Below are 72,089 nucleotides of genomic sequence, written 5' to 3' on the forward strand. Positions count from 1 at the left end.
CATTTTTAGCAATGTAATAGTCTAGGTTAACCTTTGTAACCCGTTTTGAAATAATAAGATTGTATTATTTGAGTATTATGTGTTTTGTGCTTAATTGCTTAATTATGTGGTTTGATTAATTTAGAATAAAAATAAGCGTCAAAATTTAAGTGTAAATTAAACTTGATATCTTTAGATAATCTTTTAGTAGTTGAAACAAGGTTTCCGGAGATATAAAGAATTCCGAAATCCAAGTTATAACGAGGAAGTTATGACCTGTCAAAGTTTCGTGACAGAACCGGCAACGCTGGATAACGTAAAAAGTGAGATTTACGTTAAAGCGATATTTAGCCTTAGTGATCTAAACGAGAATCGAAGATCTCGTTGTTAGTATCAAAGCGATAAAAAGTTAGGCGAGAACAGACGTCAAACGAAGAAGTTATAAAGTTATAACGAAATTTTCTATCCCGGCCTATTAAAAATAAATAATAAAAATAAATTCAAAATTAGCCGACAGAGTCTAAATGAAAGTTGTAGAGCGTAGTCTCACCTTTCTGTGGATATAAAGAACGTCGAAAACGGAGTTCGTATGAAGAAGATATGAATTTCCGAAGTTTGATAAATAATTTGTATTTATTTTTAAATCAAAAATCTGGCATTATCCGAAGGGGGAGTCACAGATCTGATCTGAGGTACGCACCGCGTACTCGAGTACGCCCCGTGTACAACCAAAGTGTCGAAACTTCGGATGACGCATGCGATGACGCATTTCGGAAGCAGTACGCGCTGCGTACTGCTGTACGCCCCGCGTACGAGGGGGTTCCAGCCTCCTATAAATAGGATGCGAGGGGTCCGGGTTTAATTGCTAATTTCCTCTCGTTTTTGTGCCGAAGCTCTGCGTTTTTACCCCCGAAGCCATCCCGAAGCCCCGGTAATATTCCCGAGTCCCGAAGCGAGTCCCGAGATCCCGAGAAGTGCGGTTTCTGAGCCGAAGCTCTGCCCGCGAGAAGTTCGATTTTCGTAGAGATCTTCCAGATCTGCTGAGGATTACGACTTCTGCAAGCCGTAGTGCTGTCCGATCATCTTCTGATCAAGTGAGTGTATACTACCTTTCATAAACGCAATAATAATACAAGTATGGTTCGAGGGTATTAAGTTTATTGTCGTTTATACGTGTGAATGCGTTGTTACTTTCTCCTAACGTATAACTATAAAGTATTTTATACGAGATACGTGTTATGTGTATATTTTGCTGTTATATGTGTGAATGTATATTCACCTTCTTCTATCTTACAGATATGATTATTTCTATGTGAAATACGTGTTATGTGTGTGTGCCTCATCTGTTATATGGAAAATGTATTGATCAAGCATGCTATACAAGTTTTGAAAATATGTATAAAAATGTATGTTTTTATCTACTAATATGTTGGGTAGATAGTTGGTGTGTAATAAACAGATGAGAGGCCTCGTTGTTGTTTTGATCCAGTCATCTAGCGGAATTTAGATGACGACCACGGACTTTTCTAGACAGTCCAGTAGAACGCTAGCAGGCTCATAACCTGTAGGTGTTAATGAACTTGGGTGTTCATTCGCTGTATTCCATCCCCCTCATGGTTGCCTTATTTGACTTATATTGCTGAGGAAACCCCGCAGCATGTGTTGTCACCCCGATGAAAATATTCTTAGATTAGGTCCCTTGTGTTAGTTATTTTAGGGACTTAAAGTGAGAATAACGGGAATGGGTAACTGGGTTATTGTTGGTTGATAATAATTAATTTAATTATTTATTGTGGGTTGAAAACCCTATATGCTCACCAGGCTCCCAAGCCTGACCCACTCAGTTTTAAATTGTATTACAGGAAGTGGCGGAAGGGCATGAGATGGATGAACCATCAAGTTGATTTGTTTACAAGTCTGCATATGTTTATATTTGTTATATGACTTGTAATGTATTCGTTTATGCTTATTGGTCTGTATCGGAACATGACACCCCGAGTTTTGATTATAATGAAAATACATTTCTTTTATGAAATGCTTCGGTAAACATTGTTTTATCATGTTTTGTTTTTGGGAACAAATTCCGCAACTCTTTCAAATCAAAAGGATTTACTCTGAAAATATTTAAAAGCATAAATGAAAATCGGTCTTTTCTGGCCGAGATTTTGGGGATGTCACAGTTGGTATCAGAGCATTAGTTTAAGCGAATTAGGAATTTTTAGGATTTCTAGACTTAAACTTAGAATGCTAAGTGGAATTTTGAGATGTGTGTCTGTTATGTTTTAGACACAAGCACTAGTTTATTTTAGGAAAGTTGCCTAAAATACTTTATGTGCTAAATGTTATATGTTGCCATATATGATATTATTTGTTCGGATCTATGGTCTGTTGCCGACCGGATCTAGAAACTTTATGTGTGTAGGATTCTAAGCGTATGTCTACGATATTAGAACTAGCATGTAAACGTTTCGGAGTGATAAGGATGATTTGAATATCTATCGTGAATAAGGATCTAATTTCACCTTATACGGTGTGTAGATCAAAAATGGTGAGAACAAGAAGTGGAGTTGGAAATGCTGATGAAAAGAGGAATCAACCACCAGTGATTGAACAAAGACCTATTGTAGCAGCAGCACCTGAGCCAATAACCATGGCTGGTGTGCAATTGATGATTCAGACGATGTTGGATCGTCAGATGGATGAAACTAGACGATTGCTTCAACAAAATCGTGAAGAACTGTCAATTCGTGTGGAAGAGCCTGAATTAAATGAAGGGCACTCGGAAGGTGGAAACTTTAGTGGGTCTGTTGGTCAAGCCAACCCACCGATAGTTAGGCAAGATAACCGCGATGGAAGGAATGATGGAATGGGTTGCAAGTACAAGGACTTTTTGACTTGCAAACCATCGACCTTCAATGGAAAGGAGGATCCGATTGGGGTTATGGATTCAATCTACGAAATGGAGTTAGCCTTCATGACGTGTGGCTGCAGAGGTAAGTTGCAAACTATCTATGCCGTGCGTCAATTTCGAGGTGGAGCCGTTCGTTGGTGGAACACTCTAGGGAAAACTTTGAGCCCAAATGAGCCACTGCAATTGTCATGGGCAGAATTCTTGGTGCAGTTCAAGCGCAAGTTCTGTTCGGCTCAAAATCTATTGGAGCTAGAGAACAAGTTTATGACTCTAACGAAAGGCAGCATGTCAGTTGATGAATACACCAACAACTTCACCAATAAGATGGAGTTTGCCTTGCGTATCGTTCCAGACGAGCTGACTAAGGTGGATCGGTATGCGAAGGGACTTCCATGGGAGTACGAGGTGCCAGTACGTCAGGCACTTACCCTAGAGGCAGCTATCTGGGCTGCCAAGTCTGTTGAAAACATGATAAAAGGGAGAACCACCAATAAGTTTGAGGTTGGTGAGAAGAGGAATTTTGAGGGAACATCTGGTTCCGGTAAGAAAAACAAATTTTCGAAATCTGATTCGAAAAGGTTTGGTGGGGGAAGAGGAGGAGAAGCGAAGTGGTGTGAAAAGTGTAAGAAAAAGCACTTTCGGAAATGTAGCGAGGATGTAACTTGCTACAAGTGTAGAAAGGTTGGACATTTTGCCAATGAATGTCCGAACAACAAAAGGATGTGTTTTGGTTGTAATGAAGAGGGGCATATTTTGAAAGACTGTCCGAAGAAGAAGGAGGCAGCTAAGCCCAACATTCCATCAAAGCCGAAGGCGAGAGCATTCCAGATGACACTGGAAGCTGCTAAGGATGAAGCTGATGTCGCTTCAGGTACCTTTCTCGTTAAAAATTTGCCTGCCCCAATTTTATTTGATTCTGGAGCCAACTACTCCTTTATATCGCATGAATTTGGTAGAAAACTAGCTTTGCCTGTTGATAGACTAGATAATGCTTTATTAGTTGAAGTTGCTAGTGGGAAGTTTGTACCTGTTAGCCATCGTATGAGAAACATCCTAATCGACTTGAATGGGAATAAGTTCCACGAGGAATTATTGCCTATCGAACTAAATGGTTTCGACATCATGTTTGGAATGGATTGGTTCAGCGCCAATGATGCCGAAATTTTATGCAAGAAGACGATAGTTAAAGTAAACCCGCCTGGAAAAGATTAGTTTATGGTGTATGGGGACAAACGCCGAGTGAATTCTAGAATCATTTCCCTAATGAAAGCCAGAAAGTGTTTGACCAAGGGATGTACATCATACTTAGCATTCGTGATTGATGCTAAGAAGGAGAAGAAGGTGATGCAGAGTATTCCTGTGGTGTGTGATTATCCGGAAGTATTTGCCGAAGATCTTCCTGGATTACCACCTGATAGACAAGTAGAGTTCAGAATAGACTTGTTACCAGGAACCACGCCAATAGCAAAAGCACCTTATCGATTAGCACCGACGGAGATGAAGGAGCTGATGATGCAACTTCAGGAGTTATTGGACAAAGGTTTCATTAGACCTAGTTCATCACCCTGGGGAGCTCCGGTGTTATTCGTGAAGAAGAAAGATGGAAGTATGAGAATGTGCATTGATTACAGAGAGCTGAACAAGGCAACAATAAAGAATAGATATCCGTTGCCGAGGATTGATGACCTATTTGATCAATTGCAAGGTTCGAGCTATTTCTCGAAGATCGATCTAAGGTCAGGATATCATCAGCTGAAAGTAAGAGAGCAGGATATAGAGAAGACTGCATTCAGAACTAGATATGGATACTACGAGTTCTTGGTTATGTCGTTTGGACTAACCAATGTTCCGGCAGCATTCATGGATTTAATGAATAGGGTTTGTAATCCGTTCCTTGATAAATCGGTGATAGTGTTCATCGACGACATTCTGATTTACTCAAAAAGCCAGGAGGAGCATGGCAGACACTTGCGAGAAGTGTTAGAAGTCTTGAAGAAGGAGAAGTTGTATGCTAAGTTCTCCAAATGTGATTTTTGGATTCGTGAAGTCCAATTCTTGGGTCACGTGGTCAACCAAGAAGGGATAATGGTTGATCCAGCAAAGATTGAAGCTGTAATGAAGTGGGAACAACCGAAAAGTCCCACGGAGATCCGAAGCTTTTTAGGATTAGCCGGATATTACCGAAGGTTTATCCAAGGCTTTTCTTCGATTGCTACTCCATTGACAGCTTTGACCCACAAAGGAGCTACTTATGCTTGGAGTGAGAAGCATAAAGAAGCATTCGAGAAGCTAAAGAAGAAGCTATGCAAGGCACCGATACTTTCTCTACCCGATGGAGTTGAAGACTTCGCCGTTTATAGCGATGCGTCTGGGGTTGGATTGGGTTGTGTTTTGACCCAAAGAGAAAAGGTGATAGCATATACGTCTCGACAGCTGAAGGAGCATGAAAAGAATTACCCGACTCATGATTTGGAGTTGGCAGCGGTAGTTTTTGCTCTGAAAATATGGAGGCATTACCTCTATGGCACAAAGTGCAAACTTTTCACTGATCATAAGAGTCTCCAATATCTCTTTAATCAAAAGGAATTGAATATGAGGCAACGACGCTGGCTGGAATTACTCAAGGACTACGGCTGTGAGATACTTTACCATCCCAGTAAGGCTAATGTTGTTGCTGATGCTCTCAGTCGGAAAGTCAATCTTGAAAGGAAAGGCCAAGAGCGTTGAGAATTGAAGTTGTCTCGACCATTGTGGAAAGTATAAAGAAAGCTCAAGAGGAAGCTTCTGAGAAAAATGACCGAAAGGAGGAACGTTTGGGTAAAACGTTGGTGTTTGGTACAAATGGTCATGGACTGAAGGTATTCCAAGATCGTATTTGGGTACCTAAGTCAGGAGGAATTAGAGATCTTCTGATGGAAGAAGCTCACAAGACCATGTATTCGATTCATCCCGGTAGCACTAAAATGTATAGGGACCTGAAACCCTACTACTGGTGGCCGACGATGAAGCTTGATGTTGCAAAGTATGTGGCCGAGTGTGTGACTTGTGCGAGAGTCAAGGCACAACATCAAAAACCGTATGGAAGTTTAGAGCCTTTACCTGTGCCTATGGGTAAGTGGGAAGACATTGCTATGGATTTTGTCACTATACTGCCCAGAACAAAGAATGGTCACGACATGATTTGGGTGGTCGTTGATTGATTCACTAAGAGTGCGCATTTCATAGCCGCCAGGGAGAAATGGTCTATGGAAAAGCTTGCGAATTATTATGTGAAGGAAATTGTGAGACTTCACGGTGTTCCACTAACAATTGTGTCGGATCGTGATAGTCGTTTCACCTCAAGGTTTTGGAAAAGTCTACAAGAGGAAATGGGTACCAAGTTATGTTTAAGTACAGCTTACCATCCGCAGACTGATGGTCAGAGTGAAAGAACGATACAAACACTTGAAGATATGCTGAGAGCATGTACCTTGGAATTCCTAGGTAATTGGGATGAACATTTACCGTTGGTAGAATTTTCCTATAACAATAGTTTTCACTCGAGCATTAAGATGGCACCTTACCAAGCTTTGTATGGACAAAAGTGTCGTACGCCGTCTTGTTGGCTTGAGGCTGGGGAAAAGCAGTTTATGGGACTGGAGATGGTTCATCAAACTGCTGAAAAGTTGAAAATAATTAGGGAAAGAATGTTAGCAGCTCAGGATTGTCAAAAGAGCTATGCTGACAAGAAGCGACGACCGATGACTTTTGAGGTTGGAGATTCGGTTTTGCTTGAAGTCTCACCGTGGAAGGGACTTATAAGATTTGGTAAAAGGGGAAAGTTGAGTCCAAGGTTTATTGGACCGTTTAAAGTTCTTCAGAGGATTGGGAACCAAGCTTACAAGCTCGAATTACCCGAAGAACTGAATGGAATTCACAACACTTTTCATGTGTGTTATTTGAGGAAGTTCACGGGAGAAGTTCCTGATATAATTCCAATTTCTGAGTTGAGAATCGATGAGAACAAAAGGTTGATTGAAGAACCAGAGGCAATTGTTGACCGAAAGACTAAGAAGTTGCGACACAAGATGGTCGAGTTAGTGCTTGTCCGATGGAAACACACGAATGGGCCGAATCTCACCTGGGAGACGGAGAGTGACATGTTGAGTCGCTATCCGCATTTGTTTGTTGATGTGTGATTCCGGGGACGGAATCATTCTAAGGTGGAGAGAATTGTAACGCCTGTGTTTCCAGGCTTGCCATTTTTAGCAATGTAATGGTCTAGGTTAACCTTTGTAACCCGTTTTGAAATAATAAGATTGTACTACTTGAGTATTATGTGTTTTGTGCTTAATTGCTTAATTATGTGGTTTGATTAATTAAGAATAAAAATAAGCATCAAAATTTAAGTGTAAATTAAACTTGATATCTTTAGATAATGTTGTAGTAGTTGAAACAAGGTTTCCGGAGATATAAAGAATGCCGAAATCCTAGTTATAACGAGGAAGTAATGACCTGTCAAAGTTTCGCGACAGAACCGGCAACGCTGGATAACGTAAAAAGTGAGATTTACGTTAAAGCGATATTTAGCCTTAGTGATCTAAACGAGAATCGAAGATCTCGTTGTTAGTATCAAAGCGATAAAAAGTTAGGCGAGAACAGACGTCAAACGAAGAAGTTATGAATTTATAACGAAATTTTCTGTCCCGGCCTATTAAAAATAAATAATAAAAATAAATTCAAAATTAGCCGACAGAGTCTAAACGAAAGTTGTAGAACGTAGTCTCACCTTTCCGTGGATATAAAGAACGTCGAAAACGGAGTTCGTATGAAGAAGATATGAATTTCCGAAGTTTGATAAATAATTTGTATTTATTTTTAAATCAAAAATCTGGCATTATCCGAAGGGGGAGTCACAGATCTGATCCGAGGTACGCGCCGCGTACTCGAGTACGCCCCGCATACAACCAAAGTGTCGACACTTTGGATGACGCATGCGATGACGCATTTCGGAAGCAGTACGCGCTGCGTACTGTTGTACGCCCCGCGTACGAGGGGGTTCTAGCCTCCTATAAATAGGATGCGAGGGGTCCGGGTTTAATTGCTAATTTCCTCTCGTTTTTGTGCTGAAGCTCTGCGTTTTTACCCCCGAAGCCATCCCGAAGCCCCGGTAATATTCCTGAGTCCCGAAGCGAGTCCCGAGATCCCGAAGATCCCAAGAAGTGCGGTTTCTGAGCCGAAGCTCTGCCCGCGAGAAGTTCGATTTTCGTAGAGATCTTCCAGATCTGCTGAGGATTACGACTTCTGCAAGCCGTAGTGCTGTCCGATCATCTTCTGATCAAGTGAGCGTATACTACCTTTCATAAACGCAATAATAATACAAGTATGGTTCGAGGGTATTAAGTTTATTGTCGTTTATACGTGTGAATGCGTTGTTACTTTCTCCTAACGTATAACTATAAAGTATTTTATACGAGATACGTGTTATGTGTATATTTTGTTGTTATATGTGTGAATGTATATTCACCTTCTTCTATCTTACAGATATGATTATTTCTATGTGAAATACGTGTTATGTGTGTGTGCCTCATCTGTTATATGGAAAATGTATTGATCAAGCATGCTATACAGGTTTTGAAAATATGTATAAAAATGTATGTTTTTATCTACTAATATGTTGGGTAGAACATGGGTAGATAGTTGGTGTGTAATAAACAGATGAGAGGCCTCGTTGTTGTTTTGATCCAGTCATCTAGCGGAATTTAGATGATGACCACGGACTTTTCTAGACAGTCCAGTAGAACGCTAGCAGGCTCATAACCTGTAGGTGTTAATGAACTTGGGTGTTCATTCGCTGTATTCCATCCCCCTCATGGTTGCCTTATTTGACTTATATTGCTGAGGAAACCCCGCAGCATGTGTTGTCACCTCGATGAAAATATTCTTAGATTAGGTCCCTTGTGTTAGTTATTTTAGGGACGTAAAGTGAGAATAACGGGAATGGGTAACTGGGTTATTGTTGGTTGATAATAATTAATTTAATTATTTATTGTGGGTTGAAAACCCTATATGCTCACCAGGCTCCCAAGCCTGACCCACTCAGTTTTAAATTGTATTACAGGAAGTGGCGGAAGGGCATGAGATGGATGAACCATCAAGTTGATTTGTTTACAAGTCTGCATATGTTTATATTTGTTATATGACTTGTAATGTATTCGTTTATGCTTATTGGTCTGTATCGGAACATGACACCCCGAGTTTTGATTATAATGAAAATACATATCTTTTATGAAATGCTTCGGTAAACATTGTTTTATCATGTTTTGTTTTTGGGAACAAATTCCGCAACTCTTTCAAATCAAAAGGATTTACTCTGAAAATATTTAAAAGCATAAATGAAAATTGGTCTTTTCTGGCCGAGATTTTGGGGATGTCACAGAGGCTCCGAAGGCTCGTGGAAGAGCTTTCCACTTGACTGCAAAGGAGGTCCGCGCGACGCCTGATGTCGTAGCCGGTATGTATTTTTTCATGTATTTACTTTTATGCTAAGATATTGTGCTTATATTATGATATGCATAGGTACTTTTCTTGTGAATTCTGTACCTGCTTTGGTATTATTTGACTCGGGTGCGAGTCGGTATTTTGTATCGTTGGCTTTTAGCCAGCACATCGGTATCGATCGGGAGGTGATGAGTCGACCCCTGCGAGTTTCGATAGCAGATGAGAAAGCGGTATACGCCACTGATGTGATACGAGGATGTGTGCTCGAGATTTTTGGGGTCGAGTTCCCTATAGACTTGGTTCTTATAGCTATGGGGGATGTCTGCGTCATCGTGGGCATGGACTGGTTGAGTAAGTTTGGGGCAATCATTGACTGCGAGAGACAGCTGGTGACGATTCGAGACCCTAGTGGGGGAATGCTTACGGTTTACGGCGAGGGGACCCGGTGTGGGTTGGCGTTTTGTTTGGCTGCCAGGGCAAGGCAGAGTTTGCAGCAGGGCTGCAATGGATTCATAGCCTACGTGACGGATACTCGAGTGGCCACGGGGAGGCCCAATTCGGTTGATAACGTTCCTGTTGTATGCGAGTTTTCGGATGTGTTCCCCGCAGAGTTACCAGGTGTGCCTCCGGAAAGGCAAGTGGAGTTCCGTATCGATTTGGTTCCGGGAGCGGCGCCCATCGCCAAGGAGCCTTATCGTCTCGCTCCACCGGAAATGCAGGAGTTATCCTCACAGCTTCAGGAGCTGTTGGGAAAGGGGTTTATTCGACTGAGTAGCTCACCTTGGGGAGCGCCAATTTTGTTCGTCAAGAAAAAGGATGCTTCACACCGGATGTGTATCGATTACCGGGAGTTGAACAAGTTGACGGTTAAGAACTGGTATCCATTACCTAGGATCGATGATCTGTTCGATCAGTTGCAAGGGGCATCTTGGTTCTCCAAGATAGACTTGAGGTCGGGTTATCATCAGATGAGGGTTCGGGATGAAGATATCCAGAAGACTGCTTTCAGAACTTGTTATGGACATTATGAGTTTGTGGTGATGCCTTTTGGGCTCACCACTGCCCCGGCTGCGTTCATGGATCTTATGAACCGGATGTGCCGGCCGATGCTGGATCGGTTGGTGATCATATTCATTGATGATATTTTGGTGTATTCGAGGTCTAGGGAGCAGCATGAGGAACATTTGAGGGAAATTCTTGGGGTATTGAGATCGGAGAGGTTGTATGCCAAATTCTCCAAGTGTGATTTCTGGTTACGAGAGGTCCAGTTCCTCGGGCATCTTGTTAACCAGAAAGGGATATTGGTCGACCCGGCCAAGATTGAGGCGGTGTTAAGGTGGGAGGTGCCGAGATCGCCTACTGAGATTAGGAGTTTTCTGGGTTTGGCTGGATATTATCGCAGGTTTATCAAGGATTTTTCCAAGATTGTCGTGCCACTTACTACGATGACCCGGAAGGGTGCTGCGTTTTCATGGGGACCGGAGCAGCAGTCATCATTCGAGACGCTTCGTCAGAAATTGTGTGAGGCTCCGGTGCTCGCACTCCTGGAAGGGATGGAGGATTTTGTGGTGTACTGTGATGCATCTATATCGGGTTTGGGGGCGGTGCTTATGCAGAGGGGTCATGTGATAGCGTATGCTTCGAGGCAGTTGAAGCCTCATGAGTCGAGATATCCCACCCACGACTTGGAATTGGGGGCTGTGGTGTTTGCCCTCAAGATCTGGCGACATTATCTTTATGGGGTTCGGTGTACCATCTACACGGATCACAAGAGCCTGAAGTACTTGATGGATCAGCCAAATCTGAATATGCGACAGAGGAGATGGGTTTTGAGCATTACAACAATCCTGTGGTGTACATGCAACCCTAATTGCTTTGGATTTATGTTTTCTCTATTGAACATGCAAATACAAACTCCAAAGCAATAACCCTAGATATAGTATATACAATTTCGAAATTCATATATATATATATATATATATATATATATATATATATATATATATATATATATATATATTAGGGTTTGATGATTAGCTCACTTGTTATATTGTAATAACAAGACAATCCTTGAAGTCTTTGACTCTTGAAAACTTAGTGTCTCAAGTGTTGCACCTCTAATGGAGTCACAAACACTCAAGGCAAAGAATGACTTAGAGAAATGATAGAACCCGTTTCAATAAAACTACATCATATTACTCAAAAACAAGCTACATGCATATTTATAAAATGTATTTTACATTTATAGTTTAGTTACAAAAAACTGGATACAAACCGACTATTAAAATTTTTACACAATTATATATATATATATATATATATATATATATATATATATATATATATATATATATATATATATATATATATATATATGATAACTCAAACTAAAATAAATATATAAATGTATGATATAAATATATTATTATAATTATGATTAAGGAATTTATTAGGAGTAAATACAGAAATTATGGAGTTTTATTTCCAAAACTTATTACTTTGATTAGAATCATAAATTTGGACTTTTGGATTAACTAGAAAGGTTGAAAACTTGGACATTATAAAAGGCATGAGAAATAGAGTAGAATGCCAACAATAATTGCAAGAAAGATTGGAGAAACAAAATAGAAATCGGAATTTGAAGTTCGTGAAGGTTTTCGAATATAGTTTAGAAATTAAGGTGTGTTTTTTTGATCTATGCTAGAATTCGAGAAGGGTTTCGGATCTATTTTATAAATTAAGGTATGTCTCTTCGATTTAAGCTAGAGTATCTTTGATTTAAGCTAGAATTGGTTGTTTGAGTATGATTACATTCATGTTGTGGTTCAACCTATTTATTCTATTCTGGCTTAGTCGTGAAATTGATTGATAAATTCGAAGAGTTATGTCAAAAAAACTAAAATTCTTTGAAATCGTTTTGGTTGGGTTTATTTTTAATAATGGGTTACAAGTATATGTTGGTAAACAGTGAAGATGGTTAATTGTGATTTTATAGATTTATTTACATTATATTTTGCTTAAAATTAAAGTTCGGTATTAATAAAAATGGTATAATTTTTCGGGTAAAAATGGTGGCTTTTCGGGGCTCCTTTTTGTTTATGGGTTAAAGAGAAAAAAAAATAAGTTTTTTTTTTTTTTTTTCTAAAAAAAAGAAGGGCCACACGGTGGCTATTTGGAAGGAGTTACACAATGTTACTTTTTGAATTGATAATTGAAATTTCATAAATGGCCCCTGAAGAGTTAATAATTTGACGATTCCTTATATATATAAAAAGACAAGTTATTTTCTAGTAGAATTTGAAGTTTCCGAAACTGATCCTTAATTTTTCTGTTTAGCAATTTTCATTTTTTTTTAAAACGGATTTAATGTGGAAACAACATGTTCATCTCATTTTAACAATTTGTCGAGTAATATTATTTAATTATTACTTAATCCATATGTTATTTAGAGATTTAGTTGTTTTGACATTTGAAAATATTAATTTTTAAGAATAAACCTTATTAATATGGAATAACAACTTAATTCAATAATTATTTGCTGGCCGAACAAGACATGTAGAATGTGGTGGAACCAAAATGAACACTTATGATAATTTTAGAATTGTAGGCTTAGAAAAATGTATTAGTGGAATATAGGGTGCGTGTAACGTAACAAGATTCAGTTAAGACATAACGACAACGAGGTGAGTTTTTCGTGTTCTGTGGTTGCTCTCACATAAATGTTTTTCATACCTTTATTATGTGGTTTTTATTTTTTTTATTGGCAATATGTTTTATGATAAATATCGTTGTGTAGCAATGTTATTTTCGATTTGTTATCTACTGTGTGTTTTTGGATGTCATGTTTAGTGGGAACGGGTGAGTGTTTAATCGCCGTGAACATGACAGATGTGTGTAATCGTGGGGATGGGAATTGAGAATCATACTCATTTTCTTGGATATTTAAAATACTTGAGTACAATGGATGATAAGTTATCTCAAGGAGAAGGGAAATGAACCTTTGGTTCTTTCTTTGGATAATTAATCGTTCCCTTAAATTATTTTATCGTGTGATATGTCTGTTGTATGATTTATTGTAGATAAATGATAAAACTATTTGTTTTTTTAAGTGATGGACATGAATTTGCAACACGAACTCACTAGGTCCTAGGCTTACCCTTTTAGAAACTTTAAATGTGCGCAACCCAATAAACTATTCAACAAATGGCAGTAAGAAGGCTAGGGAGAGGGACTGATCAACAAGACGACAAAGGAGTTTCGTAAAGATGTAACACCCGAAGCTCTTCGGTTGAAGACTATATTTTATTTTATTTTAGTTTGCTTCCGTTGTAGTTTAGTCTACAATTAAGCTTCATAATTGATATTGGGAGATGTTGGAACGATTATTTTTCATTTAAACGGTATTTGAATATTGGGGTGTTACATGTTGGTATCAGAGAATTGTTTAAGTAGATTAGGTGTTTCGGTAAACACTTAAGCTTAGACGAAAGGATCGAGAGGTAACCTAAGGACTAATTTAGATCATATCTTACTAGTAGGCGTCATGCCCTCAAGGATATCATGGAGGCTTACTAAGGTAACACTAGAGCGGGAAGACATTCTAGGGGGAGCTGAAGTTGCTGCACTCGGAGAAGTACTAGAGACTCTTGTAAACTCTACTTCTAGTTGTTGGTGTGGCTAGGGTCGCGGTAGAGGTAGGTGTAAGGTAAGAGGTCTAGGAGTCATCATAGCACCTGTACGAGCAAAATTGGTGTAACTAAGCTCTAACTCCAAACAAGGTCGTGGTCGGGATTGAGACTGAGTACAAGGTCCTACAACAAATATATCTACTCGAGAATAATTAATCGATGAGATTGCTCAGGATATGCAATCTATGTTGTCAAATGTAAATGTTCAGGACCGAGATGCACAATAGAATGTGAAAGGTGGTAACATGGTTAATGAAGAAGAAGGCTTTGGATATAGTATCTCAGTTCCAATTTATGACCCTAGTGTTGCACTAGGCAGTATGTAAACGACAAATGATGAGGTAATTGTTACAAGACGTTCATGACTTGTAAATCACAAACGTGTCACAGGGACATTGATTTTATCGTATCATCAATGTGGATCACAGAGATAGAGGAAACATTAGATACGGGTAAGTGTGGAAATAAGGACAATGTGGTTTATGTCGTGACGATGTTTAAAAATGAGGCTTTATACTGATGGGGAGGGTAAAAGCAATCAGGATGTTGGATACAACCAATAGGATGTCATGGGATCAGTTTGTAAGAACCGTTAGAGAGATGTTTTGTCCTCAAATGGCGATCAAGCAGCTAGAGGAAGAATTCTTGAGACTGGAACAAGGAAATGTGACAGTTAGATACTATACTAGCACCGATAAGGATGAAAGAATTTATTTAGCAGTTGGAGGATCTGCTTGATAAAGTTTCTATTTGACATAATACATCACTATGGGGCGAACTAGTAGTGTTCACCACGAAAAGAAAGAGGGGACGATATATATATATATATATATATATATATATATATATATATATATGCGCATGGATTACCATGAGTCAAAGAAGGTGTAAGATCGTTACTAATTATGGAAGGTTAACGTTGTCACTTATTCACAAAGTCGTATGTAAGGAAGGAACCAAGTAAGATTTACTTGATGAGGATTGATGTAACCTTCGGTTTATTGGGTGGACAGAAGAAGAGTCGGAAAGAATCCTCGGTAGAGGAGAAGTGGAAAGTTTTTAGAATTTTTTGCCTAATATATGATGACACATTTAATGGGGACATGAGTGTATGATAGTCGGGAACATAACGAGTGTGTTGTGATCCATAGAGATAGGATTTGAGATGTTACTCATTTCCTTGGACATTTAAATGGTTGAGCATAATGGATGTGTTGTGCCAAGTGGGAAGGGATGTGGACCATTGGTTCTTTCTCTTGATATCTAAAATATTCATTTAAATTGTGTCATTGGGTGAAATATACTTGTGGGAAAAGTTATTAATGAGATTGTTCGCTTCTATATTTATGATTAGAACCTTAGTTTCATGTCATAAATTTGGAAGAGATTACAACGAGAAATGGATTAGTTGGTCAAGAAGTTAAGGAATGTGGAGATTCAAGTTATGAAAACTCACTGAAAGTAACATAAAGGGCCAGATGCGACATGGAAAACGTATGAGATAAGAAGACCAAATTCCCTTATTTGGTTGTTCGTTCAAATTTCGAGGACGAAATTTTTCGAAGGGTGGAAGTTTGTGATAACTCAAATTAAAACAAATATATAAATATATGATATAAATACATTATTAGAATTATGATTAAGGAATTTATTAGGAGTAAATAGAGAAATTATGGAGTTTTATTACCAAAACCCATTACATTGATTAGAGTTATAAATTTGGACTTTTGGGTTAACAAGAAAGGTTACAAACTTGGGCATTATAAAAGGCATGAGAAATAGAATGGAATGTCCACAAAAATTGCAAGAAAGATTGGAGAAACAAAATAGAAATCGGGGTTTGAAGTTTGTGAAGGTTTTCGGATCTATTTTAGAAATTAAGGTTTTTCTCTTGGATTTAAGCTAGAATTGGTTGTTTTAGTTGGATTACATTCATGCTTTTGTTCGACCTATTGACTCTGTTCTGGCAAAGTCGCGAAATTGATTGATAATTTCAAAGAGTTATGTTAAAAAAACTAAAACTTTTTGAAATCGTTTTGGTTGGGTTTATTTTTAATAATGGGTTACAAGTATATGTTGGTAAAGAGTGAAGATGGTTAATGGTGATTTTATAGATTTAATTACATTATATTTTGCGTAAAATTAAAGTTTGGTATTAATAAAAATGGTAGAATTTTTCGGGTAAAAATGGTGGCTTTTCGGGGCTCCTTTTTGTTTATGGGTTAAAGAGAAAAAAAATATTTTTTTTTTTTTTTTTTTTTTTTTTTTCTAAAGAAAAAAGGGCCACATGGTGGCTATTTGCATGGAGTTGCACAATGTCACTTTTCGAATTGATAATTGAAATTTGAGAAATGGCCCCTGAAGAGTTAATAATTTGACGACTTCTTATATATCTAAAAAGACAAGTTATTTTCTAATAGAATTTGAAGTTTCCGAATCTGATCCCTAATTTTTATATTTAGCAATTTTCATTTTTTCTAAACCAATGGTTATGTGGAAACAACATGTTCATCTCATTTTAACAACTTATTGAGTAGTATTATTTAATTATAACTTAATCCATATATTATTTAGAGATTTAGTTGTTTTGACATTTGAAATTATTAATTTTTTTAGAATAAACCTTGTTAATATGGAATAACATTGGCTGGCCGAACGAGACATGTAGAATGTGGTGGAACCAAAATGAACACATATGATAATTTTAGAAATGTGGCCTTAGAAAAACGTATTGGTGGAATGTAGGGTGCGTGTAACGTAACCAGATTTGGTTAAGACATAATGACAACGAGGTGAGTTTTTCGTATTCTATGGTTGGTCGCACATAAATGTTTATCATGCGTTTATTATGTGATTTGTATTTATTTATTGGCAATATGTTTTATGATATGCATGGTTGCGTACCAATGTTATTTTGGATTTGTTATCTACTGTGTGTTTTTGGATTACATGTTTAGTGTGAACGGGTGGGTGTTTAATCGTCGTGAACATGACGGATGTGTGTGATCGCGAGGATGAGAATTGAGAATCATACTCATTTCCTTGGATATTTAAAATACTTGAGTACAATGGACTATGAGTTATCTCAAGGAGAAGGGGAATGAATCTTTAGTTATTTCTCTGGATAATTAATCGGTCCCCAAAATTATGTCATCGTCTGATACGTTTGTTGTATGATCTATTGAAGATAAATAATAAAACTATTTTTTTAAGTGATGGACATGCATGTGCAATGCGAACTTACTAGGTAGTAAAAACTTTAAATGTGTGAAACCCAAGAAACTATTTAACAAATGGCAGTATGAAGGTTAGGGAGAGGGACTGATCAATAAGACGACAAAGGAGTTCGGCAAAGACGTAACACTCGAAGCTCTTCGGTTGAAAACTATATTTTATTTTATCTTATTTTGCTTCTGCTGTAGTTTAGTCCATAATTAAGCTTCAGAATTGACCTTAGGAGATGTTGGAACAATTATTTTTCATTTAAACGATATTTGAAAATTGGGGTGTTACAATATATATATATATATATATATATATATATATATATATATATATATATATATATATATATATATATATATATATATATTCTACATCTTCTACCAGTACATAACTATATTGGATGCTTATCACCTGCAATAGTTTAAATATTGAGAGGGATAAGCGGGTGACGCTTAGTGAGTTCAATCACAGTTACAATATAATGTTATGCCATATACATATCAATATGATAGAAGCAAAGAGGGACAAAGAAGAACACATGTATATGTGTATCATATGACAGACTTTCCATATCAACATACAATCTCATTCAATGTTTTACAAACCATGAAATATAATTCTTTCCATACTTGATATACATCAATAAAGCTTCAGCCCAAATGGTACAGAAAATACAATTTCGGATTATCATTTTGTTACAATATACAGGCTTTCAACCCCACATAGTCCTATGCCAATACCAACAATTATATGAGTCATGCTCTACATGGCAAAAGGCACAAAACCAATACCACAAGTATTACGAGTCATGTTCTACATGGCCAAATGCATAAATCTGATATAACATAGGAAGGTACATTAAATATATAATACATAACATACAATTGTCCCTATATTGAACTCACCGTGAAATAACGGAAGGAATAAATGATAATTTGGGCAGCACTTTGACTCTAAATATAACTTTCTGTGACGAAACCAGGGATTTTAGTTGACAACCGGCCTTACTCGGGAAGAGTTTCGACTAGAAAATATGATTTTCTCGGGAACTATGAAGCTTTGGGACTTGCTTCAGCTGTTGGGGATGATACTAGAAATTAGGGGGTTAAAAGTAGGCTAGATAGAGGTTTTAGAGTGAATGAGATTGAAAAATGGCAACCAAAATACGGGCAGCATCGCATCTTTTATATAGGGTCTGAAGCACCTTACTACGCGAGGCGTACTAGCGACGTGTCCATGGTTCGGAACCCAGGCGTAGGACGTGGCTTGTTGTGTGTCACCTGATTGAAGAGAGGGTAACGTGGCAGATTTTTGACCTAGCTTCCGTGTACGCTGGGCGTACGACTTCGGACTATTCTCGTAATTTGTGCCATAAACTTCAAAAATTTGTATCTTTTGCATACGAACTCCGTTTTTGATGCTCTTTATATCCATGCGTAGGTGAAATTATGCTCTAGAACTTTCGTTTAGACTCCATCGGCTAATTTTGAATTTATTTTTATTATTATATTTTTAACAGACCGGGATAGGAAAAATTCCTTAAAAATTCATAACTTCTTCATCCGACGTCTGTTTTAGTCTGTCGTTTTACCATTGTACTACAATTGATGAGACCTTCAATTCTCCTTTAAGTTGCGTCGGCTAAAAATCACTCGATATTTATTTCAAGTTTTTAGTTGCCTACTGCTATATTGAAAATTAGAAAAATCATAACTTCCTCATACGAAGTCAGATTTTGACGCTCTTTTTATAATAGTTCTTGGTTTAACGAATAATACAACTTTCATTTAGATCAAAAAGGATAAAAATTAGTTTATTGAAAACTCACTTTTTACATCATAAGGCGTCATGTTGGTTTTGTCGCGAAACTTTAAGGAGTCATAACTTCTTTGTTTTAACTAAGATTTCGATGAGGTTTTAGCCTAAATGTTTCTAACGAGATTTTTTACAATTTTCAATAATATAATTTTTACTTATTTTAAAATTTATATTTTCATTAATTTCAATAACTGACATTTGATTGAAATCTCATAAGAATCCCATACTTTCTGAATGATTTTCAACATAGTTTTACTTTAAATCTAGTAAAAACTATCTGTTAAAACTCAACGCTAAAATCACATAATATTATTCACTTTTAAATTACAACACACGATAATTGAACGTGTATGTTACACATACCTCCTCCTTTTGAGGATTTCGTCCCCGAAATTACAACGATTTAAACAAATAGGGATATATTGGTCTTATCTCATTCTTATTTTCCCAAGTATACTTTGGGTCTCGATGGTGTTTCCACTTGACAAGCACCAACTCCACTTCTTTATTATGCAATTTAGTCGTTCTTTCGTTCATGATCTCTTCAGGCTCTTCTACTTATCTTAATTTATTATCCTGTTTCACCTCGGATAACATGACCGTTTCATTATATATACTTAAACATTTACATAGATAACTCACATGAAACACATCATGAATACCTGTCAAGTCTTCAGGTAATTCCAAGCGGTATGCATGTTTACCAATTCTATGGATGATTTTGAATGGTCCAACAAATTTGGTACTCAACTTTCCTTTCTTTCCAAATCGCATAAGGCCTTTCCATGGGGATACCTTCAACATTACAAAATCATCCACCTGGAATTCTATGGGTCATATCCTCTTTTCTGCATAGGAATTGTGTTAATCTTGGGCCGCTTTCATTCTTTCTCGTACGATTTGAATCTTGTCGGTGGTGTCTTGAATCATTTTAGCGCCTCCAAGGATCTTTTGTCCTACATCACGCCAACATAATGGCGTACAGAATTTACGCCCATATAATGCTTCATATGGTGGCATTTTGATTGAAGTGTGGTAACTATTATTATATGAAAATTCGACAAGAGGTAAGTACTTATCTTGGTTACCACCGAAGTCCAAGATATATGCACGAAACATATCTTCTATTGTTTGGATCGTTCTCTCCGTTTGACTACCCGTTTAGAGATGATAAGCTGTGCTTAGAGCAACTCGAGATCCTTATTCACGTCGCCCAAAAGTCAGAATTGAAGCGAGTATCACGACCAGAAATGATCTTTAGTGGCACACCATTTCTCGCAAGAATTTCATCCAAGTAAACTTGTGCGAATTTCTCCATTGGAGTCATTTCACGCATGGCGAGAAAATGTGTACTCTTAGTCACGCAGTCGAAAATTACCCAAATGCTATCGTGCTGTTTAGCAATCATTGGCAATTTGGTAATCAAATCCATGAACAGTTCTTCCCATTTCCACACGGGAATACTAAGAATTTTTGGAATTCTGTAAGGCTTTTGGTGCTCCGTTTTGACTTGTAAGCATATCAAACATTCTTGCACGTATATTCCAATATCTCTCTTTAATCCAGGCCACCAATAATCAGCCGGTACATCATAGTACATTTTACTTTTACCAGGATGTATTGACAGTTTAGATTTATCGACTTCATCAAAAAAATTCTTTTTTAATCCACCAATCTTTGGAATCCATAGCCGATTCTTAAATACCTTCAATCCTCGTCGATCATTATGTAAAACATCAGTATAATGTATCATCCCTTCTTTCTTCACATTTTCTGGCTTTAAGGCCTCTACTTGTCATTTCTCTAGTTCATCAAGAATAGTGAACTTTACTATAGTGCGAGTAATAGTATAACATATACTATTACGATAAACTTTTCTGCTAAGAGCATCAGCAACTATATTGGCCTTTCCAGGATGATACAGGATTTCACATTCATAGTCTTTGATCAACTCCATAGCTCGTTGTTGTCTCATATTCAGACTTTGCTGACTGAATATATACTTGACACTTTTGTGGTCGGTAAACAATTGGCATTTTGTACCAAAAAGATAATGTCTCCAAAGTTTTAGGGAAAATACCACTGCAGCGAGTTTGAGGTCATGGGTGGGATAATTCTTTTCATACTCTTTCAGTTGTCTTGAGGCATAGGCTATTACTCTACCACGTTGCATCAACACACAACCAAGTCCCAACCTTGAAGCATCGCTATACACAGAAAAATCATTATCACCTTCTGGGAGTGATAAGACCGGTGCATGAGTCAAAAGATATTTTAAAGTCGAGAAAACTTTTTAAAGGGCTTCAGCCCATTCGAATCTGGTTTCCTTTCGTGCAAAACTGGTGAGAGGTATAGCTATACGAGAAAAGTATGTAATGAATCTTCAGTAATACCCCGCGAGATCCAAGAAACTGCGAATTTCAGAAGTATTATGGGGCGCTTCCTAATTTTGAATGGCTTCGATTTTGGTAGGATCTACGGATATACCATCACCAGAAATCACATGGCTGAGAAACTAAACATGGTGAAGCCAAAATTCACATTTGGAGAATTTAGCATATAGTTTCTCCTTTCGAAGAGGTTCTAATACCTCACGAATATTAATGGCATGATCAGCTTCAGACTTGGAATAAATTAGAATATCATCAATGTATCCGATGACAGATTTGTCGAGCATTAGGCAGCATACTCGATTCATCATATCCATGAATACAACAGGAGCATTTGTCAAACCAAATGGCATGAAAAGGAATTCGAAATGCCCATAACGAGTATGGAAAGAAGTCTTCGGGATATCCTGTTCATGTATTATCAACTGATGATAGCCAAATCTCAAATTAATCTTTGAAAAAATAGCTAACACCCTGAATTTGATCGAACAAATTGTCAATGCGAGGTAGTGGGTACTTGTTCTTGATAGTCAGGTCACGGTAATCAATAAACATTTTCATTGATCCATCTTTCTTCTTGACAAACAATACTGGAGCGCGCCAAGGAGAGGTAGTTGATCGAAAAAAGCCTTTGTTAAGTAATTCCTACAGTTGGATCATCATTTCTTTCTTTTCAGCTGGCGCAAGACGAGAAAGAGTTTTTGCAATCGGAGCAACACCAGGCACAAGGTCAATTCAGAATTCTACTTGTCTTTCCAGAGGTAGTCCGGGAAAATTATCAGGGAAAACATCAGGATATTCATTAACAATGAGACCATGATTTACAGTTTTCTTCCCTTCTTTTGATATATCAACTGTGTAGGCCAGATAGGTAGAACACCCTTTTGATATAAATTTACACGCTTTGAGGAAAGAGATTATTTGTAAGATTCTTTGTTCACCGTAGATATAAATAGGATCTTCCCCTTCAATAAGAATGCATACTACGTTTTCATAACACAAAAGTTTTGTGTGGTTCTTTGACAACCAATCCATGTCGAGAATAATATCAAAGTTGGGCAAGGAGATAGGAAGCGGATTAGCAAGAAAATTGTAGCCTTCAATTTCTATGACACAATCCCTATAGATTTTATTAGCAAGTAATGATATACTTCCCGCAGTATCTACGTGAAATGTTGCGTAAGTGCATAGGAAGCAATCTGAAAGGAATCTGCAAATTCATGAGACACAAAAGAATCTGAGGCACCTGAATCAAATATGATGTGAGCAGGTCTACAGTTGACAAGAAATGTACCCGTGACAACATTCGGGTCCTCGTGTGCCTCCTCTGTGGTAATCTGGAATGCACGACCCTTAGCTTTTGGCACCTCCTCCTTTTTGAGTTGGAGAATTGTTTGGTTGTTGAACAAAAGCTTGACTTTTATCCGGTTGTTGAACAGAAGCTTGACTTCCTGCCATTTAACTAGTAAGAGTAGGACATAAATGCTTCCTGTGGCCAGTAACACCACAAGCAAAACATGTAACACTCTTCATTGGAAAAACAGGATTTATGTGACCCACCTCTCCACATCCATAACAGATCACCACTTTTTATATTCTGCATTGACCCTGGTAAGATTGTGACCTACCGCAGCCACGAGGGGTTATGAAATTCCACTTGTTGACCAGGATCAGTTCGAATAGATTGAGCTGGGGGAATAGAGGGGACAGGAATAACTCGATCAATACGTGGATGCTTAGGAATAGAAAGCGTGGCACCACGTATTTCTAAGTTATGCTTGCACTTTCGAGCATGCTCAACAACCTTTTCAAAAGACTAAATATCCCGATTAGCCACAAAATTGTGGATTTCATACCGTAGTCCATCCAGGAATAACTGAATTTTATCGTCTTCAGTTGGAATGTACTTTTCAACAATTTGTGCATTTTGATTGGATTGAGATTCATAATTAATCACAGTTATTCCTCCCTGTCTAATCTAGAGGAATTCTTTTTCAAATCCTATCCTCATGTCTCGAGGACAATAATTTCCTAACAATCGAGTTTTGAACATCTCCCAATATATATTCTCGTGGTCATACTTGTGGAACTTCCCACCAGACTAAGGCTTCTCCGATGAGCATTACAGAAGCATAATTAGCCTTGACTTCATTTTCCACATGAGAGATACAAAATACTTTCTCTGTGTTCTGAATCCAAGTTAGAACAACTATGGGATTAAGGACACCAAAAAAATCTGTAGCACCACTACTCTTGAAAGTTTTGAATGAGGGACGTTTCGCCTCCCCTTTAGAAGATTCTCTAGTGACTTTCTCTTTTGCTTTATCATTATACTTTTTGTGTTCTTCAAGAGTTTGTCGAATAATACCAGTGAGTTTATACACAAGTCGCTCCTCACGAGGGGATACTGGAGTATTTACTTCATCAGGTTGAGGATCTCCACCGACATTTGGTGTATGGCTACTCACCTGTTCAGCCATTGCTTTGAAATTTGGAGTAACATAGTATTTTAGAATATTGTGATTTATTATTAGAGAAAATGACAAAATTAGCCAAAATCATAAATTATTTTACAAATTTAGCCCAAAAAAAATAGAAATTACAATTTTGGCCTCGTAAATCACAGATGAGAATGGTCCATCTGTGATATTGACATCCCATCTGCGAATGTACAAGTGGCTAAAGCAAAGTTATGCTTTAGCCACTTGTAGATTCGCAGATGGTTTTTTTTTTGTATATATATATATATATATATATATATATATATATATATATATATATATATATAGTGTTTTAGCAGGCTTAAATCGCAGATGAACACTGTCCATCTGCGATTTCCTCTGCATTTCATCTGCGAATTTGTGCTTTTTTTAAAAAAAAATTGTTTGACTATGAAATCAATTGGTTTGACTACGAAATAACCTTACTATATATAAACTTTAGTAGAAACTTATTAGTTTAGTTGTTTTTTCTTTAGGAAATTTCTTTTAAACCTCTCTAAAAAATGATTGAATATATGGTTTGTCTTGTAGCCTGTGGGAGATGGCAAGTTATTGAAACAAATATAGAATACGTATGTCCATACGGAGGTATTTATGAATTTGCGTTGATATTTTCTAAGTATATTAGTTATAGTGAATTTGTATCTTTGGTAAGAAGGAAAATTGGTTTGTTAGACAAATATAGAATTAGTCATCGTTTCCATCATCCTGAATTGAAATATTATATAACTATAGTTGAAGATATGGATGTTAGAATGTTGATAAATGTAATCAAATGTAGTGGAGGAAGGGCTGTGAAAGTGTTTGTTATGGTTAATGAGGCTGGTGATAGTGGAAATCAGCCGGTTGGTAATATATGAAGTTATAAAGGGAGCAATGATCCGATAGGTACTTTAAATACTCCCAGTGTACCTCAATTTCATAGTGTTGTTGAAAATGTTAATGTTAGTTAATTACCTATTAACTATGTTGATCCTGATAATTACAAATATGTTAGTGATGATGATGTTAGTACATATCTTAATGACGTGGGTGGTCGTTGTGTTGATGTTCCCGAACAGGAAGTTAAAGTTTTGAATAAGCGTGTAGTAGATAAAGGTAAAAAGAAAAAATGTATGCGTCAAAAAGATGAAAAAAGCATGTTTACGGGGATTATGTTGATGTTGCTGATGTATGTTTAGATTGTAACACCGTAAATTTCAAAACAAAATTTTCCATTTTCTTATAAAACATAATTCGATTAATAATCATCAAACAACCATATTAATTATCCAATATAGGTCAATACAAAATCCCAAGATCACAATGTAAAAACTTCGACTGTGTGTGTGTACGGATCAAGCCGGCGCCTTCCCGCGGTCGTCACTAGTACCTGAAATAATAACATCAAACACTGTAAGCACAAGGCTTAGTGAGTTCCCCAAAATACCACATAATACACATATTAGCCACTCGAGGCTATAACTCTGTGGGTCCGTGCACCCAAACTCTGTGAACCCTCAGGTTCTAGCTCTGATAAACATGCACTACATAAATCACATAGAAATAATGCAGTACAACACATAACATACATAGCATACAAATACTCTATCACATAACTCTGGTTACCTACTCAAGGTAATATAGTATAGTGAGAAGACTCACCTCGCGTATCTTGGTATCTCACGAATCCTGGCAATCCCTCGTTCTCGATCCTCCGAGCTCTAATCCTCCTATAACATTATGTTTCTAATTAACACTTTACATCTCTAAGGTTGACTATCCATAAGAAGTCAATCACAGGTCAACTCTAGTCAACGGTTAACGGTCAACGGTCAACTCTGACCGGACTCAGCGAGTCTAGACGTTTTCACCAACCCTCTGAAATCCCCTTACTACACGTCGAGTATTCCCCCCTTTACTCGACGAGTTTCACCTGAATGAATCGCGGGGCCACCCCGACTCAACTCGCCGAGTCTCAAGGACAACTCGGCGAGTCCAAGTTTGACTCAGTCCACTCGTCATCCCTCTCCAACTCACCTTGACTCACTGAGTCTACCCATGACTCGATTGGACCACTCGCTGAGCAGTCCCAAGGCAATCTTCAAGCTACTTGCCGAGTCAGATGAACAGACTCGGCGAGTCCATGCCATGCAACCACTCCAACTCGCTTCTAAGGTCAGATCTGCTTCCAAAAACTATAGATCTGGCCTCCCTCGACTGATTCATCACGTAAAGCTCCTATCTTGGTGCTCATAACACACCCTATAGTTCATAAATGGAGTTTTTGACCTAAGGCATGAGGATTCCAATCCAAAGCCTCCATTGATTCTCAAAAAGCTTGGGTAAAAGGACACTCTGGACCTCTAAGGGTACAGATCTATGGTTCCAACCTCATAAGGGACCAAGAGGACACTAAATCTTGCCATAAAAGGGTTCAACAAACCCTAAATCTAGATAAACAACAACAAACAAGAAGGTAACTCGGATTGATTACCACAAAAGTGATGCTCTGAACTCCAAACCCACAAAAGTGGCTCCTCTTGCTTTCCCTTGGCTAGCTCTTCTCCTTCCTTGCAACAATGGCACCTCCAAGGTCAATAATGGCCTCCTACTTAGCTCCAAATGCTCACACTCGATTAGGGTTTCACTCAAGTGGCTGGTGAGCACAAATGATGGCCATTAGGCCCTTTAAATAAGTCTCAAACCCGAGAAATTAGGGTTTCATTACACAGCGCTAACTTGCCGAGTCCATATCCTGGACTCACCGAGTCCAGGCGCGATCCCGCGTCGAGATCCGCGTCCCTACTCGGCGAGTCTGAGCTCCAACTCGCCGAGTCCCCCCCACAAATCAACAAAATATAATAAACAAGATACCTGATAAAATCCGGCTGTTACAACTCTCCCCCACTAGGACTAGACTTCGCCCTCGAAGTCTCGCTCTAAAAACAGCTCCGGATGCTGCTCCTGCATCATATGCTCTGGCTCCCATGTCATCTCTGATCCCCTTCGGTGTTGCCACTGAACCAACACCAGAGGTACCTCCTTGTTTCTCAAAACCTTGATCTTCCGATCCCTGATGGCCACTGGTCTCTCGGCATAATTCAGTCTTGCATCCACCTGAATATCCTCTAACGGAACCACTGCCGATTCATCGGCTATACACTTCCTCAACTGCGACACATGAAAAGTGCTGGCAACTCCAACCGATAGGCTACCCGGCCTACCCTCGTAATCACACAAAATGGACGTATAAACCGGGGCCCCAACTTGCCCCTCTTCCTGAACTGAATCACTCCTTTCCAAGGAGAAACCTTTAGGAGAACGAAGTCACCGACCTGAAATTCAAGCTCGGACCGGCACCTGTCCGCATAACTCTTTTGTCGGCTCTGGGCGGTCAATAACCTCTGTCTGACCTGCTGTATCTGCTCTGTCATCTGAGTCACGATCGCTGTACTGCCCATCACTCTCTGCCCAACCTCACCCCAACAAATGGGAGTCCGACACCTCCTACCATACAACAGCTCAAAGGGCGGCATACCGATGCTCGAATGATGGCTGTTATTGTAGGAAAACTCTGCCAAGGGTAAATACGTATCCCAGCTACCCCCAAAATCCAATACACATGCTCGAAGCATGTCCTCAAGCGTCTGAATCGTCCGCTCACTCTGGCCGTCTGTCTGGGGGTGATATGCGGTACTAAAATGCAGCTTAGTACCCAACTCCTCATGAAATTTCTTCCAGAATCGGGAAGTGAAGCGCACATCATGGTCCGAAACAATTGAGATCGGCACCCCATGCCGAGATACCACTTCTCTCACATAAACCTCCACCAACTTCTCCGCCGAAGAACTCTCACTGATGGCAAGAAAGTGAGCGCTCTTCATCAACCTATCCACAATCACCCAAATTGCATTAACTCTTCTGGCAGTCCTCGGCAATTTGGTGATGAAATCCATAGTGATCTGTTCCCACTTCCACTCAGGAACCTCCAATGGCTGCAACTTGCCATGCGGTCTCTGGTGCTCGGCCCTCACCCTTCGACAGCTCAAACACCTCTCGACAAACCATGCGACGTCCCTCTTCATACAAGGCCACCAATACTCTTTCCTCAAATCCAAATACATTTTTGTAGCCCTGGGATGGATCGAAAATTTCGATCTATGAGCTTCCTCCATCAATGTAGTATGCGTACCGCCCACAAACGGTACCCAAATCCGGCCCTGAAAAGTCATAAGCCCTCGACTATCCGACACAAACTCAGAAACCAAACCAACAACCCGTTCTCTCTTCTGCATCTCCGGATGCACAGCCTCGGCCTGTGCCCCATGAATGGCGTCCAAAACTGGAGCTATCACGGTCAATCTCAAACATACATTTCGCAGTGGAGTACTCTCCGCCCTTCGACTCAATGCGTCGGCTACCACATTAACCTTGCCCGGGTGGTACAAGATCTCACAATCATAATCCTTGACCACATTTAACCACCTCCTCTGCCGCATATTTAGGTTAGGCTGATCCATCAAGTACTTCAAGCTCTTATGGTCTGTGTATATCGTACAACGAACCCCATACAAGTAGTGTCGCCAAATCTTGAGAGCGAACACCACTGCCCCAAAGTCTAAATCATGTGTGGGATATCTCGTCTCATGAGGCTTCAACTGCCTCGATGCATATGCTATCACATGTCCCTTCTGCATCAGCACCGCTCCCAGCCCTAAAATTGATGCATCACAGAATACCACAAAATCTTCCATCCCTTCCGGAAGAGCTAATACCGGAGCTTCGCACAACCTTTGGCGAAGCGTCTCAAAGGAGGTCTGCTGCTCGGGACCCCATAAAAATGTAACACCCTTCCGGGTCAATCTGGTGAGTGGCACTGCGATCTTGGAGAAATCCTTGATAAACCTCCGATATTACCCTGCCAACCCAAGGAAGCTCCTGATCTCAGAGGGTGACTTTGGCACTTCCCATCTCATCACCGCGTCAACCTTGGCCGGATCGACCAATATCCCTTTCTGATTAACGAGGTGCCCCAGAAACTGGACCTACCGCAACCAGAAATCGCACTTGGAAAACTTTGCATAAAGTCTTTCCGATCTCAAAACTCCAAGAACTTCCCTCAAATGCTCCTCATGCTGCTCTCTAGATCTCGAATATACCAGAATATCATCGATAAATACAATCACCGACCGATCCAACATCGGCCTGCATACCCTATTCATGAGGTCCATGAACACAGCCGGGGCGTTGGTGAGCCCAAAAGGCATCACCACAAACTCATAATGCCCATAACGCGTCCTGAATGCTGTCTTCTGGACGTCCTCGTCCCGCACTCTCACCTGATGGTAGCCCGACCTCAAATCAATCTTGGAGAACCAAGATGCTCCCTGTAACTGATCGAATAAATCGTCGATCCTCGGCAACGGGTAACGGTTCTTGACCGTTAGCTTCTTCAATTCTCGGTAATCAATACACATTCGATGCGAGCCGTCCTTCTTCTTCACAAACAGAATGGGTGCTCCCCACGGCGAGCTACTCGGCCGAATAAACCCCTTCCCCAGCAGCTCCTGAAGCTGCGAGGATAACTCTTGCATCTCTGGAGGTGCAAGACGATAAGGCACCTTAGTGATAGGTGCGGCTCCCGGAACCAAATCGATACTGAACTCCACTTGCCTCACGGGAGGCACACCCGATAATTCTTTGGGAAAAACATCTGGAAACTCACGCACCACCGGAACTTCATCCACTGAACTCGGTCTCTCGGAGATCACTCGCGTATCCATCACATACGCCACAAAACCCTTACAGCCCTGCTGTAAACACTGCCTCGCCCTAGCGGCAGAACAAAAGGCTCATCCAGAACGTGTACCCTCGCCGTATACCGAAAGGACTCCCCCACTAGGATCTCGTATGGTCACCAGCTGACGCTCGCAGTCGATAACCGCGCCGAATCGGCTCAACCAATCCATGCCCACTATGACACAGACGTCACCTATCGCAATAGGAACCAGATCGATCGGAAACTCAACCCCAAAAATCTCTAGCACACACCCCCGGAGGACCTCCGTGGCACAAATCACTCTGCCGGCAACTATGGAAACCCGTAGAGGCCGACTCAATGCCTCACGACTAACACTGATATGCTGACTAAAAGCCAAAGATACAAAAGACCGACTTGCACCCGAGTCAAATAACACTAAAGCAGGCACAAAATTCACAAGGAAGGTACCTATGCATAGCATAATATAAGCATAATATCTCAACACCAAAAATAAATATATATAAGGAAACGTACCAGCCACAACGTCGGGTGCAGCGCGGACCTCTTCCGCAGTCAGCTGAAAGGCTCTCCCTCGAGCTCTCGGTGCTTCAGCCTTCACGGGCCGACTCTCTGTAGCTCTGATGGCGCGGGAGTAGATCCCTGAGATGCTCCACGCAACAGCGGACACTCCGCCTTCCGGTGTCCGGTCTGGTTGTAGTGAAAACACACTGCAAACCCCTTGGGGCAGTCCTTGGCCATATGCCCCTCCTTGCCACATTTGTAGCAAGATCCTACTCGATAGACTCCATCGTGACCCTTTCCGCACTTCCCGCAAGTGCGACCCTTCTGGCTCCCAAGTTTGGGATTAGCGGGCTTGGCCCGCTTGGCTGCCGGCTGGAGCTGTGCCGGCCGCCGATCCCTCCCCAAAGACTCCGCCTCCTCCCTGACCTGAGTCTCAAGCTCAATCTCCCTCTTCCGGGCATTTTCCTGAAGCTCAGCAAATGTCCGATACGAGGAGTTCGCGGCGAACTCCCGAATATCCCATCTCAAAATGCTCAGGTAGCGGCTCACACGTGCCTGCTCAGTGGACACGTGCTCAGGGCAGAACATCGCCCTCTCATGAAACATCCTCGTGATCGTTGTAATTGACTCAGTACCCTGCTTGAGGGTCAGAAACTCCTGTGCCAAACGCTCCCTCTCCACCTGGGGAACGTACTCATCTCGGAACATGGTAGTGAACCTCTCCCAGGTCACTGCCGAAAGCTCAGCAGACGTGAAATGCGCCGTCACAAACTTCCACCAGTCCTTCGCTCCCAAGCGAAGCTGGTTCAGCGCGAACCGAACCTTCAGATGCTCAGGAGATGAGCAAGTGAAGAAGTACCCCTCCATATCAGATATCCACCTCATAGCTGCCACCGGATCTTGCGTACCATCAAACTCTGGTGGTTTTGGTGTTGCTGAACTCCCGAAACAGTGACGCATCACCTCCCTGGGGTCTCACCGCAGCGATCGCTGCGGTAGTCGCTGCAACAGCAGCCTCAGAAAGAGCGGCATAACGCTCGTCAAACGTCTCAATCAGCACGGTCTTAATAGACCCGAACATCTCTGGTATCTCAGCTCTAATGACCGCAGCCACCTCCTCATGAATGCTCTGTCGAATCTCCTCATCACTAGCTCCGGCACCCTCCGGCATATGACGTGTCCTCACAGTGATCAACCTCTGAAATACAACATGCGATAAATTAGAATTCACTCGAACATTCTTACACTCGACAATCCACCCCTCTTTGATTGTTGGTATCCCAAGATTCTTATTTGGACTGTGTACTGCCCCAGTGCTTTTAGTAGTACGGGCCCAATACTACCGTCCACACCGTCTCAGTACACACCCCAAACCTTCCTCTTCGGATCCCAATTCCCAAGTACTCTATCATGCGTAGACCACTCTCTAATAGATCTTTCATAAACCCCTTGCTGCTACCTACTCACTCTCAGCATCTCATAGCAGCTCACCCCTCCCTAGGCTAAAGCATCACAAATCAGGCCACTCTAGTCCTATTAGCAATACCTAGCCTACTCTAGCATGCAGATACATCATATCAATATTAATATCACGTAATATAAAGGTATTTTGGGAATTCACCGTTCGGGCGCAGACTGACCGTACACACGTTTCTTCCTGGAATTTGTTTCTTTTTCAAGAAAATATTTTACTCTTAGAAAAGTTAGGTTTTCTTTTGAAAATATCTTTCCAATTCCTTAGTTTGGGTTCAAATACTCCCGAAGATGTACCCGAATCCCTCAAACCAAGGCTCTGATACCATATTGTAACACCATAAATTTCAAAACAAATTTTTCGATTTTCTTATAAAACATAATTCGATTAATAATCATCAAACAACCATATTAATTATCCAATATAGGTCAATACAAAATCCCAAGATCACAATGTAAAAACTCCGACTGTGTGTGTGTACGGATCAAGCCGGCGCCTTCCCGCGGTCGTCACTAGTACCTGAAATAATAACATCAAACACTGTAAGCACAAGGCTTAGTGAGTTCCCCAAAATACCACATAATACACATATTAGCCACTCGAGGCTATAACTCTGTGGGTCCGTGCACCCAAACTCTGTGAACCCTCAGGTTCTAGCTCTGATAAACATGCACTACATAAATCACATAGAAATAATGCAGTACAACACATAACATACATAGCATACAAATACTCTATCACATAACTCTGGTTACCTACTCAAGGTAATATAGTATAGTGAGAAGACTCACCTCGTGTATCTCGGTATCTCACGAATCCTGGCAATTCCTCGTGCTCGATCCTCCGAGCTCTAATCCTCCTATAACATTATGTTTCTAATTAACACTTTACATCTCTAAGGTTGACTATCCATAAGAAGTCAATCACAGGTCAACTCTGGTCAACGGTCAACGGTCAATGGTCAACAGTCAATGGTCAACTCTGACCGGACTCGGCGAGTACCATTCCGACTCGGCGAGTCTAGACATTTTCACCAACCCTCTGAAATCCCCTTACTACACGTCGAGTATTCCCCCCTTTACTCGATGAGTTTCACCTGAATGAATCGCGGGGCCACCCCGACTCAACTCGCCGAGTCTCAAGGATAACTCGGCGAGTCCAAGTTTGACTCAGTCCACTCGTCATCCCTCTCCAACTCACCCTGACTCACTGAGTCTACCCATGACTCGATTGGACCACTCGCTTAGCAGTCCCAAGGCAATCTTCAAGCTACTCGCCAAGTCAGATGAACAGACTCGGCGAGTCCATGCCATGCAACCACTCCAACTCGCTTCTAAGGTCAGATCTGCTTCCAAAAACTATAGATCTGGCCTCCCTCGACTGATTCATCACGTAAAGCTCCTATCTTGGTGCTCATAACACACCCTATAGTTCATAAATGGAGTTTTTGACCGAAGGCATGAGGATTCCAATCCAAAGCCTCCATTGATTCTCAAAAAGCTTGGGTAAAGGGACACTCTGGACCTCTAAGGGTCTAGATCTATGGTTCCAACCTCGTAAGGGACCAAGAGGACACTAAATCTTTCCATAAAAGGGTTCAACAAACCCTAAATCTAGATAAACGACAACAAACAAGAAGGTTACTTGGATTTATTACCACAAAAGTGATGCTTTGAACTCCAAACCCACAGAAGTGGCTCCTCTTGCTTTCCCTTGGCTAGCTCTTTTCTTTCCTTGCAACAATGGCACCTCCAAGGTCAATAATGGCCTCCTACTTAGCTCCAAATGCTCACACTCGATTAAGGTTTCACTCAAGGGGCTGGTGAGCACAAATGACGGCCATTAGGCCCTTTAAATAAGTCTCAAACCCGAGAAATTAGGGTTTCATTACACAGCGCTGACTCGCCGAGTCCATATCCTGGACTCGCCGAGTCCAGGCGCGATCCCGCGTCCAGATCCACGTCCCTACTCGGTGAGTCTGAGCTCCAACTCGCCGAGTCCCCCCTACAAGTCAACAAATTATAATAATCAAGATACCTGATAAAATCCGACTGTTACATAGATAAAACCGACTTAAAAAGAAATGCAGATGGAGATGATTTGGGTGATGATGTCAAAGCTAAGTCTCCTGATAACCATTTTTACGGTATGCCCCCTCTACTAGAATGTCCAGTTGATATTAATGAAGAAATCCCAACACAGATGGTAGACATCAATCTTCAAAAGATTCAATGTGAGAGTATATTTAAGAACAAAGAACTTTTAAAGTAGTGTATTGGTAAAAAATGTTTTCGAGAAGGTTTTCAGATGAGTACAAGTAGATCCACCAAATTAAGGTATGAGGTTGTGTGTGTTTCAAAAAATTGTTCTTGGTTACTAAGAGCAAAAGCAATTAAATTTTTTTCTGACTTGAGCAATGGGGCTCAGCAGACAGAATCTTGCCAATTCTGGTCCGCAGAGTGGCCCGAAATGAGATTCAAGGAAGGACAGCCCTACATCAAATCATAGAAGTTGTTGCCAATGCGAGAATGCATACCCTTCGCACCATTCATCTAGAAGATGCTCGTGAGAGATCTGAATGAGACCATGAAACCCTGCTTCAAGCACTGGCTGAATCACGAGCCGAAGTCATAAAGCTCCGAGTACGTCAGAGGGTATATGAAAGACACCTGCTTGATATGGAACGTCAATTGGCTGAGCTAAGAGTTCACCAGAGAGATGATCATCACCAGTAGGAGATACTTTACTTTCCTTCTTGTTCTAAAGAACCATGTTCCTATCTAAGTCCTATGTCGCATTTTCTATGAAACTGCCTTGTACTGTAGGTACTTTTATTTAGGCCTTTATGCAGCCAAAACTTTGCTACTAAGGATATGATGTAAGACCTTCTATAAGGTCAAATTTACCTAAACTTATTACATCTTAAACATTGATGATATTGATAGACGACTAACTTTCGTGCCACTCTCTGTTCAAAAACCTTCATCATACCTTCATTGGAGTCTATCTGAAACTTGCTTTAGTCAAAGTCTTAGGACTATAGAAATTTAACTCCAGAATCATTTTCAAGCCTCTTTCAAGGGTTGGATCATGTTATTTACCAACCAATGATGCCTCGGCTTGAATGAACAAACATCTTGAGACCATTATACGAACATACTTCCACTCTTTGCTAGGACTGCATCATAGGGGTGTTGGTCGAACCCACGAGAACATACTTCTATCCTTTACATGAACGATCGAACTACATCTAGGTCCACACATACTCACTCACAAATTCATTTTCTTTCCATGTAACAGAATCATGTCGCCGGAGAAAAACGATCAACCTATCAACCAAACACCAACTCTTCAGATTGATGCAACTACCTTTCAAACTGCAGTCTCGGCTGCCGTGTCAGCTATTCTGACCCACCTTAACGCTAACAACGCGAATGTTAGCGGGATTGTTAACAAAAATTCCAATCCAAGTAACAATTATGTACCTCAACTAGCAACAAACTACCACGATACCCCGAGTTCCAAGACCAAGAGTAACAAACAAAAGTTTTGGGCTAAAACTAAGGATAAATTGCTTCGAGGGGCGAACAAAAAACAACCACCGGTAACGACTTTCACAGCTACAACATCTGTACCTCATACTAACATTCCTCCTGGTATCCCAATTTCCCCTAAACCAGCCAGACAGTATGCTGGAAACTTACCGAAGTGCGATAAGTGCAGCTTCCATCATCTAGGAGGATGTCGTCTACTACAATGCTTTAACTGCAACAAGGATGGGCATACTACTCGCTGTTGCAGGATTCGGACCCAACACATTACTTCAACCACCGATGTCGAAAACTCTCGGATATGCCATCTATGTGGCGTAATGGGACACTTCAAGAGGGACTGCCCATCAGAGCAGAACGACGATGGGACAGGAGGAGTCTGACCTCAAAATGGAAAGAGGCAACGAAGAACCCTACTATAGTACAGGCTCACTCCCAATCATCTGTATTTTGTATGTTTTTAAAACATGTTTAAAACAAGTGAAACTTGAGTCTTATCTTTTGCGAGATTCCGTTGGTTAAGGGACCCTTGTGCTGCGTATACTTGTCTTTGTAGTATACTTTGTTCGCAGCAGTATTCCTATAGTTACTCTAAAGTACTATAACCCTGTTAAAAGTTGCACCGTTGTGTTTTATCTATAACGCTTTTATGTTCAAATCTAATGTCTTTTACTTCTAAGTAAGTCCGACATTTTCATACATCCTGAGTCAAATAGATCCACACAGTAACAGTTTCGTGCGTACATCTCTTTCTCCGAAAACATCTTGCTAGCAAAGCCATCATTTCAGAACTCCGAAGTACTCATGCCAGAAGTACATCATCTTCAGAGGCCTTGACAAGATTCCCATTAGAAATCGATCTCTACCTCGCATAGATGAATCAGTTGACCAACCGCAAGGAACGATGTACCTTGCAGAAATGGACCTAAGATCTGAATATCACCAGTTGCAAGTGTTGGTAAAGGATGACCCAAGGACAATCTTCCAAACTCGACACGTACACTACGAGTCCGTAGTGATACCCCTTGGATAGGACCAATACACCCGTAATATTCATGAACTTAATGAATAGGGTACGCCATTCTTACTTGGATCAGTTCGTCATTGTCTTTTTGAAATGAATTACTTATCTCCTCTCGTAGTAAGAAGGAAATCATAAAGAGCATCTACAACAAACCCTAGAAACATTACGATCAGAGAAGCTTTACGCGAAGTTCTTTAAATGTGAGTTTTAGATTTGAACAGTTGAATTTCTAAGACACATTACCAGTAATGTGGGAATTCTTGAGGACCCTGCGAAAAATCAAAACCGCTGGGAATTTGTTATCACCAAAGATGCCGATAGGAATTCGCCAAATTTTAGGTCTCGCTGACCTACTGTTGAGAGTTTATTCAAAACTCCTCATGGATTACGAAACGTCTTATCACTTTGACTCAGAAGGGAGTGGCTCTTGACTGAGAAGAGAAGTAAGAGGGAGAAATGTTGGAATCCCAAGTGAGACAAAATCCTTTTGGAAGCCTCACTCTGGGAAGGCTTGATACGCTTTGGAAAGCATGGTAAGCCAAATCCATAATAGTTAGGACCTCCGAGATTCTTTCCAGAATCGGTCTCATGACTCACAAACCCAACCTACACCACGAATTCAGTAACATACATTTTACCCTTCACGTCTCGAACTTGAAAACGTACCTTTCCGTCAGGACTCTCGTAAGCCCACTTGACGAGATCGAGATCAACGAGATCCTCGCCTTCGTGGAAGAACCGTAGTGACCCTCGATCGAGTGGTCAAGCGGACGAAGCAACGCCGCCTCCCATTAGTGAAGGTTCGTTGGGATACCAACCGAGGACCTGAATTCACTTATGAGCACAAGAACCAATCGATTTGGATGATTCCCCATCTCCTTGCTCGATTATTCATGCCTACTCCTTTACATAAATTCTAATTTTGGGAAGAAATTTCCTCTAATGGGGGGGGGGGGGATGATGTGACAACACGAAATTTTCTATTTGTACAACTCTTCGCTTCAATAAAAGTCAGATCAACACCTGCTAATTTTCAAGCTTTTTAGATAAGTTTGAGCATTCTGTGATTAACATTTAAGGAGATGCTAGGAGAGGGGATGTCCTAGAGCTTTTTGTGCAGCAATGACATTTCATACTCTAAGAAATTGGAATTTTATGACCCAAACATGGAGTTTGCGGTCCAAAACCCCAAGGGTATATATATGGTCCTTAGCCATATTTATTCATTTGTTCCATTTCCAACTAGAGAAAACCCAATTCTCTCTCCAGGATCTTCAGCTTTTCTTCACCAAATCGTAAGTCCTTCTATCTAAGAGTGTTATATGGCTTGTAATGTGTCCTAAAATCAAGAAATCACAAGGAAACATCAAGATCAAAGAGTTTACGGCCCAAGAACACCTTGGACCGTAAACCCTTCTTTAAGGGCCAACAGAGTGCCTTAGTCCCTTCCCTTCCTTGTGTAACTAGCCTAGACTCATACCATCAGGTGTATATGACTTGAAAGCATAAAATACCATGGTCCATATAAGATTACAACTGCAAATACCAAGGGATTTGGTCTTATGGCCGTAAACCCCTTTTAAGGGTGCAAATGACAGCCTAACACTTTAGTAAGCCTTGGTTAGTGACATAGAATCTTACACCATTGACCTAAGGACCACAATTCACGAAATGGTACTCCTTACCATGAGTTTACGGCTGTAAACTCATGGGGGAGTAGTCCCAGGGCCGTAAACACCAAACAAGGTCATTTTAGGACCTTAAACCCACCCAAACTCTTGTTGAAAGCTTTGGAGCACTTAACCACTTAAGCCCTTAGAGTTTTAAGCCCCTTTTGGTGACCAATTGATAGTTTACGGCCAGGAGTAAACTCCCCTGGGCCGTAAACTCCAACAAACATGATCATTGGACCATAAACTCTCGTATGAGGCTTCGCACTCCTTTGTTGCAACCCGATAGCCTCCTAGCACTTGACCAAAGTGTTTTCCTTTCAATAGGATGTTCATACATGTTTAATTAGTGTTATAATCACTAATTTTTTATATACATATGTCTTCATATGTAATTTGGATCATTGTGTGTGTCTAAGTCTTCACTTGACACCAAGCACTTGTCCGACACTTCCTTCCGATCCACTCACTACAGATGAGTTCATACCCCTAAATCAATCTTTTAAAAGTTTTTAAATGCTTTAATGAGGGGATATAGGTTGAATCAAACTAGTTATTACATCAATTATGTGATTAATAACCAGCATACTAAAGGATTTACTACACTTTAAGCTGTTTTACCAAACAGATTTCTGTAAATGGCTATCCAAAACGTTTTACAAACTGACATCGAGTCATCTTTCTTAGTTGTTAAACTTTACAAAGGTTTTTACAAAACTCTGTTATACTTTGTTTCAAAACCATTAAATGTTTTTAAAACTTCTTTATACATTAAATTGTTAAATGCATGCCTGTATATGTATAGTTATATAAATAATGTTTAAAGGACTTAGGAAGGCTAACCCGCTTTATTTCCTTTTCCCCATTGGGATGTGGTCTGGTAGGATATCGGGTATCCGTCCGAAGGTCGTTTAACTATCAGTTATATATCATGTATACATATAGAGACATAAAATTTCCATCAGTCAATTCAATGCTTTGGGTAGCAAAGGTATACTTAGATTATACATGATTATTACTAGTAACTATAATACGTATAGTTAGCAAATACCGCTCGCCATTCCTAATACAAGGAATCTCACAAGAGTCAGTTCATTCATGAGTCTATACTATACATTAAATGTTACATGAATACGTCTACATAGATACGCTTACATAAATACATTTACTTGTACACACTTACATGGATACTTGTACCTAGATTCTATATGATGAGTTACTAGAACATATTATACATGTAAATTTGTTCTGCCTATCCTTGTACCAAAGGATAACTAGACGGGACTAATCATTCCGGCACCCACCTGTTAGCAACAAAGGTAATGAACATCTACGGATGCCTATGGTTAATACATATATTAGGAGTACCTTTACGGGACTAACCATTCATTTAACCTGCTGTTAGCTACAGAGGAAAATCAACAATCTACGAATGTTAAAGGTTAATACTTTTTCGGCAGTCGCAATGTCGAGTTGATCCTAACACAAAAGGATAACACTTACATGCCTATATTTTTCCTATTACTTTTATTTTTTGATACATTCACATAAACGGCGAGGTAGACTATATATTGTTAATAGTATTCATAAAGGGGAAAACCATCTTTATTATAGCAAAACATTTGAGCCTTGGTAGAAGACTACTTTCAAAACATTCAGGTCTTGTTAGAAGACTACTTTCAAAACATTCGGGTCTTGGTAGAAGGCTACTCTTTATACTAATAGAAATCATAGGGATTTGCTAGGTGTCACACCCCGCTAAAGCGGAAACGCAAGGTATGACAGCGATAACGGTTTCATTGCAAAAGATAAAGATACATCACCATAGCAGTATTTAAAAGTTTACAACCCATAGCTTCAAAAGAACAAAATACAAGTTTTTCAAAATAACATTGTTCAAAATATAGCTTCATAATAGCTTCAACACGATGCAGCATGCTCTATGATGATGAATCTTTACATCCACTTACTAATTATTTCCTGAAAAAGCATGTAAAACGAGCGTCAACTATGAAAATAGTTGGTGAGTATCACAAGTTTATAAAATCGAGCGTACAATAAGGCTTTTCGTAAATACAAGTACATTGCTTCAATGATAAACAAGTTGATTGCTATTAATGAATACAAGTTTATTGCTATAACGAGAAACGCGTTTGTATGTGTATGAGCAAACAATGAGTCTCAACCAAACCTATGACTGAAGCCCTATCGAGATCTATGCTTATCGTTCCATAGATGAATATGGTATCATGCACTCCAGCGATTCGGGCGAGTGAGGAGTTGTCAATTCCTAATAGCGCTATCCATAACGACCATTGGCTCAAAGAGTTAATGGTTAGAGATAAGGGAAGGGCCTTTGTACGATAAGTTCTCATGTTCCGTGTTGCATAGACATACATAAAGAAACATAGCAATACAATAGCAATCATGTTTGATACAATTCAATTTAAGTACAACATGCAAACAATAGTTTTTCTGGACATGCTTTTCCACCCCAAAACATAAAAAACGAAAATAGGGGAGTGCGTGAATACTCACGATGTTTTGTGTAGACACAAGCGGTACTTCGGGATGCACCAACGTCTTACTACCGGGATCCTACGACACCAAACACACGCACTAGTGAGTTTCCATGTCGATATCTAATGCTAATATACTAAACTCTACATATAGGGAAATGCCAATTTATGTTTTAGTATTGGATTTATATCATTTTGTTACACTTTTTCTGATGTATTGAAATTTTACAAGTCGTGCGATTAATTACAACCTTGGAAGGTTAATTTTCCAAATTTTAAGTCTCAATAACAACATAAATTCACGAAAAATAGTATTCGAGGGATAAAAATTCTCAAACTTTTTATTTAATTGTTATTATACATAAATAGGCTGGGAAAAATATAAAATATATTTTTCAGTGGTTATTTGTATTTTTCCTTGTTTTATTTCTTTAAATAGTCATTAATTAAAGAAATATTATTAAACAGTTAAAATAAATTACCATAAATTTTTGTAACATCATTTACAGTATAAATATCTTGGGAAAAATATCAAAAGTGGTTTTCATAATGTATAAACTGGTTTTGGGTATTTATGTATATTTAAGTGAATTTTAGTGCAATTAACTTTAGAAAATAAGGGAAAAATAGTTTACAGTGGAGAAAAATATTCAAAATTTTTATGTAACCTCCTACTATATAATATGATATCCTGGCAAATTTTCATGAATTTTGGATAATCAGAACTATTTTTCCCATTTTTAAGCCATTATAATTACCAAAAATTGGGAAAAATAGCTAGAGATGATGAAAAATCTTGAAATTATTTTCTTGAGTCACCCATCACAAGTAAGGTATGCGAAAATTGTTAGATAAAATTTTCACATCCTAAAAAGTGGTTTTGTAATTTATCATGTCCTAAATAAAAGAAAATTAGAAATCATATGAAACAGTAACAAAAATTGCTGAAATTTGGTGAGGGGTCATTATTCCCCATAAGTATCATCCATGAATTTATTTAGGATTTATTGACCTCTGGAAGTATTTTATATGATTTATGCCCTTGGTTTTAGCAATAATTCTAATAAATCAAATAAATAACAAAAGCTCTTGAAATTTTCCAGATTATCTCATGCATGCAAGGGCTTTCAAAAGTAAAAATGTTAAGAATGTATTCAGAAGAGAAATGAGGGTAATGATTCCAAACAATTTAAGAAAAGTTGCATGCAATAATGCATGAAGTGTAGATGTGGCTGAGGTTCATGAATTTTTGTAGCCCATTCAGTGAGGTTTTAAGCCACGAAATTTCAACCATAACTCACTAGATATGTTAAGTTTCTAAGGTATTTTTCCTAAGATTTATGGTTGGGTTTAAGACCATTGTTTAAGCAAGATAAAAATAGTGATCACAGAAAAAGAGCTGTATGCGCAACCTTTTTGTAAAATCTGCCAAAAATCGGATATTTAATATTTTACAGTAAGACCAGTTGGGTTTGAAAGTTAACTCGTGGAACTAACCAATACAAAAAGAATATCATGATTTGGTTAAAAAATGACTGAGTTATGACTGTTCAAAGTCGAACAAAATAATCTGGCAGATTGCATGTTTGCTTGTGTGCATTTTTAGGGTATTTCAATAAGAACATCATGCATGTCCTTGGTAAGGCCCGATTTCTAACACATGCATGGAATGAATGAGCATCCAAGATGTACTAGAAATGGTTTAATGCTTTCGTTCATGCATGAACACACAAGAAATGGAGAAGAACATGAAATATTATGTTTTGATGTCACATGATCATATGTGCTTCTTTTCCACTCCTTGCATGGGTTTGATCCCGGATTTTCACCATCTTTAACACATGCATTGTGTTATGGTGAGAATCTACAAACCACAAGGGGAGAATAAAGATTTCTAGCCATGGAAAGGCATAGAATCCGAAAAGTAGAGAAGACTAAGAAGAAAAAGAGGTTTAACCATGAAACTATGGAAGAAGATGTTGTTGTTTACCTTGGTTTTGATCTTGAGAGAAGTAAGAACACTTCAAGGGATTCAAAATCTGGAAATTTTGCAGAGGATTGAGAGGATTTTCGTGAGTTTAGAGAGAAGGAAGAAGAGAGTGAAGTGAGAGAGTGAAGTGGAAGAGGTGGAGTAAGGGTTTAGGCTTGATGATTGTGTTTTGGGGAAGAGAGAGGGCATGGGGAGAGGTGATGGCCGGTTTTTGCATGCCTTTTGGCCTCCTCTCTCCTAAATTTTAAACTTTATAAACTTCCCTCCCATATTTTATATAAAAACATTCATTTTTATAAAATGTTTATTAAGCAATTTGATTTATTTAAAAATCTTGTTTTCAACAAATAATTTATGATTAATACTTGTAATTTATATTTCTAGTTCATTGGTATAATCCATAATTTGATTAATATAATTTGATACTAGGAAGTTTATAGCCAAATTTTATAAAGTTTTTAAGCTTTATATTTTATAACTTTGGATTTTTGGCTCTTTAGGGTTTTTGGAACATTGTTTGGTATTCAACAACATGTTGAAGTATAATTAGAGTGTTTTAATTTATTTTTAGAGTTTTATACCCTATTTCAATTATAACAAAGTTTGAAGCTTATTCTAATTATAGTATTGGCATTTCCTATTGTAGCTAAGCAACTTACTAGAATTGTAAGTATCAAGTATATTAGTCCTAGACCTTAGTTGGATCCTAGTTTATGCAAGATTTTTGACCTAATTTATACTACTAGGTCATGGCATGTTGTGCATGAATGGTTATTATAAAGATGCATGAGTCCAAGAATGACCTGAATTGACAGTTGTCACAGTATCCCCCACTTAAAAAGAATTTCGTCCCGAAATTCATTCTATATCATCGCTTGTCATCGCATGGGAATAGTTGCGGATACTTTTCCTTTATGTAATCCTCGCGCTCCCAGGTGTACTCCGGCCCGCGTTTTGAGTTCCATCGAACTTTCACAATCGGGATCTTACTCCGCTTAAGTTGTTTTACCTCCCTGTCAAGGATTTCTATCGGTTCCTCAACGAAGCTCAGCTTATCATTGATCTTAATTTCCTCCAGGGGTACTATTAATGTTTCGTCGGCTAGACATTTCTTAAGGTTGGAGACGTGGAATGTGTCGTGAATGGCGCTTAACTCTTGGGGCAATTGGAGTTTATACGCTACCGGACCAATCCTTTCAAGGATTTCAAAGGGTCCAACATATCTCGGGCTTAGTTTTCCTTTCTTACCAAAACGCACAAGCCCTTTCCAAGGCGACACTTTTAAAAGTACCTTGTCTCCTACTTGGAATTCTAATGGTTTTCGACGATTATCCGCATAACTTTTCTGACGATCTCTAGCAGCTTTAAGCTTATCTTTGATGATAGTAATCTTGTCAGATGTTTCCTGGATAAGTTCGACTCTAGTCAACTGTCTGTCACCGATTTCTGTCCAGCATAAGGGCGAACGACACTTGCGTCCATACAATGCTTCATATGGAGCACATTGGATACTCGTGTGGTAACTGTTATTGTAGGAAAACTCAATTAGGGGCAAATGAGTATCCCAATTTCCTTTGAACTCAATGACACACGCTCGTAGCATGTCTTCCAATGTTTGTATTGTTCTCTCTGTTTGCCCATCTGTCTGAGGGTGGTAAGCTGTGCTCAAATCTATCTTGGTTCCTAGTGCCCTCTGTAACATCCACCAAAATCGAGATGTAAAACGACTATCTCTATCAGAAATGATAGATAGGGGTACACCATGCAGAGAAACAATTTTGTCGATGTAGATTTGGGCCAATTTTTCCATCTTGAAATCTTCTCGAATAGGGAGAAAGTGAGCGGATTTCGTCAGTCGATCCACTATGACCCAAATTGAGTCGTGACCTCTAGCAGTTCTGGGGAGTTTGGTAACGAAATCCATAGATATTTGCTCCCATTTCCATTGGGGAATTTCAGGTTGTTGCAACAACCCGGAAGGTTTCTGATGTTCAGCTTTGACTATTGAGCATGTCAAACACTTCCCGACGTACAAGGCAATATCCTTTTTCATTCCAGGCCACCAATAGTACTCTTTAAGATCCTTGTACATCTTATCTGCTCCAGGGTGGATGGAGTATTTAGATCGATGAGACTCTTCTAATACCATGTCTCTCAGGTTGTTAACCCTTGGAATCCAGACCCTGTCTTTAAAATAACGAACTCCATCAGGTTTGGTTTCAAATCTTTCTTCCAAACCATGTAAAGTTTCGCCTGGAAGATTTTCCTTGCATAACGCTTTCTCCTGGGCATTAATGATTTGAGATTTCAAGCTTGTCTGAATTACCATTCCCAAAGCTCTCACACGGGAAGGTTTCACTCTTACTTTCCTACTAAGAGCGTCGGCTACTACGTTAGCCTTTCCTGGGTGGTATCGTATCTCACAATCATAATCACTAAACAACTCTACCCATCTTCTCTGCCGCATGTTTAACATTTTCTGATCCAGGATATGCTGAAGGCTTTTGTGATCGGTATAAATGGTGCATTTGGTTCCGTACAAATAATGCCTCCATATCTTAAGGGCGAAAACTATTGCTCCTAGTTCTAGATCATGGGTGGTATAATTCTTCTCGTGCGGTTTGAGTTGTCTGGAAGCATATGCAATGACCCTATCTTTTTGCATTAGCACACATCCTAATCCTTGATGAGACGCATCACAATACACCACAAAGTTCTCTGATCCTTCTGGTAAAGCCAGAATTGGTGCATTGCACAGCTTGTTTTTCAGGATTTGAAACGCCTCTCCGTGTTTCTCTTCCCAGAGAAATTTTCTATCCTTTTGGGTCAAAGATGTTAATGGTTGAGCAATCCTAGAGAAATTCTCAATGAAGCGTCTGTAGTACCCAGCTAATCCTAGGAATTGTCGTATTTCTGTCGGGGTTTTGGGGGCCTCCCATTTCTTGATTGCCTCTATCTTAGCTGGATCTACATGGATTCCTCTTTCACCGATCACATGACCAAGAAAATGTACTTCCCGAATCCAAAATTCACACTTAGTGAACTTGGCATACAATTTTTGTTCCTTCAACAGCTCCAACACTAGCTTTAGATGTCTATTGTGATCTTCTTTGGTCCGCGAGTAAACAAGTATGTCATCGATAAAGACAATTATAAACCTGTCTAGGTATGGTCTACAGACCCTATTCATCAAATCCATGAATACAGCGGGTGCGTTCGTTAGTCCAAAAGGCATGACTAAGAATTCATAATGTCCATAACGGGTTCTAAACGCTGTCTTGTGAATGTCCTCTTCGTGAATTCTTAGCTGATGATACCCTGACCGAAGGTCGATTTTTGAGAAGTAGGAAGCGCCCTGCAACTGATCGAACAAGTCATCTATTCTAGGGAGGGGATATCGATTCTTGATTGTCAACTTGTTCAATTCTCTGTAATCAATGCACATTCGGAACGAACCATCTTTCTTTTTGACGAATAACACTGGGGCTCCCCAAGGTGAAGAACTTGGTCGAATAAACCCTTTGTCTAGAAGTTCTTGAAGTTGTCCGGATAGTTCTTGCATCTCGGATGGTGCAAGGCGATATGGTGCTTTTGCTACCGGTGCCGCTCCGGGAACTAAGTCTATCCGAAATTCGACCTGTCTATAAGGGGGTAGACCGGGCAATTCCTCCGGAAATACTTCGGGATAGTTTTGAACCACTGGAATCTCCTTGAGTTGCTTAGCTTCAGGTTCTCTTTCTAGCACATGGGCCATGCATGCAATACAATTCTTCTTCAGGTACTTGTGAACCTTCACGCTTGATACTATGTTTAAACTTCTTCCTAGCTTCTCACCGTGTATGATAAGGGTTTCTCCATTAGGGAGAGGCACTCTGATGACTTTCTCATAACAACCAATGTCTGCTCTATTTTTGGATAACCAATCCATCCCTACTATCACATCAAAACTACCTAGCTCTATAGGAATTAGGTCAATGCTAAAGAGTTTATCAGCTAAATTCAGAGTACAACCAGGAATTATATCACTAGCCCTAATTTCATACCCATCAGCAAGTTCAATAGCATATGCAATCCTCATCTTTACCGATTTCAAGCCAATTAACGGTCTAAATGCTAAAGAAACAAAACTCCTATCTGCTCCCGCATCGAATATTACTGATGCAAAGTGGTTGTTCAGGAGGAACGTACCTGTTATCACTTCAGGGTTCTGACGAGCTTCTTCTGCACCAATCACAAAGGCTACACCTCTTGGTTGTCTAACTTGATTTCCTTGAAAGTTTTGCCTGGCTTGGCCTTGTCCATGGTTACCAGGTCCATTGTTCAGTTTAGGACATGCTCTACGGAGATGATCAATACTCCCGCACTCGTAACATGTCCTTTTTCCCTCCTTATTCACCTTACAATACTTCGAGTAATGGCCTGTTTGCTTACAGTTTTGGCACACCGGGCAAGCTCCCTTGTGATGGAAGTTACACTTATTGCACTTCGGAAGCGGCCCTGAGTACTGCTTTTGCTCCTGCACTTCTTGTCCTTGAGTTTTCACTGGTTCTTGCTCCTGGGCTCTTAACATAAATTTTCTTGAGACTTTCTACTTCCTCCCTGACTTGCCTCCATACTTCTTCTCTCCCTGATCTGCTGGCTTCCTCTTGCTACTAGAGCTTTCCTTTGTCAATGCTCCCATCCTTATCACGTCACAATCAGGAACAGCCCACCAAACACATAATATGCTGTCATCGCATGACCTGCCTCTCGTCTAGCAGCACTAGCAGTGTCAGCAGTCTCCATCGAATGCTGATACAGGATTTCCATTCCTGCCAAGACTTCATCCAAAACTTCTCGATGCCCAGCTATCGCAGCGAGACTGTGACGTAGGCCTGCTGCTATCGACTGCAATCTCCGGGACTCCTCCGGGGTCATACCTGGCTGTCGGACAGGTATCCCTATGACTTGCTGAGGTGAGGATGCTCTTGGTCCTGCATCGCTGGGTCCTACCCCGCTAGGTCCTGCCGTGCCATGTCCTGTTGTGCTGGCGGGTATCCTTCCTGGAATGGGGACACTCTTCCTCGCTGTCCTCCGAATGCGAAGTCCATAGAGCGGTGGCTGTGGCAACACCGATGTCGGTGATGCCTCGCATCGTTGACTCGGGGCGTTGTCATTGCTGATCTCCACCGAGTTCCCAGTATCTTCCGTATCCTCTGATGGGTCTTCTTCTATCGAGGCGGGGGGATTACGTCGAGGGATAACAGTGACGTAGCCGGATTCATCGGCTGAGGCGGTAGCGCGGGAAGATGACGATCTTGACATAGTGGACTGTGACATAGTTTCAATGAGATATGAAATAAATGACAATGCATGCCTATAATATGCAATGCTTACACACACCAAAATTAACCTTTTGAAATTTTTAAATAAGGTTTTCTCAAATATTTTTGTTGAACATATTCCCATTATAATTAGCTCAAGCTTTGTATAAATCTTTTCTTAATTAAACATAGGTGATCAGGCTATGTTTAATCAAGGTCCAATAATACAACTCCCAACCTAATTATACTTGTAATATGTTTGATGTAAAAGGAATTTCTTTGTAAGTTTTAGTTATAGGTTGTGTTTTCTTAAAGAAAAACCGATGTTCTCTATAACTTTAGCTCTGATACCACTTCTGTCACACCCCGCTAAAGCGGAAACGCAAGGTATGACAGCGATAACGGTTTCATTGCAAAAGATAAAGATACATCACCATAGCAGTATTTAAAAGTTTACAACCCATAGCTTCAAAAGAACAAAATACAAGTTTTTCAAAATAACATTGTTCAAAATATAGCTTCATAATAGCTTCAACACGATGCAGCATGCTCTATGATGATGAATCTTTACATCCACTTACTAATTATTTCCTGAAAAAGCATGTAAAACGAGCGTCAACTATGAAAATAGTTGGTGAGTATCACAAGTTTATAAAATCGAGCGTACAATAAGGCTTTTCGTAAATACAAGTACATTGCTTCAATGATAAACAAGTTGATTGCTATTAATGAATACAAGTTTATTGCTATAACGAGAAACGCGTTTGTATGTGTATGAGCAAACAATGAGTCTCAACCAAACCTATGACTGAAGCCCTATCGAGATCTATGCTTATCGTTCCATAGATGAATATGGTATCATGCACTCCAGCGATTCGGGCGAGTGAGGAGTTGTCAATTCCTAATAGCGCTATCCATAACGACCATTGGCTCAAAGAGTTAATGGTTAGAGATAAGGGAAGGGCCTTTGTACGATAAGTTCTCATGTTCCGTGTTGCATAGACATACATAAAGAAACATAGCAATACAATAGCAATCATGTTTGATACAATTCAATTTAAGTACAACATGCAAACAATAGTTTTTCTGGACATGCTTTTCCACCCCAAAACATAAAAAACGAAAATAGGGGAGTGCGTGAATACTCACGATGTTTTGTGTAGACACAAGCGGTACTTCGGGATGCACCAACGTCTTACTACCGGGATCCTACGACACCAAACACACGCACTAGTGAGTTTCCATGTCGATATCTAATGCTAATATACTAAACTCTACATATAGGGAAATGCCAATTTATGTTTTAGTATTGGATTTATATCATTTTGTTACACTTTTTCTGATGTATTGAAATTTTACAAGTCGTGCGATTAATTACAACCTTGGAAGGTTAATTTTCCAAATTTTAAGTCTCAATAACAACATAAATTCACGAAAAATAGTATTCGAGGGATAAAAATTCTCAAACTTTTTATTTAATTGTTATTATACATAAATAGGCTGGGAAAAATATAAAATATATTTTTCAGTGGTTATTTGTATTTTTCCTTGTTTTATTTCTTTAAATAGTCATTAATTAAAGAAATATTATTAAACAGTTAAAATAAATTACCATAAATTTTTGTAACATCATTTACAGTATAAATATCTTGGGAAAAATATCAAAAGTGGTTTTCATAATGTATAAACTGGTTTTGGGTATTTATGTATATTTAAGTGAATTTTAGTGCAATTAACTTTAGAAAATAAGGGAAAAATAGTTTACAGTGGAGAAAAATATTCAAAATTTTTATGTAACCTCCTACTATATAATATGATATCCTGGCAAATTTTCATGAATTTTGGATAATCAGAACTATTTTTCCCATTTTTAAGCCATTATAATTACCAAAAATTGGGAAAAATAGCTAGAGATGATGAAAAATCTTGAAATTATTTTCTTGAGTCACCCATCACAAGTAAGGTATGCGAAAATTGTTAGATAAAATTTTCACATCCTAAAAAGTGGTTTTGTAATTTATCATGTCCTAAATAAAAGAAAATTAGAAATCATATGAAACAGTAACAAAAATTGCTGAAATTTGGTGAGGGGTCATTATTCCCCATAAGTATCATCCATGAATTTATTTAGGATTTATTGACCTCTGGAAGTATTTTATATGATTTATGCCCTTGGTTTTAGCAATAATTCTAATAAATCAAATAAATAACAAAAGCTCTTGAAATTTTCCAGATTATCTCATGCATGCAAGGGCTTTCAAAAGTAAAAATGTTAAGAATGTATTCAGAAGAGAAATGAGGGTAATGATTCCAAACAATTTAAGAAAAGTTGCATGCAATAATGCATGAAGTGTAGATGTGGCTGAGGTTCATGAATTTTTGTAGCCCATTCAGTGAGGTTTTAAGCCACGAAATTTCAACCATAACTCACTAGATATGTTAAGTTTCTAAGGTATTTTTCCTAAGATTTATGGTTGGGTTTAAGACCATTGTTTAAGCAAGATAAAAATAGTGATCACAGAAAAAGAGCTGTATGCGCAACCTTTTTGTAAAATCTGCCAAAAATCGGATATTTAATATTTTACAGTAAGACCAGTTGGGTTTGAAAGTTAACTCGTGGAACTAACCAATACAAAAAGAATATCATGATTTGGTTAAAAAATGACTGAGTTATGACTGTTCAAAGTCGAACAAAATAATCTGGCAGATTGCATGTTTGCTTGTGTGCATTTTTAGGGTATTTCAATAAGAACATCATGCATGTCCTTGGTAAGGCCCGATTTCTAACACATGCATGGAATGAATGAGCATCCAAGATGTACTAGAAATGGTTTAATGCTTTCGTTCATGCATGAACACACAAGAAATGGAGAAGAACATGAAATATTATGTTTTGATGTCACATGATCATATGTGCTTCTTTTCCACTCCTTGCATGGGTTTGATCCCGGATTTTCACCATCTTTAACACATGCATTGTGTTATGGTGAGAATCTACAAACCACAAGGGGAGAATAAAGATTTCTAGCCATGGAAAGGCATAGAATCCGAAAAGTAGAGAAGACTAAGAAGAAAAAGAGGTTTAACCATGAAACTATGGAAGAAGATGTTGTTGTTTACCTTGGTTTTGATCTTGAGAGAAGTAAGAACACTTCAAGGGATTCAAAATCTGGAAATTTTGCAGAGGATTGAGAGGATTTTCGTGAGTTTAGAGAGAAGGAAGAAGAGAGTGAAGTGAGAGAGTGAAGTGGAAGAGGTGGAGTAAGGGTTTAGGCTTGATGATTGTGTTTTGGGGAAGAGAGAGGGCACGGGGAGAGGTGATGGCCGGTTTTTGCATGCCTTTTGGCCTCCTCTCTCCTAAATTTTAAACTTTATAAACTTCCCTCCCATATTTTATATAAAAACATTCATTTTTATAAAATGTTTATTAAGCAATTTGATTTATTTAAAAATCTTGTTTTCAACAAATAATTTATGATTAATACTTGTAATTTATATTTCTAGTTCATTGGTATAATCCATAATTTGATTAATATAATTTGATACTAGGAAGTTTATAGCCAAATTTTATAAAGTTTTTAAGCTTTATATTTTATAACTTTGGATTTTTGGCTCTTTAGGGTTTTTGGAACATTGTTTGGTATTCAACAACATGTTGAAGTATAATTAGAGTGTTTTAATTTATTTTTAGAGTTTTATACCCTATTTCAATTATAACAAAGTTTGAAGCTTATTCTAATTATAGTATTGGCATTTCCTATTGTAGCTAAGCAACTTACTAGAATTGTAAGTATCAAGTATATTAGTCCTAGACCTTAGTTGGATCCTAGTTTATGCAAGATTTTTGACCTAATTTATACTACTAGGTCATGGCATGTTGTGCATGAATGGTTATTATAAAGATGCATGAGTCCAAAAATGACCTGAATTGACAGTTGTCACACTAGGGTATTCAAATGCTTTCAACTGCTTTCAAACAGTTCATACTTATACAATTTTTTCCAAAGGTTGACAAGTCATTAATACTTATGAATTCACCAGCTTTTTGGCTAATACTCGCTTTCAAAATAACTTGCATTCTCAAGTCACAAATAGACAGGTACGACAACCAAGTTTAGTGAAGACGGAGCAGTCTAGACTCATCTTATATTCTGATTGTTCATTTTGTTGTCTTATACTATGAAAGAACACACTTGTAAATAAAATTATACTATTAATGCAATGGATGTTGTTGTTGCTTGTTTACTACTTTGTATTGTTATGATACATTACATGACGTCCTCTACTCCATAACGTTTCCGCCATTCTCGGTTTTAGGGTGTGAAAAATATGGGTGTATGAACTCACCTTTTGTGCGGTTTTGACTAGATATCAACACGAAAGAGGTGACCTTCGGATTAAAATACGGGAGAGTTGTTGTGATCCTAATGATTTTAAACACACAATAATGTATGAATAATATGAGATAATTATAAACATGAATGTTATCATTAGACTATAAAGACTTACTTTGATTTCCAAATGGAAATGACTTGAAGAAAACTCCAGGAGATGTTTTAAGGATGAAAGGAATACGGTTGATGTTTGAAAGAGAACGGTGAGTGTTTTCATTAACTGGATGTGTAGAATGAAAGAATTGATCTCATATGAGGCTTATATATGAAGTAACTTATGTATGAAGGAATTCATGAGGTGGTGAATATAAGCTTAGGAAAGTGTATCAAATGGATTAGCATTGTAGTTTTCGGCCATAACTTCACCTAGATGGAAGTAAAATCGGTCGTAAAGGGCTTCGCTTGTGAGTGTTTGGTCCTTAATGGGCCATTTCTATGTGAATTCGGTCCTACATTGACAAAATTCCCCTTGGTTTGAATGTGGTGACCGAAAAAAACAAGCGGAAAAGATTCTAGAAACCGAATTCTACTTGCTTTTTATTTCCTTGACCAAATTCGTGGTGCTTCTAGAATGTATGGACCGAATTCTCATTGTTTAAGGTGTTAAATATGCTTTAAAGTTTATCCTTTTGCCAAAGAGGCATTATACTACCCTAAACTAACTTAGGCTTTAATCCATGCTAAGTTTTAACCTTATAAACAAGCCTTCATAGTTATAGATGACATAATGTATCAAGGTTTCAATGTGGTTTTTCACTAGTACTTGGTAAGGGTTTAGACTTTCCAAGGTCTAAAATTTTCGGACTATGACGAATCATGAGGAAACGACACATCTTGCTGTCTCGTGTTCATGGTGGAACTTGAGAAAATTAATGAGGAAACATTAGTGAATTAACATAAAACTTAAAAATAGGAAAATCTAGAAAAAATTTCCACTCAAGCGTATTTCAGCATACACGACGTGTATTTGAAGATGTGCTCGAACATCTTCATATGTGTTGTGCACCTCAAGAACGCGATACTGACAAACTCATATTCAGGTATAGTTTCCAATTGTCAACCTAAGAAGCATTAGAGATCGATAATCAGAACTTCTACAAGCTTAATACATTGCCAATTCGTTTTAAACGCACTAGAAATCCAGATTCACACAAAACCATAAGTTTTTAACGACATGCTTCAAATTGTGGTAGTACATCAATTTTCTAACGACATCGACTGTAGAACTACTAGAATCGATTGATATAATGTCTATCTAACCCATCAATTTCACATTATCACAGCAAAATTGGATAAATCTCAAATTTTTAAAAAACCTAGGAACGGGAAATTAGGGTGTCAAAGACGTGTACCTGTGTAAGAGAAGAAACGAAGGGAAGAAAACGACAAAATCCAAAAAGTGTGGAGTGAAAATATCTTCTGGGGTTTGAAATCGTAAAAAGTGGAAAGAAACCAGTGGTGCATGTCGACCAGGGGGCCTGCACGCCCTTTTTATACCTAGCCTTAGTGCACTCGGCGCACATGCATCCCCGTCGCGCATTTGAAGAAACCTAGAAACCTTATTTTTTTAATTTCTAAGGTGTATTTCCTAACCTCTTCCAACATACAACCCTAGAAATTTTCATAGAATATCCATCCCTCAAATTTAAAACGAGCTCTAGGAGAAACAAAAAGCTAGGAAGTGAAATAAATAAACAATGAAAGAATGAGAGAGGACTCAAATCAATAGACCTGACGAAGAAAACGATAAACAAATATGTTACTAAGAAATTTAATTAACACAAATACAACCTAGACTTTAAAACACAGATCATTAGGCAAAGTCAAGAAAGGAATAAAAATTAAAATTCAGCAGTAGTGGAAAACACCTATAGTATGATAACAACCAACAAGGAAGGAAATACCAGGAATTCATGAGCAGTTTGAATCCTTTTGCAAAAAACAGTTGGTGGTAATAACAATTAGGTTAAAGAATTAGAATACTACAAACTTAAAACGGTGTTAAGAAGAGTTGGGTCAAGATTACTACCTATATTATATCACTAAACTTGTAGAAAACTAAGATCCAGGTCTTAGAATTAAATACAATACCCTATAGTCCCTAGAAAAGTATAAATAACATGAAGATAGCAGAAATCTACCTGCAGAATTAACCCTAAAAGTGGAAAGACATCTCAAACCTAGCAAGTATAAGCATCGCCCATTCGACAATGATAGGAATTTAAGGAACACAACAGCACATAAAAAGACAGAAACCCAAAGGCTTGAACACATATTAGAGTTAAGAAGGCCCTAACTACTTACGATAGATCATGCCTTTGAGGGCAAGATACATATAGCCCTAGAGAAACTCCCACTCCGTGAATCTGTTCATATATCACCATACAAAGAGTAAAACCAAAAACCTATGGTATGAAGAGCCATACAACTAGAAATTTTAGAAATCCGACCCTCATGAAAACAACCACTACCTATAGACTTGGTGAGGAAGTATATCATATTATTCTTTCGAGATAACGTAAAAATATGAGATTCACAACAAATGCTAGATTAATTAAATACCCAGAATCTGAAAAGAACTCACACCATTTAGTTAGAAGTAAAACATTGAGCAAGCTCTGAAAAGGCTAAATAAGACAGATCAAGTATCCAAACATAAGACAACCTAATAAGAAGGACCACCACTTCTAGCACAAAACAATTTACGTAAGAAACTGAAAACCACAACTCAAAGGAAACACATAAGTACTCATAAAAATATAAGCGATGAGATCGTGGAACAAAAAGTAACGGTTCAAGGGACCCTTAGCGTGATTGGTGAATAGGAACTTTAGGTTTCCTCTTAGTATAAAACAAAATAAGAATAGGACCTTAGACATATAACATCTAGGGGAATATCAAGAAATTGGAAGTTGGATTGCACATCCAACTATCTCACAACTTGTTACTAGTCGATAAACCCCCAAAAAAACATCATAACTTGTAAAGGGTGAACATTAAACACTTATGGACCTTACCATCATCCACCCGATGAAATTCAAACTAGTTCCTACCTTATTGAAAAAATAAACCTTAAGAAGATAAAACACTTCTATAAGACTATGCCATGGGAATAATTCCAAAAGCTAAAATCCATTAAGATACACCAAATCAAGTTCCTTCACGTAAGGCACTATAAGTTGAATTTCAAGGATAAAATGTCCTTCAACAGGGGGAGGATGTGACCACCCAGGAAATAGGTCCTCAACCACCATCACTTTGCGAGCAGGTTAACCTCTTTAAATTCTACACACTATCGCGATTCTAGAAATATAGAATTTGCAAAAATCCAACTTAATACAAGTGAGATACTACTATCACAATAAATAAAGTTCAACTATAGTTAAAATTTTGCAACAATGAAAACTACAAAGAGAATGGTTGACCTTTGAGAAAATTCGCTAACTAGGCAATAATGGTACTACTTAAAGTAGGAACTATGGAACAAAGAACGACTAAAACCAAAAACATATGAGGGGTATATGATTTCTAATAGTAATAAAAACTAGTTGAAAAATGAAATACAAAACCAACAAAAATGACCAACAGAAAAGTTGTAGAGAACGATGTAATTTACAAGGATATATAAAGTCATAGAAAAAAGAGTTTCTACGTGGGAGATACAAAAATTTTAAGATTAATATTACCGTCAAGCGTGTAGTGCGCCACACACACCTGCCACTTGATATGTCTAGATACATACTAACGTGGAACACTGAGAGGATGACATGTGGCATCATCATACCATTCGCCCACATATTTCACGGCATGCAATGTGCGACGTGCAACCCAAAAATCCTATAAATAGCAAGTCTCAGTTATTCCTTTCTCACACCTCAACGCACATTTCTCTCTCTCTTAAAATTTATATCGTTGACTCCCAAAATCCTCTCTAGTGTCCGACTTGTGGTGTTTCTACCATACATCAATGGTTCCATAACTCACAGGTGAGTTCATGACTCCATTTTCCAAATCTTGGGGGGGGGGATACATATCTAAAATGCAACTTTACATAATTATTACTAATTGTAGTTAGATAATTATGATCACAACATTAGGATAGTATTATGATCGGTAGATACTCTACACAAAATCTTTAGCTAATATTATGCCTATTCGTTATGCTAAACCACTATGATAGATAAAATCATACCTAGTTGTCATGCTGGCCAGTTGCCAGGAAACGCTGAAACTCATTACTATAGCCACGCATTGAATAAGCTTAGTACTTTGTGTTACTCTGCCTAAATTTATCAACTTTGCAAAACACACTAATTATATGTATACATATAAGATAAATAATATATTTAATAAGTAACCCCGTATAAATACAACGCGAATAACAACACGGCAGATTAGGGGAGGCCCCTACAATAGGAGTTTGATGAGAGATGATTCATCAACATACTGATAGATTTGTAGCTAGCTACCAGCCTATAAAAGTTAAATCTTAAGTGAGTGGGAATGACATGTATAGATCTATATGGGATCAACACTTTAATAACTGGTTGCTAATTACAAATCGACGAAAATTCAAAGCATACATAACTTTCTAAACACATAGCGACGTCCGATGAAGCGTCGTGGCTTTCAGGATCAACAATCATAACTCTATTATAGGAAATCATCATACCTTTGTTAAATTAAAACCAAACCAATATTGTAAAACTCACCGAGTTGGTCGATTACTCCTCCAAGTACTCACGACCCGACCCCTTACCGAGGCAAGTTATAGAATCTAGAGTACTCCCCGATCGACACCTTACAGAATGGAGTAGTGTTGTAAAACTCGATCAACTCAGAGATTAATATGTGTAATTTACGTAATGATTTATTATTTAACATACACATGTCATTATTACCGCATATATATCTTAATTTCTCAGTAATTATTCACGAAGTTAGACCATTTTGTGTTTTTCAATTTTTGTGTTTTCACATTTATATAACTTTGTAATATATTTCAATTAACTTATGATTTTAACTTAAATTTTTTCTAAAAATATTTCTACATAGATTACTTCATTCGAGTACTCCCGAGTACTCGCTACTCAATAGTCGGACGAACAGGTATCGAGTAACAATTTCTACAACCTTGAACTATACTATACTATCATAAACTACGAATACCATATGTAGTGATAGTTCACACAACATCAAGGAAACCAGTTCGAATATGTGCACTAAACTAAATAAATACATTGTTCTTGAGGAACGCCTTGAGAAGTATTTGCTACAATACGATAAAAGGAATATTAGGAGAATACTATCATAACACTAACCATGAAGTAAAGCGACAAGTAAAAATACACATCTTTTATCCAAATTGGGACTTCAATATTGTTATTAAACTATATGAATCCCATTACCAAAACACATGAAATATGCTAACACGATGTGAAGGGTCCAGTCTGTGGTTTGGTCTAGGCTTTCTATTGTATAGGGTCCATTGAGTCAATTTTGTGTATTTTGGGGGTGTTTGGCAGTTTACGGCCCAGATTGGTGTTTACGGCTAGTGTTCCCTACATATAGGGCTTATCTAGGTCATTTGTCATGTTGTTCGTCTGAGTGTTCACAACCAGGTGTATTCGACTTATACCAGACGTTTTAATAAATAAATGTGTGGAATCTTGATTAAGTTCTTTTCTACTCCAATTCTTGTTACTTTGATTAATTGATTGATTGATTGCTTGATCATTGGCTAAGATCTGTTTTCAGGACCTTACAATTGGTATCAGAGCAAAATTGGTGTCAAAGCATTTTTCAATCAAGTTTTCGGCAAAAGGACATTAGCTTTATCACTATTCGAGATTGTTTTTAGTGATTTTGTGACTAGAGGGAATCGAACCTACCAAAATCACTGTTTTTTATCAGTATTCGAAGAGTTTACAGCCACATATTTACGGCCATAAACTCCTATATACGGTCGTAAACTCAAGATCCTCAATAACTGTGAACTCAGGAAGATCCATTAACCGTGAATTGGTTTGACCGTAAACTCCATTTTACTGTGAATGTGTGTGACCGTAAACTTGTTGACTGTAAACTTTGTATTCGGCCGTAAAGATCCTTGACCGAAAACCATCATTTGAATTTTTTTGTTTTTAATCCTTTTGATTTAAAATTAATTAAATTAATTAAAATGGACTCTCAAAGTCAAGCACATCATCATGAACTGGACTTAGTTATGGGAACAACCACGTGAATTCCAAGATTGTTGTCTGCAAATGGGTTTCCTGAATGGAAATACCTAATTGAAAAGTACATCAAAATGAAAGACTTCAAGATTTGGCGAAGCATTGTCAAAGGTCCAATCAGACTTACTACCATTGTTGCGCGACAACTAGTTGAAAACTATACTGATGAAGATTTTGAGAAAGTTGAAGAACAGGAACGAGCTTTAGCCACCCTGAGTATGGCTTTGTCTCCTGATATAGCTTAGGGTTTTAGAGAATATACTTCAGCAAAATCTTTGTAGGAATCCCTGATCGAGGCCTATGAGGGAAATGAAGATATGAATGAAAGTCGTCAGGATATGCTATGACAAAAATTCAACATGTTTAACTATATTCCTATATTCCTTGAGAAACCCTGGAGGGTCAGCTACAACAATTTACCACTCTCACTACTAAGATGAATATAGTTGGGATCGTCTTGAACATGTATGAGATAAATAAAAAGCTACTGAATGGACTTCCAAAATTATGGGATATGAATGTAGCTGTTATCAAGAAGACGAAAAACCTAAATCGTCTCACTCTTTCTGAAATAATGGCGATTATCAAAACTTGTGATCTTGATGATAAGCAGCGAGAGATTAATCATGTGAATTCCTACTCAACTGCAAATATCAGGATTTATTCAAACAATGCTCTTTCATCACTCATCTCCTCTCCAGGCCAAGCATTTGTTGTATAACAACCTCAGATTCAGACTTTTGCTACTGCATCAGCAACAACTCTTCCTGCTGCGTTAGCCGCGTCTCCATCCATTATTCCTCAAGCAGTTCCCTCCTCCAATATACCAGTGGTGGTTTCTTCCTCAAATTCCAAAGAAAATGATGAGAATCTTGCTCTTCCCACTGGACTTGTCAATTGTTACAATGCCCTTTTAGCCGGAGAGCTACCACCTCAACTATCATTTGATGACCTGGATCAAATTCATCCATAAGATGTGGACGAGATGGATATTACATGGCAAAATCCAACAAGAATGATGTAAGTTCTACCTCAAAATCCAACAAGAATGATGTAAGTTTATCTTCCTGTTCTCAAGCATGCATTGATTATGTTAAAATTCTTCGTGAGGAAATAGAATCATTACGTAGAGAAGTTGAGGACCTAAAATATGAAGGTTATCAACTTAGAAAAGTACATAAAACCCTAAAGGCCCAATTAGAAGCAAAAACCAAAGACTTTAGGAAACTTCAGGAAGACTATAACAACAAATGTGATAATTATAACTATGTCAAGAGACAACATGTGAATTGACTGCTAAGCTTGACACATTGAAAGGCAAATTTGAAACTGCAAATTTTGATTTTAGAAAATTTGATGCATCAAGTGAAGTAGTTTCCAACATGATAGATAACAACTTGCAGTTTAAACATAACCAGAAAAAGGGTTTAGGATATGACAAAGTGCCTCCTTCTTTTAATCATAATTATCAGTCTCACCCCGTAACCGATGAGGAGATTGCCACCGAACCATTCATGGTTTATGGCACACCAACTGGTTTTGTTTCAGGAGGATTTATTAATACTGAATGTACTAATGTTTCTACTTCTCCTGCAGATCGATCCTTAGATCAGTTAAATCATGACGTTAAAGGATTTGTTTCTGAAAATAAAACTATGTCCGGACTTGAAAATAAAATTGTGTCTGGACATGGTGTTTCTGTTTTGAATGAAAACTTAAATGTTTCTAATGTTAAAACTAATTATACTGCATCGGATCCTGTTGAGTTAATTTTTTTTGACATATTTGATGATTTGTTTGATAATCCTGATACTTCTGATGAGTCTGTTACAAGCACACCCACTCCACAAGTCATACAACCTGATGCACCCTCACTTATTGCACAATCTGGTTCTTGCATTTGTTCTTGTGGGAAAAGTAAGGGTGTCGTTAAGGAAAATAAATCTGAAAAACATAGTACCAGTTTCAATAACAATAAACAAATCCGTTTTAATTGTGGTCATATTGCTAGGAATTGTCCCAATCGTGCTTTTGTACATTTTATGTCACCAAGAGGAGAGAATGAGTCTAGAGGAAGGCCTTTAACTAGAAATTCCTCAAGACCTGACTCTTGAGATGATGATTGGAAGGATGATCAACGCAAGAAAATGGCAGTTTTTCAAAAGAATAAATAGGTTTTTAATAAAAAAGTCACAAACAGTTTACCAAGATCGACCAAGGCTCTGCCAAGTTCGGTTTCGTCAAACAATGGATCTGGGTCTTCAACCACTTCTAGTAGAAAATCCAGGCACTCAATGCAAAATTAAAAGAAATATTTTTCAAAACCACCTTTGATTGTTAATAAACCTAAATATAAATGGATGCCCAAATTAACTCCCAACCAATCGTCGTCATCCTCTGAAAAAGTAGTAAATGGTAATTTAAACTTAAAGGCTGCAAAAGACACATCTGAGTCATCAAAGGGTCAACCCACGAAACTAATGACCTAGGTTCCCAAATCTAAATGATCTCGCTCATTTTGTAGGGATAGTTGCGGATGAATGTCGTCAGACCTTGGTATGTTGGCAGCAGCTGCTCCCGACATATTACGGGAGACATCTCCCAATTGAGCAACATTCAATCCTTTAATGGGGGATATGTTTCCTTTACGGGTGGAGAAGGTGGAAAGATCACTCAGAGAGGAACTGTAACAAATGGAGTGCTAAGTTTCGAGAACATCAACTTTGCTCCCGAGTTAAAGCATAGCTTAATGATTGTTTCTCAGACTTGCGACAAAGGGTACTCAACACATTTTACTAATAAAGAATGTATTACCCTTAAGCCAAGCATTGTCATCCCGAAAGAGTGGATCCTTGTCAAATCAAAGCGGGATGGCAATGCATATATCATAGATATGAACAGTAACATTCCAGAACAAGTCACTTGTCTCTTTTCGAAGGCCTCAGAACAAAATGCAATGTTGTGGCATCGACGACTCGGTCATGCTAACGCTAAGAATCTAAATCGTCTTGCGAAAAATGAGATGGTACGTGGCTTACCCGTCAGAGACTTTATAACATTTGAGAAGTGTGTGTCATGTGCCCAGGGAAAGCATCATAGAAAACCACACCTGCCGAAACATGTTAATTTAATTAGTCAGGTGCTCTAATTATTGCACATGGACTTATTGGTCTGGTAAATGTCCTAAGCATCAACAGAAACTCATATTGTCAGGTTGTGATCGATGATTTCTCTCATTTTACGTGGGTTTTCTTCTTATCCGACAAAGCTGGGGTTTCCGATCTGATAAACAAGTTCATTGTGTTGATTAAGAACCAAACTAACAACCGGGTGAAGGCGCTTCACACAGATAATGGAACAAAATTCAAGAATGCATTTCTTGATCATATTTGCACAGAAAAGGGAATTATGCATCATTACAGCTTTGTTCGCACACCTCAACAAAATGATGTGGCTGAGCGAAGAAATCGAAAATTAAAAGAAGCTGCAAGGACGATGCTTTGTGACTCTAGGTTACCCGTTTTCTTTTGGGATGAGGTGATTAACACTGCTTGATACGTTCAGAATCGTGTTTTGATCAACAAAGCCCAGATGACAACTCCATATGAAATTCTTTATGGTCGTAAGCCTTCTGTCAGCCACTTCCATGTATTTGGCTATCCTTGCACCCTTCTTCACCTGGATTCCAACCCAAAATTTAATGCCAAAGCCGATGATTGTTATTCCGTGGGGTATGCTACACACACAGTGTATACGGCTTACAATAAGAAGACGAAGCAGATTGTTGAATCTTTCGACGTGCACTGGTTGGAGGAAAATGAAACGGATGCTCGAGTGGGTCCTGATTAGCTATTTGATTACACATCGTTATTCAAATCCTTCAATGTGTCTTCAGATGGTTCATTTGGTTCTTCCTCTGGCTCGAAGATTGCTCCTGAAGATGAAAATGAAGAAGTTGTTTACAAACCTCCACCAGTATCCTCTTCAATACCTCAGGGGAGTCATTTGTTTCACTTACTAGTCCAGAATCTTGTATTCAACATCATGCTCTAGATGTTGATGCTACTTCTCTTACTCCTGTTGAAAGAGAGTTATGTCGAGAGATGCTTCTACTGTTACTCCAACTTTCATGGAACTACTCTTTCCCGAATAAATTGCTAATGAGTTTGTAGCAGATCCATGTTATGAGATAGGCTCATCTGATGTTCAACATTCAGCAAATAATGGAGTTATCAACATTCAATATCTTCCCGTCTCCCCCAATGACATCAGCCAGAAAATACCCTCACGCATTCAACGCGATCATCCGATCAAGAATGTCATTGGCCAGCTGGGTGATGATGTTAAAACTAGAAGTTAGAGTGGAGATGTAAACATATGCCTCTATTCTTTCTTTATCTCTCAAATAGAGCGAAAGAACGTTGAAATGGCTTTGAATGAACCCAGCTGGGTAGATGCTATGCACGAAGAGCTAAATTAATTTGAAAAACCTGGACTTTGGACACTGGTTGAATTAACTAAGGGCAAAAAAGTCTCTTGATACAAGCTGGGTATACCGCAAAAAGCAGGATGATTCCGGAGTCATAGTGCGTAATAAGGCAAGATTGGTGGTTCATGGGTTTAGACAGATCGAGGGTCTTGACTACACTGAGGTTTATGCTCCAGTAGCTCGCTCGGAGGCTATCTATATCTTCCTTGCATATGCTTCATACATGAACTTCAAAGTTTATCAGATGGATGTTAAGATAGCTTTCTTATATGGCAAGGTGAAGGAAGAAATTTATGTAGACGAACCCCCTCAGTTTGTTAACTCGAATTTTCCTAATCATGTCTACAAGTTAGGCAAGGCATTGTATGGGTTACATGAAGGTCCTAGAGCGTGGTAGGTGATTCTCACAAAGCACTCGCTCGAACATGGATACTCTCGTGGCACTATTAATCAAACTTTATCCATAAAGCATGTGGGTAATGATCAGATCCTAGTCCAAATCTATGTTGACGACATTATCTTCGGGTCTACTAGTCCGCAGCTATGTAAAGAGTTCGAAGGTGTGATGAAAAATAGGTTTGAGATGAGTTCGGTAGGGGAAATGACCATGTTTTGGGGCTTCAGGTCCAACATAAGTCAACTGGAATCCTGCTCCATCAAGCAAAGTTTTGTGGAGGATATACTTGAGAAGTTCGGTTTTCAAGATGCCAAAACTGCATCAACACCGATTTCCGAAAGACCCCTGCTAAATTCAGATGCTGATGGCGAATCCATAGATCAGACTCTCTACAGATCGATGATCGGATCGTTGATGTATCTAACTACAAGCCGCCCAAACATCATGTTTGCAGTTTGTTAATGCGCACGTTATCAAGCTAATCCTAAAATGTCTCATCTTATTGTTGTCAATAGAATCTTTCGGTATATCAAAGGTAGCCCAAAATTGGGTCTTTGGTACCCGAAAAATTCTGAATTTGATTTATATGCATTTGCTGATAGTAATTATGGAGGTTGTGAGCTTGATAGGAAATCTACATTAGGAGAGTGTTAATTCCTTGGTGATCGGCTAGTCTCATGGTAGTGCAAGAAACAACACACTATCATTGTAACACCCAAAGTTTTAAAGGCCAAGAAAGGAAAGAAAAGCCCTAATTTTAGGGGTAGACTCGACGAGTCCAAGGAGGGACTCAGCGAGTCCGAGCGGGATCCAGATCAAGGTGTAAGTGGCCAACTCGGCGAGTCGGCCAAGTGGACTCGGCGAGTCCGGTCTGTGCGAGGAAAACCCTAAATCCGGGACTTTGGGCGCTATTTAAGCTTCTTATTCTCTCCATTAGGGTTCCTTATAGCATCCCTTGTTCAGAAAACGAAGCCTAAGCCTCCATTGTTGTGCATCCAAGCTTCCAAGCCATTTTTGGGTGATTGAAGGAGGAAGAGGGAAGGGAATCAGTGAAGCTTCAAGGATTGGCTTCAGATTTGGAGTTTGTGGAGTCTTTCTGAGGTATTGAAGGTATTAAGTCATTTCCTTCCCTTAGATCTATTCTGGTTGTGAGTTTTGGGCTTTTTAAGCCATGATTAGCCACCCTTATGGGTTAGAAGCCGGATCTGGAGTTGCTACTTCAAATCCAAGTGTGTTATGGCCTGGAGAAGCAAAAAGTATCAGCCCTTGAGTCGATTTTGAAGCCCCTTGGCCTTAAGCCCTAGTTTTTGGCATATTTTGCCTACATCTCCTTCTTTACACGTAAAGTTTGCAACTTTACGTGAGGAATAGGCTTGGGAAGGGTAGATCTACAGTTTGGAGTCCCTGCATGAATCAAAAGTCCTCTGCATGTAAGGAGAACTGAAGGGACTCGGCGAGTCCTTTGAGTGGACTCGGCGAGTAGCATGAAGTTGTGGAGAAACTCGACGAGTGGAATGAACAACTCGTCGAGTCGTATGAAGATTGCCTTGTACTCGGCGAGTCTATTCTTGGACTCAGCGAGTCAGGTCGCGAAACCCCAAACCCTTCGAGTTAAGACTTGAATCAGTGAGTCGGGTGGAGACTCGGTGAGTTGGACAGGACAGGACTCAGAAATCGGCAGACTCGGCGAGTCAAGTCGCGAATGGAAGGGATCTGCTCATTTTGAACTCGGCAAGTCAGTAGGGTGACTCGGCAAGTGGGGTTGACCTGGAAGGTTGACTTTGACCAGGACTTTGACCTTCACCAGGGTTGACTTGGTTGTCTTTCGGGGGTCATTTAGACTCAGTGTTGCATTGATATTGGTAGTTCGGGGAGCAAGGGGAGCAGGAGTTCCGTGAGTTGTCGGGCAACAACTAGCGAGATCATCAACAAGCTCAGCCAGTGCAGGTGAGTTTCCCTTTGTGTGAATGGGTCTAAGGCCACAATGTCGGCCCATGTAGTTACAAGTAGAAGACCCGGGGGTTAGCCCTAGGTACAGTATGCTAGTATGATTTTCAGGACGAGGTCCAGTAATAGCGGGCGGGTGCCCAAGGATTGTTTATATGATATTTTATAATTGTTGTCTGTGTGATACATGTATGTGCCTGGTAGGGAGGTGAGTGTGGGCGAGGTCCCGTATCTCACCAATAGCAGAGTGTGGATGGGGTTCCACATCTTAATAGTTGCATAACAAGGGCGAGGCCCAAGTTAGGGAAGGAGTGAGGGTGGGCTGGGCCCGTATCTGACTACCACTAGGAGCGTGGACGGGGTTCCATGACTCATCAGTAGCAGTACATGGGTGAGGCCCAAGATAGGCGAGGCCTTAGGACAGAACCAATTGTATGTGTTTAGTTATGTGTTGTGATATGTTTATGTGATATTAATTATTGGCGGGCGAGGCCCTGTAACAGGCGGGGCCTAAGTAAAACAGATCTGTATCCGAGCGGGGCTCGAAGCCAGGCGGGGCCTGGAATGGCGGGGCCGTTGTAGCGGGCGAGGCCCAAGGTAGCGGACGTGGCCCAATATGTGCAATATGTGGTTATGCATGGTATGCGGTAGGGTGGGGAACTCACTAAGCTTCGTGCTTACGATTTTCAGTTTTGGTTTCAGGTACTTCCGGTAGCGGAGGGAAGAGCTCGGGGTGATCGCATGGTAGACACCATAGATTAGACAGCCTGGGAATGTTTACTCTGATAATAAACATGTGTTTTGAAAACTTATACTCATATTATGTTTTGGAATGATGATTTTACTTTAAGTAATGATTTATTAAAAGAAATTTTTGGTCTTAAATTTTGGGTCGTTACAATCACAACCTCAACAGCAGAATCGGAATATGTTGTTGCCTCTTCCTGTTGTTCTCAAGTTATATGTATCCAACATGTGCTGTTGGATTACGGTTTAAACTATCTAGAAACCCCTATCTTTTATGATATGGAGGCTACCATTCAGATCACTAAAAGTCATGTCCAACATTCCAAAACCAAGCACATTGATATCAAAATTCATTTTATCAGAGACTGTTGTGAGCGTTAGCTCATTAGGCTGGAACAGGTCCCCACTGCTAATAATGTGGCGGATCTTTTCATAAAGCTTTTTAACAAAGCTCGATTCGATGTGCTTGTGAGTTTTTGAAAATGATTCGTTTTGAGGATTAATTTTTGTTTTAGGTTAGTTTAAATTTGCGCATTTTAATTTCATTCGCACCCATGCACAAATTTAGGGGGAGAAATAAAAAACCAAACAAAAAAAATTAGAAAATCAAAAATTAAAAAAAATAAATTAGAGTTATTTCTGTTTTATTTTTGTCAGAAAATTCTCAAAAAAATCAAAAAAATTTATTTATGATATTTCTTTTTAATTTTTTGTCAGAAAATACTCAAAAAATCCAAAAAAAAATTAGAAAATCAAAAAACAAAAATTAGTGTTTTTGTTAGTTTTTTCTACTGGGAGGTGATATAATCATGTGATAACAGATAATCTGAATCTGTATAACTAAGTCGAATTATATGTGCTCTATGTTTGATGCGCTGGTAGACATGAAGGATCTTTTAATGGACTTGACTAGGATCAGTTGAACTTGAAAAGTTTAGAGACCTGACAAACTTTAACCTAGATAGTTCCATTGAGAGTGACAATACGACGCTTGGATAGGTTAAACAGAGAGATATACATGGGAATCTACGGATACACTAAATTAATACGCATCTAGAATGATGGATCATTTTTGCCTGGATGTATGGACATATGTCCTTAATTTTGGTTCTGATGGGGCGACTGAGGATTCTGATAAAGTAGGTCTGTAGGAAATTATTTTCTTGCTTTCTTTTTGTGAGTCATTTGTTGTCTCCTCTGCGTGATCGGAAGATCCGACCTGGAATGCAACATATGCAAATCTATTTCTACACACCTTCTTATCTATCTATATCTGTTAGTCATATGTTGTTCCATCTGCATGATCGGAAGATCCGACCTGGGACACAGCATATGCAACATTCTGTCTCTCAATCTCTCTATCTTAGTTAGCCATATGATGTCCCCTCTGTGTGATTGGAATATATCCAACCTGGGACACAACATATGCATCCATTTCTAAATCTGACTTCCTCCTTAATAATTGTTTACTCACCTAAAGTAAGGAGTTCTTTGGAAGTTCTTGATAACCAGGGTATATCGGGAAGTGTGGAACACGTTCTAGTGCAACTAAAATCAAACCACGTAGAGGTTGTATGTAGATCTCACTGCTTGATTTAGGTGGACAACAATATCCTTGGTCGTCGTTAGCTGAATGCTCCTTTAAGGAAAATATCTAAGTTTACAGAATTCATTGTCTTGTCACTATTAAGTTGTCCTATATTTTATCACAAGTCCTTTATGTTTAAGTGGACCATAATACCAACGATAAACCAAACATAGACATGAAGGTAAAGATGCCGGCAAATGGATTAAGGTTATCTAACAACTTTGATCCCAATATCACAAAATTATGTTCAATATCAGTTGAGATGAATTAAGTTTGTTTTTTTTTTTTTTTAATTCTTAATTCTTACTTACTAATTTCATTTTCACCTTTATTTTATTTCATTTTAATTTTAATTTTAACTTATATTTTGATTTGATTTTATTTTATTTTATTTTATTTTTATTTTTATTTATTTTATTTACTCTCTTTAAATTGTCTAAATTTTAATTTATTTTAAAATTTTAAATTTTAGAATTTTTTATTTATTTTATTTTTATTTTTTAAATTTTTTTATTTTTTACCCTCAAAATGTTTTATTTTTTAAATTTTGAGATTTGGACTTCATCTTACACTCTGTGGATAACAGGTAAAACTTAAACAAGGTATAAAAGGGAGTTTACAGTCGTATTCATCCCTCCTCCCTTCATTTTCAAGATCATGGCCGTAAACTCTCTCCTCTCTCTCTCTCTCTCTCTCTCTAACTCAAAAAAATTCATGTTATTCAGTGAAATTGAGTTGTGATTCTCATAAGTTATGCTAAAATCAATCGGTGAAGTGTGCTTATTTCATCAAATCGATGACTTTTAAGGGTTTAATCGGTGATTTTGATCTATCTGCATTTACGGCCCAGCCGTATACGAACCACCCGTGTACGGCCAAGCTATTTAAAGCCAAGCCGTATACAACCAGGCTGTTTACGACCGTATATGCTCATTTTGTTAAAAATTTCATTTTGGTCAATTTCCTGTTGACTTGTATCTTAAGGCCAAAGATTAAACTATTTGACGGAGAAATCCATAAATTTTATATCATTTAATTACTGTGTTTTTCTCACTTGGCCCATTGTGTGCATTTTAAATGGCATGTCTTAAGTTCGCAGACAGTCACAATCTTGCAATCCTGCTGGTTGAACCTCCTGCTGCTCATGGAGAGTTCAAATCGATGATTCATGGGATAAAGGAGTGTTGTTTGTCCAATGCTCTCACCGTGAGTCCTGTTGTGTATCAAGGAATTATTAAGGAATTTTAGATGTCTGCCCAGATGAAAAAGGAAATGGCAGATCTGTGTCCATTGAGGCTGAGCTGTAAGGATGCAAAATTATCATCACAGAGCAAATCATTAGAGACACATTACAAATTGATGATCAACTAACCGACCGTGTTGAGATTGTTGTTGATGAATTTCAAGGATTTCTAAACAAAATGGGCTATGAAGGTGTTTTTCCTCCCACCATAAATAAACTCCTACCGCCTTACTGGAGATTCCTAGCTCACACCTTTTGACCTATATGTCTGGTAGATGGACTGGTGTAGATGAAATTTCTTTAAGAAACATAGGAGCTATCACCATGCTTAGTGAAGGGACAAAGTTCAATTTTTCAAGGTTTATTCTGGATGAATTCATTGTGAACATCAACGTGAAGACTAGGGATACTTTCTTGATGTATCATAGGTTTATTGAGGTGTGTAACGACCTGTAATTCGCAGAGATGGCTAAAGAAAGAGAGACCCTAGATATGAAATCCCTTGGCCCACACACTATTAGGCTGATTAAACAGAACCGCAAGGGTAAACTTTTATTTCAAGGGAGGTTTCCCTTAGTGAAATTTGGAAAGATTATTGAATTGGGTGAAGCATCCAAATCTCACGGGTCTTCTGATAAAGTATCTTATGAGCATATTTATTCTTAGTAAGTGTATTCAGATAATGATGTTATAATAGTGTCAGATCATGAGAAAGAAGCTACTCCTAGTATTTTTGTGGCAGACGAACAAGACTTGACGTATCTTCATGTTCAAAGTAAATACAACAAAGGAGCAAAGAAGACTGCATCTGCGAATGTTGAAGACTCTTTTGAAGATCTTGATCTTACTGGTTATTACAAGGATGAAATTCCATTAAATTTTGGAAGCAATTCGAACCTTTTATCAAATGAAAACCTTAACTTGTTCTTTGACAGTATCAATGATGTTGTTCATCCAGCAACGGCGATACGGGAAACTGAAGATGTTCTCAAGAACGTATTTCCTACATCCAAGCAGATGGTTGATAATTCAAATCCTAAGGATACAAGGGATTCCTCCCCTTGTTAATGTTCTTTCTACCTCAGAGCCTCCTGCGAGTGATCCCATAGCAACTATGACCTCCTCACCTCCGACTATAAGAAGAAGAGTTAAGCTAAGACCTGGTGTGTTCATATCTGAACCATCTTAAAGTCTCCCCATTCCTCCAACACATGTTCTTATCACTGACCCATATAAACCAACTCTTGAAGGACCTAGCACCACATTTGATGTTGTTGGTTCTTCTATACCAACAGATTTTTCTCCTCGTCAAGCTGATCATGATGCTGGCTCTGTGAGGCTTGCTCAATTTCTAGCTAAAGAACAGAGCTCAATGCTCTTTCCCAGAGCCAAAGTAATTTCTACCAGAGAATGCCACTCAGGATAAGATAATCCTTTTATTGTTGAGCTTCAAAAGGAAATAAACGAGCTTAATCAAAAGAACATTAACCTTGACATTTAGATGGTCGACCTTATGAGTGAAAATACCAAGCTCAAGATTCAAGTTTCTGATCTTGAAGAGGATAAGACTTTAAAGACTAAACAGATCTCTGATCTTCAGACCCACTTTGGTCTCCTCAAAGCTAGTTATTTTGATTTATAAAGGAAGCTCGAAGAAGAACTTGGTGACAAGTTTAAATCCTCTGTTGATGATTCGAGGATGTATCTGCCCTCTCAAGCTCCCCCGGTTGTACCACCACCAGTACAAACATCATGAGTTGTTGATCGTTTCGATGTGGAACCAGTTCAAGCTCCCAATGTTGTAGCTCTGAAGCATGACAGATTGGCCAAAGCGGCTGAGAAAGGTCAACTCTTGTTCAAAAGGAGCTTGGATCAAAATGCTCCTAGGGATCAACCTAAAATCACTATCACAGATCTTCAAGAAAAATGTTTTAGAGACAACTATGGTGACAGGTCCAAAAATGTTTCATGGGGCTTTCATGATACTCTAAACATGTGGCTCGTGAGATGAAAAAGTGGCAACACAAAATTCTACAAAGATATTCATGATTTTAATTCCTAGACTAGGGTTGATCTTTCAGAACTGTCAAAAGCTCCTTTTGCAAATCCCTCCAAAAATCCCAAGGAAACACAATTCAAGCACTTTTAGGAAGATCAAGTGGTTAAAGGCTTTCCTTCAATGAAGACTGCATAGTCTATCATCATACTTTACCCAAGTGTTCTTGATCCCAAAACTAATCCTCCTCTTCGGAATGTGGTGTGGCCTGCTACAAGTCAAGTAAAACAAATACCTATACTTCAGAATTATCCAGATGGATCTTTACCATCCATGCTTTACTGGGTTTTCAATGAAACTACATCCTCCGCTGTCATAAAGCTTCACGATGGATGTATTCATTTATATGAGAAAATAGATTTGTTTCAGTTTGGGAAAAGGGATATTCATCAGTTGAACCTACATCAAACCAAAGTTGCAGAAGACGTTTTTGAGTCAGCTGCTAAGGAGTATACGTCTATGGTTGCGGACAACATTTACAAAAGGGTGTTGAATGGGGCAATGGGCAATTCAGATGTTCTTCTTTTTGACAAGGACTAAGTCAAGCTAGCCTCAAACCAAGGGGGAGATTGAAGGGTCCCGTATGTGGTTTGGTCTAGGCTTTCTATTGTATAGGGTCCATTGACTCAGTTTTGTGTATTTTGGGGTTCTTTGGCAGTTTACGGCCCAGATTGGTGTTTACAGTCGTAAACCTAGTTTACGGCCAGTGTTCCCTATATATAGGGCTTGTCTAGGTCATTTTTCAGGTTGTTCGTCTAAGTGTTAACGACTAGGTGTATTCGAGTTTAACCAAACGTTTTAATAAATAAATGTGTGCAAGCTTTATTAAGTTCTTTTTTACTCCAATTCTTGTTACTTTGATTGATTGATTGCTTGATCATTAGCTAAGATCCGTTTTCAGGACCTTACACGGTGACTTAAGTTGAGAATACATCGAGTGCTAACTTAAGAACTTCAAAAAAGTATTTTCACGTTAGCAAAACTGTGAACTCCCAAACATTATGTTGACCCTCTCAAAATCACTTGTGTTCCTAGGTCAACCCATATAAATAAAGACTATCTGGAAAAGAGTATGGACGACAATCAGACTATCAAAGAAGATGGTGATTAAGGAAAAATACAAGACGAAATCCTCTTCCATAAGCCAACATTTCAGAACGTCGTGCTGCTTAGTGTTTCGGTCACCAGGCCGAGGGTTTGACTT

This window comes from Lactuca saligna, chromosome 3, assembly GCF_052625555.1.
Source record: "Lactuca saligna cultivar CGN05327 chromosome 3, ASM5262555v1, whole genome shotgun sequence".
NCBI lineage: Eukaryota > Viridiplantae > Streptophyta > Magnoliopsida > Asterales > Asteraceae > Lactuca > Lactuca saligna.